At 43.1% G+C, this 72089-nt stretch overlaps 1 protein-coding gene and 1 pseudogene across 1 annotated transcript; both read left to right on the top strand.

Moving 5' to 3' along the window:
* Positions 1-21462: 21462 nt before the first annotated feature.
* LOC146831369 (ER membrane protein complex subunit 3-like) lies at positions 21463-24032 on the top strand (annotated as a pseudogene).
* A 1024-nt stretch (positions 24033-25056) lies between these two features.
* Positions 25057-31529, top strand: PPDPFL (pancreatic progenitor cell differentiation and proliferation factor like). Its single transcript, XM_085605649.1, has 5 exons — positions 25057-25250; positions 26269-26381; positions 26783-26878; positions 26977-27076; positions 30423-31529. The coding sequence occupies exons 2-5, from the start codon at positions 26327-26329 to the stop codon at positions 30433-30435; spliced, it is 264 nt and encodes an 87-aa protein (XP_085461775.1). The 5' UTR covers positions 25057-25250; positions 26269-26326; the 3' UTR covers positions 30436-31529.
* The last annotated feature ends 40560 nt before the right edge of the window (positions 31530-72089 follow it).

Below are 72089 nucleotides of genomic sequence, written 5' to 3'. Positions count from 1 at the left end.
ATCAGAACCTAATAATTAATTAATTTAAAATGCATGCATTGTTATATAGGAAGTGGCCTGAAGGTGACCAAAAACAACAACATTTTTATAGAATATTTCGGTGTTTTTAGCTACGACCTTAACCTTGCAACTATAGTGTTCAGGATCCCAGTTGTCAAACTTTTTGTAATTATTTTTTTTTTAAGTAAGAATCCCTGAATTGTTAATGGGGACCTTGTGGTGCCTCTGCATGAGAGTGAAACTGATGGTCTAAACAATGGCAGCGCTTCATGTAAATGAAAGCAGCCTGGATATGCGAAAAAGCACTTAAGGACCATCTTCATTTACAAGTGTTTACTGAGCCATTTGTGCCCCCAGGGAATGCAGCCATGGAACCCAAGGGGGGCACGCCCCAATGTTTGAATACCTCTGCTCTAGATGGAGGAAGCAAAGACCCAATTGCAAAGGCATCAATACAGGTGCGCAACACCCATTGGGCAGAATGGGCTTAAGCCCCCCACCGGTCAGCTGCCGTCGGAGTTGGTGCCTGCCAGCCTGACATTCAAGTAGGTTGACCAACCGTCCGTAAATTTCACAGACCGTCCCTGATTTGAATCTCACGTTAGTTGTCCGTGATCATCCCTTTTATAGACGTCTTTTGACCGTAATTTTGGGCATTGCAGGGAGCAGCACTGTTCCCCTGCGAGAAGCCTCAGCTCTCTGATAGGGTCGCCTCTGAGCACAAGAGCAGCCCCACCCCCCATTGTCATTCTTTTTGCGGGCTGATTGTCACATACAGAATGACAATGAGCTAGTCTGGGCTGGTAAAGGTTGTGGTGGCCTCCTTCTGACTCAGGCTGTGGCAGGGCATTCTGTTTTAACAATACATAAAGAAAAATGGTGCACCTCACGCAATGAAAGAAATGTACAAAATCCAGTTGATGTAAAGAATCCAGCGAAATAACTTAAAAAGAAGGGGTTATGGATCTTTCAAAGTCTCATCATTTTAGAACTGAAGCATTTTCAATATTATATACAATGAAGCCAAAGTTGCTGCTTTTTTATTTTATGCAACTAACAACCATTGACAAAGCAGATGATCCTGTCTTGTTGTAGGTGTGATGTATTATATATCTAGATGCAATAACAGAAGAAGTAGAATACCAGTCAGGCAGCACACCATGCTAAGCACAGCCCTGGAAACAACACCGTGTCACAGTCACCTCAGGTTCTGGCAATTGTCATCATGCATGACTCATGACTTCCAAGTTTTCAGATTACCTATGTGCAGGGTCATAGTGAACCCTCCCCCGCTCCAGCTTTGCTTTGGTAACAACAGCAAGGGTGAAGTTCTTGATGGGCCTCTTCTGTCTGCAAGTCTGCAGACAAAGGCTCAGCTTATAATTAATGTGAAAAGGTGGGTGAGTAAGTAAGTGAAGGAATGGGTAAATGGCTGAATGGATTAGTGAAGGGGATGAATGGATGAGTGAAAGGGTAAATGGAGCCCGTAATTCATACCTGCTGCTAACCCTGGGGCACACAAGACTGCTGCTGGGATGCGCCAAATGCTGATCACCGCCGTTGTGAGGGGACTACAACCCCCATCATCCTGTGTGGCGCGCACATTGCGCATCACCGTTTGAGCACCAGGAGGCGTTCAAATGGAGGCCAGGGCTCCTGCAGTGCGGCAGCTCGTAATTCATACCTGCTGCTAATGTTGGGGCACACGAGACTGCTGCTGGGACGCGCTAAACGCCGATCACCGCCATTGTGAGGGGACTACAACCCCCACCATCCTGTGTGGCGCGCGCATCACCGCTTGAGCGCCAGGAGGCGCTCAAAAGGAGGCCAGGGCTCCCGCAGCGAGGGATGCGCACGGGCGTGCCCGGGCCAAGGGCGGGCCCATCCAAGCCCATCAGAGACAGGAAGAGACTGGGCTCTGCTACATCTCAAAGACTTAAACCACAGCATTTATAAGGTTAGTCCTGTTGCTCCATCTACCACTAACCCCACTAACCCCTCGCCTTAGAGCACTATTATATTAAACGCTAGTAATTCCAAGCGCTAATATGAATAAGCGAGTGTGCAAACATGAGGAAGTATTGCGGCAACACTCGATCAATTCCTCACCAGAGCTACCTCTGTCCTCGAGTATAAGATAGAAAGGACAGAGCGTCGACTATCATTAGATCCACTACCACATAAAAGATCCTCTCTGGGTGGTATAGCCCCCAATAATATCTTCGATCACGGGCTAATTACGGAGAAGGTGGCCAATTCCATTCCTGTCAATGATAAAACTGATCCAACCCAGGGAATGCCAATCAGCTTTAGATCTGGGGAAAATGAGATCATGTCTGCTACAATAAGTGTTAAACTGCAACCCGCCAATAATGTCATAGGACTGACAAGACACCCAGGCTTAGGCTCATCTGTGGATCATGCAGTCAAAAGCAAGAGAGGAGGGGGCCGGCAGAGGCCGAAAAATGCAAAAACACCAAAGAGGAACACAAACGGAGGGGAGGGTCAAATAGAGACAATTAATGGAGAAGAAGATGCCCCATCAAGAGCCACAACAACGCATCCTGATCTACCGCATACCCAACCTCCTGTCATATGCGAGGAGATGTGGTCAAAACTGGAACATCTTGTGCTCACATCCCTAAACCCCATTGCAGAAAGAATGAGTCGAATTGAAGAAAGGTTAAACAGTTTTGACTCTCAGGCTAAGTCCAACTTTCGTGCGCTAGAGGGTTTATTGATTAAAGTTAAGCCAACACTAATGCCTCTAATTAATGAGAACTCCCAGCACAATCATGCGAAAAGTAATCCTGCTCCTACAGGCAAAACCAACAAACCATCTAGCAAGTCACCTGCAAAAAAAGCTAAATTGGTAAATAAAACTAAAACGCCAATGGAGATTCCTTCTGTAGAGGGAAGCTTAGCTACAGCTAGGGAAAAGGAGATTTCAGATGTATTAGATATAACTGGTGAATTTGCCCAACTAAATGAAAGCTTAATGGATGACAAGGTCACAAATAAAGCAGAAGGAATAAATATTCTATCCACAGTCAATATTAATATGTACAAGATCCCTAAAGACTCCAATTGTCCACCAATGGGGAAGAGTGCCCAAGGCAACCACTGGAGCCATGGAAGACAAGGCAATGGACCTTGTACTATAGGATTACGGACACTAGACCTACCGCTTGCAGCCGCCCTGGTGGTGGTGGTCTTAGGGAATGTGCCATCACTGCTGGAGGATCAGGTCGAATCGACAGCCCAGCTAATGCTAAAGGTTATGCATTGGCTGGACCAACGACTGCAGGGTACAGGGGTTACGAATAGGGACATACAAAATCAAACGATCATGGCTAGAAGATTGTCCTGGATTAGCCAAACAAGAAAAGCATTGGGAGGTGATTGTGTAGTTGTTCATTTTAATAATGGTGCAATAGTCCGATTCCTTCTGGACTTTTTGGGAAATAATTTAGATATTTGCCCTGACAAGATTATTGTTCTTTCGTTAGGTTTCTTCTATAAACCCTACTGTCAAACTTTAGAAAAGAATAGCTCATTATGTGTAGGTAGACAGCCATGGTTAATCCCCAGAAGCCTGCCTACCCCCACAGATTTAAGATTGGCTGATAAGTTTGCCCCACCAACGGATCTCGAAGAATGTGATTGACTACAATTAAGTATTTCTCAACCCAAAGAGAATAGCCCCAGCGCAGTGACACTGAATCACAATAAAAACACAGGATCGCAGATAATTAAAGTTACACAATTGGAAGGTAGCGCGACCCAGATAATTCATCAATCTACTGAGAGATTGGCGAGTTCCCCCTTAGGTATTCTCTCGTGGAACATTGCCGGTCCGCCTTCTAAGATAATGTCATCAGATTGGTCCTCCTTTATTGAGGATAAAGATATCTGTATTTTCCAGGAAACTTGGTCAAGGGACTGCATCTTTCGCCCAGGTTACCTGGCTTTTTGTAAACTGGCCACTACTAGACAAAAGGGGAGACCTTCGGGGGGACTTATTATCTGGGTAAGACAACACTCTGAATACCAGGTTGAGGAGGTAACTATAGACTGCCCAGATATTTTAGCTGTAAAGATCCGCTTTAAGCATGATTACGATGTAGTAGTGGCCTATGTGTATGCAAGAGGGTTGGTGGGTGGAAAATCATCACCTACTCTTTCACAACTAGATGACTTTATTGATCTAAATAGAGCGAAAAACCACTTAGTAATTGCAGGTGATTTTACCTGTACATTTGAGCCCCTTGGATATGAAGATTGTGAACTTAGTGGAGAAGAGGATTCCAACTGGGGCGTCCCTCAGTTTACGCTATCTCAAATTAAAAAATGGACTGAGACAGCACTCCAGCTAAAATGTCTATGCCTAGAGAAGGGAATAAGGGCAGTAAATGGGAGGTCACCTTCAGACAACGAGGGACAGCACACATATAACAACGGGATTAGAAGTAGCCGTACAGATTATTTTCTCATAAACCTAGAGCTATGGCCCCGGCTTATGGATATGAAAATTCAACAAAGAACTGAAAGCGACCATAACCCTTTACTGCTAACTTTGGAGACAAAGTGACTAACAACACACCTGGTACTTAATGAAATAGTGACTGCAGATAGATTGATTACAAATGATATGCGTAGAATAAAATGGGGATCGCTATTAGAAAATGATAATGTTCTTGAAAGGATAAAGTTAGCTGTGGAGGATTCGCTAACATCAATATCAACCCTAGAGATTCAGGGCGGAACTGCCACTTATATAACAAAGGCCCACGAGGAGTTGTTTATAAAGTTAAAGGCCTTTTTCATTAGGGAAAATAAACCGAGTATTAGGAAACAACAGAAATCAGCAAAGTGGTACGATTCTAACTACAGAGCTGCATATAAATCCCTATCGCAAGCCATCAGGTCCAAACCTGCATATGAGGTTAGAATCGCCCGATTAGCGTATAAAAAACTCAACATAAGGCAAAAAAAGATTTCAATGAGCAACGATGGCTCAATCTTCTGGAGGCAAGTAAAATGAAGGACATGCAAGCATTTTGGCACACAGTTAAATGGGGAAGCGGCGACAGTATGCCAGTCCCAGTTAACAACATAGCCCCCGATCAATGGGTCGCTTACTATCGGGCCCAATTCGCTGCTACTACAGACGCTTTGAAGAACTACCCCAAAATAATTTCTAATAATAAAGTATCCTTTGAGATGAGGGAAATAGAATTGGCTTTGGATGCAATCCCATCTGGAAGGGCCCCTGGCCCGGATTGTATTCCCGCCAACATATTTAAACATGATAAACCCAACTGGCTTAAATATATTTATGTACTATCCAATGCTATAGCCAGAGGGGCACCTATTCCCGAATCTTGGCGGGGAGCTGAAATTGTCCCAATTTACAAAAAAGGGGACCGTGCCATTCCTAGCAACTATTGGCCTATTAGCCTAATAGACACCATCCAAAAAATCATGGCCAGGTTTGGGCAAAATAAATATGTGGATAGATGACCATGATATCCTATCCAATCTACAGGCAGGCTTTCGGCCCCAAGTAAGTACCATCAATCAAGTTTTTAGGTTCATGATGATCTACTGGAGCACCGTAATTTTAGCTGGGGGGACTTTATATGCAGCATTCATAGATTTAAAATCTGCATTCGATCTAGTCCCCCGGAATAAATTATGGGACATATTAAAGGATTTAGGGTTGCCATTGGAAATATTACTCATTCTTGTTAAACTCCATGAGGCAAACTACACTCAGGTACGCTGGGGCAAACAGGGTGACCTAACAGACCGTTTTCCAGTCAGCAAGGGGGCCCCACCCTTTTTTCTTTGTTTATCAACAGGGTAGTTACTTATTACACAACATATCCTACTAATGCACCATCACTCGCTGGTTCGAAGGTACCCCTACTGATGTTTGCAGACAACACCTTAATTCTGTCTAAGACACAATCAGGGCTACAACGAGCTCTAGACAGATTTACAGCCTTCTGCAAGACCACGATCTAGCGATTAATGTTGAGAAAACAAAGTTTATGATTTTACACAAGCACAAAACAGTGAAAGGGAGAGTGATTGTGAACAGGGTTCCTTTGGAACAAACTGACACCTTTACTTATTTGGGGGTAACTATGAGTAAGAGATTAAACTGGAAACCCCAGTTAGACCTGCTGACAATTAGGCACAATCAACTTGCAGGTGCACTACTAAAAGAGCATTGTCTCTCCAACTCAAAACCGGTAGGGCCAGCGTTATCAATTTATAATGGGAAAGTCAGGGCATCAATAATATATGGCTCAGAGCTATGGGGCTTCAAAAATCTATCTTCCTTAGTCCTAGCTCAAACTAAATTCCTGATATCTTTACCGGGTTTACCCCAATCAACCCCCTTAAAACCATTACTCTTAGACTTGGGATGTAAAACACTTGAGATAGCATATTGGAAAAGGCTCTGGACTATCCCGGAACTCTTACCTTATGCAAATGCTCTAAAACATATAAGAGAAGTAGATACATCATGCAAAATTAAATGGTTGCAAAAGATTAAGTGCTCACTGACTGCTATGGGGCTTAGTCACCTGTGGGAGGACCCAGTAGGAAATTCTTTTCCCTCACAATCAGAATACAAGGCAATTTACTGGAACATGGTCACCCTTAATTCTATGTCAACGGCGAATAATCCTTCGCTGACATGTAGCTGTCATGAATGACCACTGATTACTTGGGTTGTAGGGCTGGTCTCAACGCACCCTGGGTACACAGAGAAGACCAGCATGGTTTACTAACTATAAAATCCCACCCCTGACCTGTGCACCAGCACGTCCGTAGTGTATTGATGTATGTGCCTCAAAGTATGGGGGAATTGACCTTTTTTTCGCTTGCCTCTAGTGGCACTATCTTGTGTGTATAATATGCTTGGGAACGTTTGTGGGAGGGTGGTATGGTTCATGTGTAACTAATTGAGGATTTAATGCACTGGATTTGATACGCTGTTGCCAATATGCATCATTGAAATATTGCATTCCTTTTCTGAAGTAAAAGTAAAGGCGCATGGCAATTGTAACTCAGCTTACACAACGCGCTCTTAAGTTTTGCCACCGCTCGCGCACGGTCCGAAAGATGTGACGGTGCGTACAAACACTTGGGTGCGGTTGCCTATTTAAACCGCACCCAGTGTTCTGGAAGGCACTTTGCCTTCTGTTTGTTTCGCGTGTAGGATCGCGCCTGGATTCCTCCGCCTGAAAGAAAACTTACCTGATCATCTTCAAGCTGATTTCAACATCGTCGGACTCCTGATTTGGATGGGTCTCTTTCCCACGACGGCAGGTCCTCGAAGGAAAAGACAAAAAGAAGGAGATAAGTAATCTTGGTTTTTAAGGCGCCCAACGAAAGAAAGGCTCATTTAAAGAGGACATAAGGACATTTTTGGAAACTTCTGCTCTAAAAGCAAAAGGAACTTTAATGAACATTGCTACAGTGAAATAGTGAAATTGTATTTCAACAAATGTCTAGACCTGAATAATTTAGAACTGAATAATCTATGTTTAGTAATTGGTGTAACATTTTAAGTGAAGTGAAACTTTGTATGTTTAGTTATATTTGCGTAACGTCTTTGTGTTAAGAAGAAGAATAACAGCAGGCTTAGAAGAGCTGAATGGCATTGTATCCTTAAGCTTTCACAGGAGAAGGGTCAAGTAAGTAGTCAAAGACAAAACAGATTTAAAGGAGTTCTAGGGTAGTTAGGAATAGATTTAATTTCTTGTTTGTCGTTTAACTTTCAGAAAATCAAGGTAAAGACGCTCTTTCAAGAAAGTGCCCGAGTTCTCCACTACCACCATCAACACAACTTGCCTGTCTTCCCACCAATGATCTTCGACACAATACAAGAAAATACTAGGACGTAGGCCAAACAAGTGTTGTTCGCAGGTAGGCACTTTTAGTATTAACATTGCAATAGAATTAGAGAGAACACCAAAGTTAAAATCTGTTAAAAGAGTTATATGGTAGAATACTAGAATCTGTCTATTTATTACTTGACAGGTCGACAACTGAATCTAACGTCACGTCCAGTATCCGGCCCTCCTCCTTGATTTCTAACTTATATCTTGTAGTAGGTAAATCAAAATTACAAGTATTAAATTAGATATTTGGGAAGTTGGTCCCTTGCGTCCCTGCGAAATCTCACTACGTCTGAGAAAACACCTTAAGGTAAGAGACGACGTAGTACCTTGACAGAAGGCAAAGCCCACGAAGAATATTTCGCCTGGATGCAATGGATCCCCCTCGCAAATTTCGCTGCAAGATATAGCTGCCATCTTAACTGATATAAAAGCAGAAAATGCTGCTTTACGCAGAGACATATCAGTTTTACAAGGCGCAATTCAGCAGCAACCTATTCTTAAGCCTGCAACGTTTCAAAAAACGTTTTCTGACACTGCCTCCTCATCTGCAAGTACTCCGACTCAGATTCAGGTAGTCACCTCGGTTCCAATACCTCTTGCACAACCGGAGAGATTCTATGGTGACAATAATACATTTTCTATTTTTATGAATCAATGCCACTTGCATTTTTTGGCCAAAGCAACCACTTTTCCTGATGACTCTTCTAAAGTAGCATTTATTTTATCTTATTTGGGCGGAGATGCAGCTCTTTGGTCAGTTCCTCTGGTTGAAAGAGATGACCCTATCTTGTATAATTTTAAGAATTTTGAACGTGCTATGAAAAAGATCTTTGCAAAACACGTTTTTGTTCAATCTGCTGATAATGAGCTATTGAATTTAAAACAAGGGTCTTCCGATTTACTTCATTATATTTCAGTATTCATTCGATTAGTGCTTGAAGCAAATTGGCCGGAGCACAAGAGAGTCTCTCTCTTTGATAGAGGATTAAAGGAAGAACTAAAGGACATGGTAATGCAGATTCTTGAACCTCCAGACGATATTAACGAATTCATAGACCTGGTGGTAAAATTAAACCACAGATTGTCTGAGAGAAGAGGAGAAAGAGGGAAATCAGATCATAAGTTAATCTTATTTAAAGAAAGACCCGCATCATTTAAAGAAGTTCCGTCTAAATCAGATCCAGTAGAGCCAATGCAGATAGGTACTATCCGAGGCCCCCTTTCTAGAGAAGAAAAGGAAAAGAGGCGTAAGCTTAACCAGTGTCTTTATTGTGGCAAAACAGGTCATTTTGTTAAAGAATGTCCTACACGTCCAAATAAGCCTAAACAAAAGACTTCTGATGTAGCATTGACTCAAAAACAGTCGGAAAACTAGAACACTCGATAAAAGACGAGGTCAGTTTGTCGAGTGCTTACTCAAGCTTGGCCTCTACAGTTCCACCTTTAGGGTGTCGTCATTTGTGTATAAAGGTAAAACTAACTGCCCTATCCTATCCCAGGAGTTCTTGGGATGTCGATGCGCTTCTAGATTCTGGGGCCACCGGCAATTTTATGGATACTCACTTTTTGATCAAACTAGGTTTTAAAACCGAGTGCAAGAGAAACCCAGAAATTGTGCGGGCAGTAGATGGTAAAGAACTCACGTCAGGTCCCATCTTAAGACAAACTGAACTTTTGGGCATGGACAGTTCTCACATACACAAAGAACACATTACTTTTGACATAATAGACGCACCTCAATTTCGGTTAATTTTAGGAATCCCATGGCTAAAACTACACAATCCTAACATAGATTGGGAAACCAAAACTATTACTTTTAAATCTACTCAGTGTCTTAATCATTGTTTTATTGAGAATCATCAAGAAGATATAGTGCAAGGGTTCGATTTTCCTACTGAATCTCCGAGTATCTTACTTCTTGAGGGAGTACCCTCTGAGTATTCTGATCTTGTTGACGTCTTTGACAAAAGAAAGGCTAATACTCTCCCTCCCCATAGGGATTTTGATTGTAGAATTGATTTGATTCCAGGAGCCACTTTACCATGTAGCAGGATATATGCACTTACAGAAAAAGAAAATTAACATCTATGAAACTATCTAGATGAATATCTTGAAAATGGCTTCATCCGGCATTCTTAGTCTCCAGTCTCCTCATCTCTTTTTTTTATGCCAAAGAAGGGGGAGAGTTACGCACGTGCATTGACTACAGAGCTCTAAATAACATCACAATAAAGAATAGGTATCCGTTGCCACTCATTCCTACTTTATTGGACCAAGTAAAACAGGCAACAATTTATACAAAATTGGATTTGCGCGGAGAATATCATCTTGTGAGAGTTCGAGAGGGCGATGAGTGAAAAACTGCGTTTCGCACTAAATTCGGCCTTTTTGAATATCAAGTTATGCCCTTCGGACTCTGTAATGCTCCAGCAGCTTTCCAATTTTTTATAAATGAAGTGTTACACTTGTGTTGTGTCGTGTACATCAATGACATACTCATTTATTCAAACTCAAAAGAAGAGCATGTAAAACAAGTTTGTGCCATTCTTCAAAAATTGCTCACAAATTCTCTATACGTGAAACTGGAAAAAAGTTTGTTTCATGCCTCCCAAGTAGACTTTCTCAGTTATATCATTAGTTCTGCAGGCATAGAAATGGATCCTAAGAAAATTGATGCAGTAAGTGCTTGGCCAAATCCAGCATCTGTAAAACAGGTGCAAAGCTTTCTGGGTTTTGCAAATTTTTATCGTCGATTCATTCAGAACTTTTCTCAGATCATAGCCCCTATTACTAAGCTATTACGAAAAGGAGTAAAGTTTGAATGGTCAGAATTAGCAGAAAAGGCTTTTCAAGAGTTAAAAACTAAATTTACCACAGCACCTATTTTATGTCATCCTGATCCTTCACAACCTTTTATTGTAGAGGCGGATGCTTCTCAGTTTGCTTTAGGGGGTGTCTTATCTCAATGCGATAAAGACACAGGACAAATGCACCCTATTGCATATTATTCTAGAAAATTATCGGCACCCGAACAAAACTATGCCATTGCAGACAAAGAATTATTGGCTATAAAAACAGTTTTTGAGGAATGGCGCCATTACTTGTTGGGTGCACGTCATCCTGTTACTATCTATACCGACCATCGAAACTTACAGGCTTTAAGATCTATTAAGGCACTATCTGCCAGACAATTACGGTGGTCTTTGTTTTTCAATGATTATAATTTTATAATCACTTATCGGCCTGGGAGAGAAAATCAGAAGGCAGACGCTTTATCTCGAATAGGAGAAAAGGACTCTGAAAACCATGTCATTGTAAAACCAGTACTACCAGCAACATGTTTTCAAGCTAGTCTATCTATTTGTGATGTGATTACAGATCTAAAAAAGACATTAAAATCAAAAGATGTTGAGGAATGGAAAAAAGAATATCCATTTGTACAAGAAAGAAATAAGCTTCTGTTTGTTCATGATCAGCTTATGGTGCCTTCATCTGAAACCCAACAATCTGTTATACACCTCCACCATGATACACTCTTGTCTGCTCACCCAGGAGTTACTAAGACGTATGAACTCATTAAAAGAAATTTTGGTGGCCTTCCATGTTCAAGGATGTACAAAATTTTGTTGAAACTTGTAGTGTCTGTTGTCATAATAAATCATCTCATCAGGCACCAAGTGGTCTGTTAAGACCATTACCTATACCACCTCAACCTTGGCATACTATTTCCTTAGATTTTGTGGTTGAACTTCCGCCAACTAAGAAAGGGTATTCTACCATCCTGACTGTAGTAGACCAATTTTCTCGCATGGCTCATTTTGTACCATTAAAGAAACTCCCCACTGCTATGGAATTAGCACAAGTTTTAATGACTAACGTAATACGATTACATGGAATCCCGTCAGTAGTTATTTCCGATAGGGTTCCCAGTTCATTTCCCATGTATGGCAAAATGTGAGTACATTGTTGAATATGGAAGTTCGATTGTAATCAAGTTACCATCCCCAAACTGATGGGGTAACTAAACGTACCAATCAAACTCTAGAGCAACTTCTTCGATGTCTGTTAACTAATGTAGATGAAGATTGGTCAGACCTCTTAAGTGCTTTAGAATTTGCATATAATAATCTGGAACATTCTTCTCTTGGCATTTCCCCATTTTTTTGCAATTATGGATTTCACCCTAAACACATCCCAGGTGAGGTAACTTCCTCTGATAAGGTGCCTTCCATACATGACTACATCTCAAAACTAACCTCCATTCATTTAGAGGCTCAATATCATTTGGCAAAAGCTAAAGAAAGTCAAAAAGAGTCGGCTGATAAACATCGAACCATTCAAACTTCATATTCAGTAGGTGATAAGGTATGGTTGAATACAAGAATATACGACTCAAAGGAAATAAAAAAATCAATCCACGATTCATTGGACCCTTTCCAGTGGAAAAAGTGATAAACCCAGTATGTGTAAAACTTACACTTCCTCCAAGATACCAATGTCATCCTGTCTTCCATGTGTCGTTAATAAAACCATACCATCCCCAGACTCGAATTATTCGACCCCCTCCTCCAATTACCATAGAAGGACATCCAGAATTTGAAGTCAAAGCAATCTTAGATTCCAAAAGAGTTTGTGGAAGATTGTTTTATTTAATTGATTGGAAAGGGTATGGCCCAGAAGAACGAACCTGGGAACCTTTAACTCATTTAAAAAATGCACCTAGATTAATCAAAACCTTCCATATAAGATATCCAAAGAAACCCAGACCGATTGCAAGAGTTTTAGGGGGGATCTTGAGAGGGGAGTACTGTCATGAATGACCACTGATTACTTGGGTTGTAGGGCTGGTCTCAACGCACCCTGGGTACACAGAGAAAATCAGCATGGTTTACTAACTATAAAATCCCACCCCTGACCCGTGCACCAGCACGTCCGTAGTGTATTGATGTATGTGCCTCAAGGTATGGGGGAATTGACCTTTGCTGCTTGCCTCTGGTGGCACTATCTTGTGTGTATAATATGCTTGGGAACGTTTGTGGGAGGGTGGTATGGTTCATGTGTAACTAATTGAGGATTTAATGCACTGGATTTGATACGCTGTTGCCAATATGCATCATTGAATTGTTGCATTCCTTTTCTGAAGTAAAAGTAAAGGCGCATGGCAATTGGAACTCAGCTTACACAACACGCTCTTAAGTTTTGCCACCGCTCGCGCACCGTCCGAAAGACGTGACGGTGCGTACAAACTCTTGGGTGCGGTTGCCTATTTAAACCGCACCCAGTGTTCTGGAAGGCGCTTTGCCTTCCGTTTGTTTAGCGCGTGGGATCGCGCCTGGATTCCTCCGCCTGAAAGAAAACTTACCTGATCATCTTCAAGCTGAATTCAACATCGTCGGTCTCCTGATTTGGATGGTTCTCTTTCCCACGATGGCAGGTCCTCGAAGGAAAAGACAAAAAGAAGGAGATAAGTAATCTTAGTTTTTAAGGCGCCCAATGAAAGAAAGGCTCATTTAAAGAGGACATAAGGAAATTTTTGGAAACTTCTGCGCTAAAAGCAAAAGGAACTTTAATGAACATTGCTACAGTGAAATAGTGAAATTGTATTTGAAAAAATTTCTAGACCTGAATAATTTAGAACTGAATAATCTATGTTTAGTAATTGGTGTAAAATTTTAAGTGAAGTGAAACTTTGTATGTTTAGTTATATTTGCGTAACGCCTTTGTGTTAAGAAGAAGAATAACAGCAGGCTTAGAATAGCTGAATGGCATTGTATCCTTAAGCTTTCACAGGAGAAGGGTCAAGTAAGTAGTAAAAGACAAAACAGATTTAAAGGAGTTCTAGGGTAGTTAGGAATAGATTTAATTTCTTGTTTGTCGTTTAACTTCCAGAAAATCAAGGTAAAGACGCTCTTTCAAGAAAGTGCCTGAGTTCTCCACTACCACCATCAACACAACTTGCCTGTCTTCCCACCAATCATCTTCGACACAATACAAGAAAATACTAGGAAGTAGGCCAAACAAGTGTTGTTCGCAGGTAGGCACTTTTAGTATTAACATTGCAATTGAATTAGAGAGAACACCAAAGTTAAAATCTGTTAAAAGAGATATATGGTAGAATACTAGAATCTGTCTATTTATTACTTGACAGGTCGACAACTGAATCTAACGTCACGTCCAGTATCCGGCCCTCCTCCTTGATTTTTAACTTATATCTTGTAGTAGGTAAATCAAAATTACAAGTATTAAATTAGATATTTGGGAAGTTGGTCCCTTGCGTCCCTGCAAAATCTTACTACGTCTGAGAAAACACATTAAGGTAAGAGACGTCGTAGTACCTTGACAGTAGCTTCTTGGAGCATAAGCTCGAAACAAGATTTGAAGCTTACTGGGACTCCATCACTAGACCGTGCAACAGGAAACTGTACCACCAATTTAGAGTTGGGTCTCTTCCTATAAAAATGTTTACATCTAATTAGCATAATGCTACTGAAACCAAGCGTCCTTCGTGCCCATTCATAGACGAGATCATATTGCATATAATGTTTGTGTGTCCCGTATACAATCGGCCAAGACAGAAATGGCTTAAACCGATCTGTTCTAACCTTGGAACAAGATCATGTAAAATAGCACTTCGCATACTGAACACAGATACTCGTGAAGACATAGTGGTAGCAATGGCGAAGTTTTTAAGCTGGATGTGGGACATTCGAAGGAAAAACTTGTAGGCTACAGCTAGACCTTTGAAATTAACTATCTAAAGAATTGTACAGAATGATTAGATGATTTTAACGTTTTAATATTTAAAAAAATATTTACTTCTTCATCTTACAAAATTTTTAATTCCTTGCATTGTCTGATGACATTTTTTATGAAATTGTCTTATTTATGTTATTGTGTCTTTTATGATTGAAAAAAATCGAAATAAAAACTCATTGAACTGAAAGGGGAAATGGATGGATAATGAGAGAAAGGATGACTGGATGAGTTAGTGGAAGGATGCATGGGAGAAGGGATGGATAAATAGATGTATGGGTGGAATGGTCAATGTATGGGTGGAATGGTGGATGGATGGGTAGAATGGTGGTGGACAAAAGGGTGTCTGGATGAATGAAAGGATGAATAGATGAGTGAAAGGGTGGATGATGGGCAAGTAAATGGGTGGATGGATTAATGAATTGATAAGTGAATGGGTAGATGGATGAGTGAGAGGGTGGGCATCAGGATGGATGATAGAGTGAAAGGGTGGATGGATGAGAGAAAGGATGGATGGGTGAGTGATAGGGTCAATGGATGGATTCATGAGTGGATGAATTGTTGGGTGGATGGATGGTTGAAAGGATGGCTAAGTGAAAGGGGGATGGAGAGAAAAAGGGAGGATGGATGAGTGAAAGCATGGATGGATGATTGACAGGATGAATGGGCAAATGGGTTTATCGATGAGTGAAAATAAGGATATAAGGATGAATGGGTGAAATAATGCATAGTTGAGTGAAAGGGAGGGTGATGAGCTGGAAGAAAGGATGGATGGATGGATGAGTGAAATGGTGAATGGATGGATGAATGGACAGATGAGTTACTGGGTGAATGGATGGATGGATGGATGGATGGATGGATGAGTAAGTGAAAGGATGGCTGGATGGTAGAGAGGATAAATGGTTGGATTGGTGAGTGAGTGAATGAATGGATGGATATGTGAGAGGATGAATGGATGAATGAGTAAAAAGGTGGATGGAGGGATGTATGAGTGAAATGATGGATGGAAAGATAGATGATGGATAGGTTTGGAAATGGTTAAATATGGTTGTGCACACAGATGAAAGGACAGAATGAATGGTGAAAGACTGAATAATGGATGAAAGAATGAATGGATGCCACACACCCAGGTGACTCAACCCATCATCCCAAACCGACACATGACGCCAGGCAGCAGCGCGGACCTCTGGCTTGAAATGCTCCTTCTGCCTGCCAAAAAGCAGAAATGAATTCCTTGTACGGCGCCATGGTATCGCAAGAGACATTCCACTGTTGTGCCACTGAGCGGAGCTGCTCTCATGCCACCGGGAAACAGCATGAGCAGCTCCCACCTGCCCTGAGGCCATGAGAGAGGCATGAGGGCACAGCTCTGTACAGACCTTCTGCGGGAAAAAGCGGGGAAGAAAACATACCCGGCACTTGCAGACAACAGCACCAATGTGACTCAAGTCCTTTCCACGACAAATGTTATTTTCTTTTAAAATTTTGCACCCCCTAAGAATATTGCACCCGGGGCAACCATCCCTGTGGCCCCACCCATGCTACGTCACTGCCTAGCAGTATGGATGACATCTGACTCTTACACCTTGTAGCCTTCAATGTCTTAAGTAACATTTCCTATACATTGACTTTCACATTTATGAGTCATTGTCTCTATATAATATGTGTGTGATGTAACTCACTCCGAGCCCTGCCTTTACATACTTAAGATGAGTAGCTCTCATTTCCATTTAGATGCCATGCAAAGCCACCTTGAATGGCTTTAAGTGGCAACAGAAATCATGACTAAGGCGATGCAGCGCAAATAGCTGCATCGCCTAACTATGTGCCCCAGAGGCATTCTATGGTTGTTGCAGTGGGTTTTCCCACCCAACACCAATGGAATTTGACGCTGTCCCAGATTTACAAAGTCATGTAAACCTGGTGAAGTGCCAAATCCATATGCTTCACAAGATGACGCGTGACGAGGAGAAATATGTTCATTTCTCCTCATTGTCTCCTCTTTCTATGTGACCTGCATTTTGCAGCACACATAGAAAAAGGAAAACACTGATTAGCATTGTTTTTCTTCAGGAAGCTGCCCTTTGCTGCACAAAAACAATCTTGCATGCAACGGAGGCACACTAGCACCATGGTGCAAGGGTGCCTGCGTTTGCGTTAGGCTGCAGAAACTGCTGCAGCGCAGGGTGAAAGGACAGGAATCCACCACATTTCAAAAATATGAGGCATTCCTGCCCTTTCACTTTGGCATAGAGCAGCAGAGCAAGGTGTCTTGTTGCACTGATCTGTGATAAAATCCCATAAATAAGCCATTAAGAGGCAAGACAGTTGTCATGTGCACCCTAAATATGGCCTTGATTCTTATTATACATGTCAAATCATTATAGACTATTACATTAAATGCAAAATGTTTTATAAAGTGCTCACATTTTTCAAGGTGCTGCCATTTGCAATAATAAAAGGAGGTATGGTGAAATTAAATATTGCCTAGTATCACACCATTTAGTCAACCAAAGAGGCTGGCATTGAACTCAGTGTTTCGGGTTTCTTATTGTGAATTTCATACACTAGATGGCTGTTACTTTCACCTGTTTTACGTCACAGCTCAATGCTTTGTTTTTAAATCTTGCTGCATGAGGTTAGAGCAAAGTTCTCCAACAAGTAACTCGGGAGCTACAGGTATCTCAACAGCTACCTATAAGTATCGCACTTGTGAGCAGCCCAGATAACTAAATTAGAACATTTGCTTGGTTGAATTATTATATGTTTACCAAAAATAGAAAAGCATGTATTTGGAACAAAAATATGTGTAATTTCAGAATTCATTAGCTGATGTTTGGAGAAATAAGTTTGAATCTCCAAAATATATTTAAAGCTGATATTTGAGTGATAAAAATCAAATGGCATTTGGGAGACTATTACTATTATTATTAATTATGTAAATATTAGGGACACTGCAGCTTTGGTTGTTATGTATTACCCATGTAGCGGCATTCCATAATGACAAAGCATTTTTTTAATTACTGCTCACAACTATGCCTAAAGAACAGAAATTATCACTGCTAGTAATCTTGCATATGATGGCCACTAATGTTATCTTGTCTGGTGTGATTTCTACTACATCTCTAATAATATATGTAGCTCAGGAGGATTTTCATTGAATGTAAGTAGGTCTTATTACAAAAATGGTTGGAGACCTCTGGGTTAGAGTGTGAGTGGCAGTGAAATGCCTCAAGCAAATTTGGTTTGTTTTGGTCGTAAAGGTCAAAGGGGACCTCAAGTTGAGCCAGAGCAAGGCATCTGTCTCGAGCCTGGCTTGAACCTTTAGTCACTCAACCAACTCCAAAGCCCGCTAGACATGAATTGAAACTTGAATTCCAACAAAGGCATCTTACCTTTTCATCCTTCTAGGATCGATAAAATAGCTAACCCAATCCTGGAAAACTATCAATATTCTCTAGCCTGTATAATGTAGAACACAAATTTATATATTTAACTTAAACAGTTTTCAAACAATGCTAAGTTTACAATGTGTTGTATACTAGAACCCATATAAATAAAAGTCTCAAAAAGTACAGAAGGGCTTCAGTTAAGTTGCTTTTTTTAAATCACTGCACTTGCAGATATCTTAATTATGTTGTGTGCTGTGGAGTAATGGTTAGTCATTCAGAACTAGGAACAGCTTTAAAAGCACTGTCAATGATGCTTTTCAAAAACGTTTGAGATATATATTTTGAGTATTGACGTTTGTAGTGCCCACCCTTTACAATGCTTAAAACCTAGCGTTATGTGAACTTAAGTGGCTAAATCCACCAATTATGTATGGCCTTGTTAATTTCGAAATGTATGTTAGCCCCTGGTACAGGACATATCCACATCACAAGCCCCACAACCACAACCACAACATTTTTCCCAGATACATTTCAACAGATTTCCCTTGCCAAAATGCACCTGGGACAAACTTTGCTGGGGGGTAAGTGCCTTGTAAATAAGAGATCATGCAGGTTTTGGTGCAGAGAACACTAAAATCTGTATTTTATGTCCCATTTTAAGACAAAACTCACAATTGATGCTATTTATCGCACGTAGAAATTGAGACTGCCTCTTAGTATCTAACTTAAAATATGAATTAGATATAACTCTCTCCTACAATCATTTGTAATCAGGGCCTAAGTAGAATTACGTAGTTCACAGTACAAAATTGTGCAGTCCTAATGAGTATCATTTTCAATGTTTTGGGGGGGAAAAGTTATATGCATGCAATATTGTTACATAGACTTAAGCTTGGAATGGAGCCAAGACGGGTGATAGATGAAAATAACTACCACCAGTACATAGGGGGCTGACTCAACTTTGTTGGGTTGTTAGGATTTGGCACTCCTTTGCAGTAGGAGTGTCACCTTTTGCCAAATAGCCAGGTCTTTACTGCATCCCTGAATCTGAGGTGGTATAGATGTTTCTTATCTTTGCAGGGAGTGAGTTTTAAATGTTGCTTTGTGGACAGAAAAGGAAGTTCTATCAGTGTGTAGCCTCCTGAAGGAAATCAATGAAAGTTGGGATGCCAGTTTTGAGGCCAAAGTTCTAGTCTCTGTGTATCAGTGATGCTTTGTTAAGCAGGAGATACAAGGACAGGCCAATAAGAACCCCTTGTCACCTTCTAGATAGGGCCTCGAGGCAAACCTCTCATGATCCTCGCTATAATCATTGCATTTAGCTGAGGAGACAGCAGGAGAAAATGTGGAAGGGAGAGATGACTTCTTTGACGACCGAGGCCGACATGGTTGTCTTGTCTTCTGCAATAGTTTATAGGACAGAAGGCTATGTTATCAGAAGGGTCAATGTTTAAAATGGATAATACTTTGTGAAAGTATTTTCTGTCTCTGCAGTAATTGCTTCATGCTCAGATGAGCCAATATATTAACTTACATGAGGTTGATATTAGGTTTGCAGGGCCTAGCGATTGTGCCTAACTTCCTACCTGCCACAACAAAACAGAGACTAGTTTGTCTGCTGTTCAGTCTTTTTCTCACTATGATTACTCCAACATGTTATGCAATTGTTCTAATTTAGCTCCATAATTCTTAATAATCAAACAAACTCATGCATCCAAAGTTCTTTCTGGGATTACTTCGTCATACTGCTACTAAGCTTCCACCCAAGAAGTCATATTTCATACGTCATGTGCTTCACACAAGAATTCAATAGAAATCTGCAAACTTTGTTATCAGTAAATACATTCTCATTCTTCAAGCACTGTTGCACATTATTTTCACAAATGTTTTTGGCTTTTAATAATCTGCTCATATTTGTGCATCAATGGTTGATCCCTTTACCCATGCTTAGCTCCACACAGCTACTTATTTGCTGCCCGGTGGCTAGGTAGAGAGATTGGAATGTAAAAAATACATAAAACTTTCAAAGCTCTGTTTATTTTATGATCCTTTCACTTAGACAAAGGGTACTGAGTGCAGTGCGATGAGGGCCAAATGGAAAACTAGGTCAACATCTCTTACCCTTGGTAATACCAGATTGACACCCATCTGTGATTTTGGGGTATCACCTATAATCAAGCTTGTGTGCTCAGTTTCTATCCTTAATGTATGTTATTAGAGCAAATCTTATAAAACATGGGTTGTGTTTCTTGCTAAATGACTACCTAAGCATTTCAAATTCCAAAATATTTGGTGGGTGTTGTCACAAAGTACCAAATAATATATATTCAACATTCTTTGTGCTATAGAGCTATGATATGTGGCAACTTGCCCCAAACAGCTACAAAGCTGTTTACTACACTAACATCATATTCAGAAAATAACATAAAAGTATTGTGTGCAGGTAAATGAAGCATGAGCAGAGCAGTAACTAAATAAATGTGCTTAAACTGCATTATCTGCTTCCAATTTTCAAAACCTTCTTTTGGTGGAAGGATGGTGAAATTTCTTGTAAAGGTTTTTTAAGGCATGTTAGGTTTACACAACTGGACCAAAGGGTTTGGAGTGTACGATTTGCCCGAGATTGTGATGTAAAATAGAATCTGGTGTTTCACATTGCACCAGGTTTACTGACCTAATAGGTATTAAAATAAAACATTTGTCATTCACTGTGTTAAAATTCAGTGAGAGCCCCAAAATCATGTTATGACGAGAATGTTACTGACCTTGTCTGCTTTAAAATGCACTATTTGCCACATGTAGTCTCAAAGAATGACTCGGTGTTTTACGCACTACATCGCAAAAGTGAAGGGAGCCCCCTCAAGTAGTTTTGATTTGGCTCTTATGATGTCTCTGTCTCCACTATTCCAAGTATTAAGCACCCCCCCGCCATGTTTGAGGCTAGTTGCGCCCCGGCCTCCCTCAATAGTCCTGTTGTGCCCAAGTACAAAGAATACCTTCACTGGAAATAATAATAATAATAATAATAATAATAATAATGCTGTCCATGTGAGCAATGAGCTTCCTTTTGAGCACTTTCGGAGGCTGAGAAACACCCCCGAGTTTACCGCCTCCTGCCAGGTGCGCGGTAACGTCATATATCTGAGCACTTCCGATGGGCAGCAAGTCTGACATCAAAGCGTAAGAGGAGCGACTTACTCGCGGGTGTTACGTCACAGGCTGGTACAAAGGGAGGTCAAAGACGATGACGTCACAGTTTTAACTGCTCAAGTTTTGGACTTTGTGCGAGTCATCTTGGGGACAGGGTTGACGGCGAAGTCAAAGGGCAGTCGTAAACTTTATAGCTTCCAGCACTACTTTGACGTCATACTGTAGCAGTTTGGTGGAAAAACATCATGGCGGCCGTGGAGCTGCTCCTGGACTCCTCTATTCGACTCTGGGTGGTGCTGCCTATAGTCGTTATCACCTTTTTTGTGGGACTTATCCGACACTATGTGACCCAGCTGCTGCACAGTGACAAGAAAGTGGAGCTGGAGGCCATCTCTGACAGTCAAATCTTAATCCAAAGCTGAGTGCTGAGAGAGAATGAAAGGTACATCCCTAAGCAGTCCTTTGTGATGAGGAAGCATTACTTCAATGATGCTGAGACTGGATTTTTCAAGAAGACAAAGAGGAAGGTTGCTGCCAAGAATCCTATGACAGATCCCACTATGGTAACCGAGATGATGAAAGGAAATCTTACCAACGTGCTCCCTATGATCCTGATTGGTGGCTGGATCAACTGGGCCTTCTCTGGGTTTGTGACCACAAAGGTTCCTTTCCCGTTGACCCTCCGCTTTAAGCCGATGCTACAGCGTGGGATTGAGCTGCTTTCCCTAGATGCATCGTGGGTGAGTTCAGCCTCGTGGTATTTTCTCAATGTTTTTCGGCCTCCGCAGCATGTACAACCTTATCCTCAGACAGGACAATGCTGCTGATCAGAGTCGCATCATTGTACTGCTCGATTTTCCCGGCCCTATTGTGTTGATGGGTGATTAGGGTGACTTCAGTCTCTTTACCATTCAAGCCTAAGGGTTAGAGTAGTGAATGAAGTCTATTTACTAGGCACTTCGACATGATCCTGTGTTCTTCCCCATAGATTAGGGCTTGCACACATATCCTAGGGGATAGATTCGTTAGTATTAGGGATAACCTGCCCTGTAGTGAGGGTATTTCATGGAGCCGTGCTGAATTCAGGCCTGGTAGGCCTCAAACGGGAGAGACTCCATCTTTCTTTCTGCTCCGGCAGCTTGAGATGCTTCTAGGTTAAAGGGGATGTTTTAGTTATGAGGTGTTATTCGCTTGGAGAGAACCGGTTCAGACCGGCCCTTATCGAAGGATTGTATTTTTCTTCATGCCGAAGACGCTACATCAGACCGGCCGGCTGGGAAAGTGTCCTTGGCACGGGGAGGTACAAGAATTTGGTGGGCGGCAGGTTACGGGCCGGAATTTTCCATGAGGAAATGCACCTCTATATTAGTAAAAGTCTGAGGCAGTTACGATGCACTTACTTCAGTCCGTAGGCGGCATCTAGCCGTTAGCAGTAAAGCTACTACTTATTCCAGGGAAGACAGATGACAAACTTGAAGGCGGAGAAAAACCGAGAGACAGATACTCTTCTAGCAGAATTGCCAGAGAGGAGAGAGTAGCCGATGAGGAAGAGGTCCCAGTGACTCGGAGAAGGGAGCTACGGAGGTGTGACCTCCAGGCGAGCCGAGGCACAGACGAGAAGGGAACCTAGATGACCATTGAGTGCAGGCTACACACGACTAAGGTGATGTCGACCCCTTTCTTATTAGAGTGTACAACCTAATCTTTCACTTTTCTTTGCAGGTTATGTGTTACACAGTAATGTTATGTGATTGCACATATAATAAATAATAAAGTATCCAGTTTGTAGTGAATCAACATGTGCTGCGTGTTCTTGTATAAGAGGGTAGCCTATTCTTCTAGTCAGCTGTGACTTGACATGAACAGATGTTAACCCTGATCAGGTAAGTGGTAACTGAATAAGGGAGAGAGGAACCCCTCGAACCAGAGAACAGGTTGTGCTCAAACTGGCAGTTCCTGTGTGATCTGACAAATAGTAAAACTGATTCCCCTGCTGTATGTTATGGTAATCATAGGATGAACTTGTATTGAGGCTGCCGTCTGGGTAGGAAGTCCTGGGTCCGTCTGGGACCGCGAGGCTAAGGCTGCCGTCTGGGTAGGAAGTCCTGGGTCCGTCTGGGACCGCGAGGCTAAGGCTGCCGTCTGGGTAGGAAGTCCTGGGTCCGTCTGGGACCGCGAGGCTAAGGCTGCCGTCTGGGTAGGAAGTCCTGGGTCCGTCTGGGACCGCGAGGCTAAGGCTGCCGTCTGGGTAGGAAGTCCTGGGTCCGTCTGGGATCGCGAGGCCGCCACTTGTATTATAAGAGGTCTAGATATATATATATATATATATATATATATATATATATATATAGTAGGAATTCCCTGTCCTTAGGTGGTATATATATATCTGTGGTTACTTGTTGTGAATAGGCCCTAGGGAGAGGGTAACGTTCTGGCTGGGTTAGAAAGGCTCTGATGAGCGGGTTCTATCTGATCCGAAAACCCAAGCAGAACAATCATGCAGGACCATATGACGGGGGCTGCAGTTGCCATGCCTCCAGACCCCAACAAGGCTTTCAAGGCAGAGTGGGAAGCCTTGGAAATTGTTGATCATCAGTGGACTCTGGAGACCGTGGAAGATTAACTAATGGCGAAGGACTTGGACTTTGAGGGGCTCCGCAGTCGGGAGCCTATTGCCGCCACACCCTATTAAGGCTGTTGGCTCACCACTGCCCAGAATACAGTGACCTCCAGGAAAACGTGCAGGAAGCACATCAGATAGTATTCAGAAGCACCTTCCTGCATCTGCCTCTTTATCTCATCCTACACATTCAAAGTGCACAAGACTGTGGGGGTGCCTGCATCTTTGGCTGGTCCTTTCTACACAATGCCTGATGAACCAGCACAGTATTTAGGGCCAACTCTGACTCTCTGTTTTAGTGTTCACATTGGGAGAGTACCCAGGAACAACACACTGCCTTTGGTCTAATTTCCAGGGGTGCACTCTCCAATAGCTTGGACCTATTGTTCTCCTTTCTTCCAGCCATTCTAAGAAAAATGGCAGGAGCTTTACTTCTGTGGTTTCACAGGGATTTGATAGCCATTTTTAATGTAATTTTCTTTTCCTTTTAACACTGTTATGCGAATTCCATGTACAGCTAGATTTGGTAGACTTGCATTAAGTCGTGAAGTGACCTTATCTCCGAGACCCTAGTCTTGCTTTTCTCTTGGAGGTCCTCGGAAAATATGCTACTATCATTTGTAGTCCTGTGTCAGTATTTCATGAACTTACTGCTCTCTTTTCTTCCAGTGCATCATACCCCAAATGGTGCACGTTTGACAGAACATGTGTATTTACCTATACAACCCAACCCTGCACCGTGGGTTCCCTGAACACAGTAAAATATAAAATTGATGGGTATTTGTGATAAGTGACTGAAAGTACTCTTAATTCTAAAAATTGAAATAGTATTACTTAATGTGCCAAAGTTGTGCCATTCTGTCAAAAGCAATAAACTCTTAAAAAATGTAATAATAATAATAATACGCACTGATTATTTAAATTGTTTAAAGGGAAACACGCATTTACCTTGCACCAGGTAATGGCTAATTTGCAAATGTTGTGAAGGGTTTATGTGGATAAACCAATGCTGTATGTCTGCCTCGCGGTTACTGGCTTATTTCTGTTATTATGGCAATGCTTATATTTGCTCGACAGTCTTGGCTCACAGACAGTTAACTAGCTTCCTGGCAAAACATAAGCGGGCACGTGCATGAACAGCCGCCTAGTCCGTGTCCTCGAGGGGGCGGGGCTATGGGCGGTGCGCGAGGCTTCTCAGGTTTCTTCGGTGTTACTAATTGAGACTGGCCTCGTCTGTGAATATAAAGGTCCGCGCGCTGAGCTGTGAGTACAGAAAGCAAAGGAGAATTGTTTTCCTTAAGTTCTTTGGTCAGCTCCCTCTGTCCAGAAGTAGGTTTCCTTGAGCCTGGAAAGTCATCGCCCTTCAGAAGTAGGAACGGCCGAGGCGAGAAGCACCCGGCTTCTACGAAGCAGGTAAAGCATGATTATTTTATTTTTATTTATGTATAACTTTTCCCGTTAAATTGAATCGGGGCGCATCACGGGCAGATTTGAAAACTAATTTTCCCACTGTATGTAAATCACTTCTAGTTCTGCTTCTTTAGCCGTGCCCCTTTAGCTTGTAGTTTGCCAGAGCCAATTAAAGGTGTCACAAACGCCATGGGGCTTCTTAGCAACTTCGTATAATTAAAACGTCTTTTGTCCACAAAAATGTGTAAAGCCATTGGGAACCGGACTGATAAGATAGATATACGTAGCTCAAACACCTTAACATCATATTTCCGTTCTTAAACGTCCCCGTGCAAACCATTCCCCCACAGCTCTCAATTTATCTAGTTTCATGCATTGGTAGCTCAGCCTAGTCCAGGATTTTTCATGCATCCTGGGGTCAATAGTCCAGTTTACTCCATTGTAAAACAGTGACTACAACCCCTCGGAGTCCAAAGAAAACACCTGGCCTGAGTGAGCTGCTCGTGCATGGAACTGGGAAACTCGAAAGCTCTGTGCTGTTCAGGTGTGTTAGTGAAGTGCACTCGGTAGAGGCAAAGGAAGTCTCCAAGGGCTGGAGTGCACTGAGGTGGTAAATGAAAGCTGTGGACTGGACCACACACCAAATATGTCTGAAAGTGGTGCCATTTCAACAAATATCCAAGGAAATAGCTTTTTTAAATACTGAAACCCCTTGACATGGAGACTAGTATCACGGATCTCCATAAAATACATTACAATAATTGAAAACGTGGTATGCAGTTTAGGATAAATACACAATGTGATGTAGGAGGCTTACCTTCTTTACGTTGGACTCATTCGTTCTAATTCAGATATATTCTTAACATTATAAACCATTGCTAAGGGTTGCAAATGCTAAATCTTGATTCGTAGGTAGATTTCCGACTTATTAAAAGCTGTATACAGATCATCCTCACTGAAATGAATTCTGCATAAAGAATTACATTGCCATGTCAATTAATGAGAATTTTTGTTTTCCTAGGTATCTGCTTCTAATTTCCAGAAATCTCGTATTTGGCCAACATCTCAGTTGCTGGAACATGGCATCCGTACCATCGACTAGTTGCCTGATGGCCAAAAATCAGTACCATAGAAGTAAGTTCAGTGCTTTAAATGGGCAGGTACTGCACTTCTTTAATTTGAAAAGGAGTACTTCTCAGCACTTTTACAATACATTTAATGGGAGAGTACCAGCACTTCTCAAAAGTAAACGGGTGCTCTGGGTATAGGGTTTTTACACTTCTATATTTCCATTTGAAGCACTGAGTAAATTGCCTTGGCCTCAGTTGTTTTAGCAAATAGTGGTAGCATTGAAGAGGCACAATAAGTGTGTGTACATATCTCTTCAAATGAGCGAGCAAACAAACGTTTTGATGTGAAAACACAGATCAGACTTTTCTGGTCTACTCATATCCTATTGGTTTAAATCAGTTGAACTGTGATTCAAGTTGTAAATAGGCAACTTCTCAAAGCATCCATTTTGTTTCCATGCTTAGCTCGTCAGAATTCTGAATCCAGTAATTGTTCCAGCAGTTCAGCTTCCATGTACTGCGACTCCGGACACCCAGGAGACCAAGAAAAAGCCAGCCATGGTATGAGCCATCATGCCACTTAACCAACCTCTGCATTCCGTTTAGCATTGTTGAATTAAATGAGACCTGCTATCTGACCATTGGTGTCTCCGTTTTAGGGCTCCCAGAAATGTTTGAGAAATGCTGGTGGCTGAAAAACTTTTTCCACTGTGAACAAGTCCCTGCAACTTCAACCAGGATAGATATTTCTACAGAAAGGTGAGATTTGTGTACTTTACCCATGACCATAGAGTTCAAACTGTCGTGGTGGCAGTTCGATGACTGCTGCATTGCGGGATCGCCCACAGTTTTAAAATTGTGGTGGTTGTTCCGCCAGGATCAAGGATCCTGCTGGGCTGGCAGTTTTTCACTGGGAAGAATACGCTGGTGGTGCTGCAGTCAGCACCTCCGAGCATATTTTGAGTTTCTCACTGCCCTCCTTTTCATGGCGTTGAGCCCGCCATGAAAAGGGGGCGGTGAGGAAACTAAGGGGTCTACAGAGCCCCTTGTTGCCTCTGTGTATGGGGGTGCATGCAGGGGGGGACACGATGTGCCCACCTGTATGTCTACACCCCCAGTTCCAACACAGAAATAAATGCATGACATGGTGCGTTTCTTTCCTTGTTGGAATGTTCTTTGGCAGTCGTACAGCACTGCCTTTCTAAGGCTTACATATGAGTTTTAGAAATGGAAGTCCTAATCTGGCGGGCCGGGGATTATGGGTTTGGCAGTCTCGCAGTGGGCACTGGTGTGGCGGCCTGCTGCAAAACTGCCAAACTCGTAATAAGGCTGTTAATGAGTAGTACTTGCGGAGCGCTTAAATTTGCTGGGTTCATCAGTGAGTAGATTATCCAGATCAAGGTTTTTCTTTGTATTCTGGATCCAATGTTCTAATCTGAGAAACAGGACTACAAAAAGTCATAGAAAAATCTGTACTGGATGAGCTAGTCTCTCATGGGAACTGGAAAACATGTATGCTATGTACTTGATGAGATGGCAAAAGCAGAATATTTTCAGAGAATCTATCACATTTTAAAGCTGAAAAAAAGCAAAATGTGTGGTACCAAGAGCAGGCAGGAGTGGATAGGGATCTGGGCTACCATCACATCTATACTTTTAGATATATTGATTATTTGCTCAAGCTGCTGCTTTTCTCGATACATAATCCCGATGAGGTGTGATAGAGGAAATGTTTGTCATTTATCTAGAAGCCATAGCCATTTTTTTTCCAGGTATGGGTGCTTTGACCTCTTCATTGCACTTCAGCCTGGAATCTGACAACAGTAATAAGGAGTGGACTCTAAGGATTTATATTAGTGGTGTGGCATCACTTTGGAGGGCGCGGGAAGTAGTTCTGATCAAGAATATTACAGCAAAACAGAAAATACCTCTTTCATGCTTCCTGGTGGTATAAAGTAATGAAATAAATCATTTTGCTTTGCATTCTCTCTTCCTGGATCTCAAAAGAGGAGGTCAAGTTTGGCAGCAGCTCCGAAGGAGACACTGAATGGTATGGGCTCTCTCCTCCCTGTATACAGTCTGTTTTACAGGAGGAGACTGAAATGAAAGGTCACAGTTCAAAACCTGCATCTCATTTGGTGGCATGATTAACGTGGAAATCATAGCAGAACACCAGCAACTCCAGGCAGTATTTACTGTCTGCTGAGCCAAGCCTCACACATTGGAACCAGGTGGTTTATTGCTAAGACCTGTTGAAATGCAGAAATATTTCTCTTTAGGCCAGTGATATGTTCTCCGGTCAATCTACTGGGCATGGGCTAAAAATGTGATCAGCAAAATGCTAGTCCAATTTAGTGTGGTTTGCATCGGTACAGCACCGACTGTGATCATGGACAGACAACTTTTGCTAGGAGTGCGGCTCAGTGCAAAAGTGGTGCTCTCTGCATTGCAGTGGTCTGGTTGGCACTTCAACTGGAGGAAGACTGTTGCCGCGAGAATACCCCATCTGTCACCGCTGGGCTTTTTGGGCCACCTAGCAGTAGCATTCGGCCATTTTTGTAATGACCCTTCAAGTTGTTGTATTTATAGAATGTAAAAAAGTAGTCCCTTTCCAATTTAAGGCTGTAAGGATTGAATATGGTATCCCTCAAAAATCACCACTATCAACAATACTGTTTGTGTTGATTTTTAGTTTTGGTACTAATGCACTATGGAAGCTACTATTTAGGTAAATAATAGTTGGCACACATTGAAGGGACCAAAGACTGACGTTCTACTGATGTATTCAACTTTAAAACCCTTGCCAGGGAGCCACTAATCCACCCCTTCACCCTGCCCTAAACCGCAGAGTAGTTTGAGCTGCTGATTCTCTCTGGCAAATAGGCACAACACGTATGGCTAATATGGTGTGTTGAATTGACATTTGAATACACTTTTCGGCTCAGTTGATATTCTGCAGTGTAAGAAAGTTAAACTAAACACATTGATCGAGCCTACCATAAAATAATTCAGTCCTTCATAAAACCAAAATTAGACTCTACCAGTGCTCTCAATGGGGGAATTACCCAATACCAAATAGTCTGTTTACAGCAGATTTAAAACCTAGATGCTCCGATAATTTTATCAGTGAATACATCTCTCCGTGCTTAAAAGTGCTATTCCCATGGCCAAAAGGATCACTTTCTGAAGTACAACTGATTTGCACACGGTATAGCATCTACATGGAATATTTAATAGGTATCACACCATCTGACCTGTTAGATTGCCTATTCTACAGTTTCTGATAATTTGCAGGTGATGAAAGAGTTGGAGTTAATTCTCTGTAATTGTGCCACTAATTTGGAATGATCTACTATAAAGATTAAAAAAAATAAACTCACATTAACGTGTTTCAGAAAAACTCTAAAACCCCTATTATTCACAAACAACCATTGATGGACTGGATCTGCATAATATTTAGCTCCAACATAATTCGTTTTTGGTTGTCCATATTTATTAATTTGGGAGATTAAGTGCTGTGCTTCTTCTTTCAGTTACTTAAGAGAAATTAAACCCTGACAATAAAAAGGGCGCTTTTGTCAATAGCAAGGGACATTAAAGGTTGATCTGTGAATTAGGACCTTGTCCAATCATCTCCTGTTGTGACCCGTTTATTGCATAAAGCTCAATCGTGGGCCAGTTTGAAAAGGGCCTTATTCAGACACCTAGAGGCATGTTGATTTGTGGGGTGTGCCATGCAAATGAATACAATCATTTGGGAATCCTGAAGGAAGGTGATGAGTGATAACTAGTCCATTTTGTGTCATGTTTGGCTCCCTATTCGCTTCCATTTACGTCAGTGCGGGTAGTTTTGGTAGAATGGAAGACATACCATTGGTTGCCACATGTGATAAATTCGTTCAAAGCTTTAAGTATGTGTTTTCAACCACTGGGTTCTATTGTGTGCCACAGAAAACATGATCTAGGAACTCAAATCCTTTGGTGTGAAACATTGCTGGTGTGGTTGGTGAGCCTAACACAATTTCCCTTGTTTAGAAATCCATACTTTGTCTTCATTGTTGCAATTGTCCCTTTTTAAAAAAACTTGTTTATTTGTTCTTTGCAGTGCTCGCAGCTGATTTTGACTCACAACAAGACAGAGTGGCGTGGTGTGCCTCTGTTGTACGAACAATTTCAGTTCCTCGATGTCTCGGGAATTTCCATGTGACTGCAGAAGAAAATATGTGTTGATTGCCCTTGATTGCAAAGGAAATTTAAGCACAATTGGGCTGAAATGCGTTGGAGCAGGCAACAGTGCAGTGCCCTAATAATCCAGCCTTGAGATGCTTCAGTTTAATGTCTGAATTATACATTTTTGACTTTAAGGCTGAACATGTGGTGTTTTTTTACACATGGGTCCACTGAAAGAATTCACAGATTAACTGTAGGCAAAGCTATCATAGTTACCTTCATATTGAACTATGATCTTATATCTTGCATTTTGCATGTGGCCTCATTCAGCAAGATTGCTCCTGCAAAAACTACCGGGATTTTTTTCTTTAAAGTGGCTGAAACTTGTTGATGAACATTTACATGACCGCTAGTAATTTACTGCACCTGTGAGGTTCCACTGACCTTGCTTTTTCCACCTAGCATCTAGAATATGCTGAATGTTGGCGTTTTCTTTATCCTAAAGTAATTGTTCAGCCCCTATAAGCAAACATCACTTCCGAAATACAGTATGCCTTGTCCCTCCAAAACTTAACTCACTTATCTTTCTTTTTCCTTGCCGTCTTATTTCTTAATAATTTGACCTCACTTCCTGTCTCTTGAACTGTAGAGATCTTAAAAACTCTGCAGTTCTTTGTTTCTCATTCGTTTGTTGTCTCGTCCTCAATTTCACTGCTGCCCTGTTCATCACAATGTTGAATCTCATCTGACACAACTTCATTTGTTCTGTTTGACTTTGATTGTCCAATTGGCTGTGATCCAGTTTTGACTTAGTCAGTAATGTATGCAGTCAATTAGAACATCAGAAAGAAATCCGATCCATGATCTGTGCACATTGTCCAGTGCCTTGTTGTAGTTGGTCGTCCGAGTATGCTATGCACTTTATCAATGTTTGTAAAATGTGTGAGATCTAAGCATAATTCATACGTTTAATTCAGTCATCAGTGTCTTAAAACGTGTACTTTTTTTTACTTTTCTATATAAATAAATGATATTAAACTAGTGTTCGGAGTTTATTTTTTTTAAATGCATATGTAAATTTGGAATCATATAGTGTGAAAGTGTCTCTCCTTTTTATTGACCTTTTAGACAGGTGTTGCTGGCCGTTGTGGTGTTTGAACACTTGAGCCTAATTTTAAAGGCAGATCTGAGTAGAAAATACAAACACCACAGAGCTATCTTTCTTGCTATTGGTGCTTTGGATCAAACATTAACTTCAATACAAAACCTGGGTTCTGAAGACAATTTGCCAAGCCTCATGATTTATAGGCAGGTTTGTCAAAATATCTGGAGAATCTTATGATCCTTTCTGAAAATTATGTTTATCCAGATTATTGAAATAGAAATAACCAGATAAACCATATTTAGAAAGACATCTGGAATATTATTCGTGTGACATAGCCACCAGGAACATCACCGACATTACCAGGCATACTATACTGGTGGTCATCTGCTATCTGGATTACGAAATAACTACATATATGCAGGTCTCTGATACTTGCTACTTCCTAGTGAAGTATGTTTATTACTTTCATTCTTCAAACACAGCCCCAACGAATGCCTCCAGTTAATCCTTTTTCACAGGTGTGTATAGTGGTAAAAGTGCCACCTTCCAGTGCGTGTGACATGCAATTCGCTATGTGGATCCTAGCAGGACAACGGAACTGACACTTTGATTCTAAAAATAGATGTCAATGACCAATTATTTGCCAGCAGAATAAATAAATCCCAAATCCCCACCTGCAACCCAGAAGTAAATAATCAACTGAGTTCCTTAGCACTCATTCGATCCACTTCAGAATGATAGGCTAAGTCTTGTGGCCTTGCTTGAAGTAATAATCTGTTTAATTATTACCTATCTCCTTGCTCCCTTGTTATCCACATTACAAGGGTAAAATACGGAATTCACTTGAGCCTAAATTTAAGAGGGTCATCCGGAAATGCAAGCTAGTTGAGCATGAGTATTCCAATAACAATTGACGCACCCACTGCAGACGGATGGAAAGTGGAATCAAGCTTGTGAGATGCCAATATCTTGCAACAGCGTGATGATTTGTTGATGAAGATGGCAAGGTTTCATAGCTCAATAAAAGAAAATACAAACTTGTCATAACTCCAAATTAATTCGTATCACTCTTAAAACCATTTCGGATTGATTGATAAAACAAAATAACCCTAACGCATTTAATCGAGAAATACATTCTCCACTATTAAAATGGTAGACAAGCTAATTATTAATTTAGCTTTGTTTTTAATTCAAGCAGGATTTATTTAAAGGGAAATGTTGCCCTACCCTGTGAGTGACTTTTCTCACCTGGAGGGCAGTAACTTCATTACAAAAAAATCACTATCTTGAATGTTCTGTCCTCCCACAGAATTTTAACATTAAAAAAGCGATACATTTCCTTTAGCGCTTTTAAGCTTTTTGGAAAAAGCCAAAGTTTGTGTAAATTCAGGGGACATTACTGGGCACAAACATTAGTGGATGACCGCAAGTCGCCAGGAAGATTGTTAAATGATACTGGGTACATTTTAAGTAGTTTGTGTGGCAACAGTGACTCTGTGTGTGCACTATCTACTGGTGCCATAAATCTGCAGTAATGCCTGCATAAAAAACACATAGTAGTTTTAGTGTATTTTTTTCTTCTTCCGGTTTTTAGCCTAGCAAACATTCAGCAGATCCTTAAAAAGTGGAATGGTAAAGTTCAACTATTCAAGCAGAGGAACCAGTTATCAGTATGGGCCCTGAGTGGTAATGGGGGGGGTTCAGCAGCCAGGTATCTCTGGGTCTTCTGGCTGTAGTGAATACACTGCTGGTGAAGACAGACCATTGTCTCTGACAAATTAGACAACTTCAGCCTTCTTTCGACCTAGTAAGCAGTCAAAATAAAACGTGGCACTACCGAGTTGACTTCCAAATCTTTAACTTTTTTAAGAAAAACTATCCAAACAAGGGGCATATTATCAAGCACGGAGCTAAAATTATTGCCGCTTAAGCAGCGATAATGCGCTTGATCATATGCCACAGAGAATTCCAATAGAAGCCCATGTTGACACCAGAACCTGGGCTTCTATGGGAAATCTCAATGGCATATTATCAAGCCCATTATCGCCCCTTTATCGGCAGTTTTCTGCCGCTGAAGCGGCGATCATTTTAACTGTTTCTTGATAATATGCCCCCAAGTTGGAACTACTAGATGTTGCCAAATGAGGGATGGTATATGGTAACACCAGCTCCAGGCAAACATCTGCAGTAGTCGATCAGTGTTGAGTGTATGGGAACTGCAGTCGCCATGTATAACTAACTAATGATTTGAGAGGGGTGAGGCTGCAGCATTTCTGTACTTCTGTGTATCAATAAATAAGTCTGCATGCTCTCGTTATTACTTCATGGGTACTATTAGACGGTGACCTGATACCACACAGTAATTCTTTTATTTAAATCGTTTACCGCCTTTACTTATATCGACTAGTTAGGCGTAATATAGGTAGGTGGGCATTTGGATAACCCTGATCACCTGTGGAACATTCGTTTTTTTTTATCAATGGCATCCTCGTTTGTCTCCTGAGACACTGCGCCTGCCATTTCCGTACGCGAGGGACCCTCTTTCTGCATGTGGGGTTGATAAAGCAAGGCCAGGTGCAAGATACGCCGTGCATGAGCAGGCATTTTGATGCTTCACCTATCTAGTCTCCGTGGCACGTGTTAGTTGCAGAGCGCAGCACCAGTTGGTTGTTAGATGTCCAGGCATCAGTGCTGCAGCCAGTTTTGGTGTCACTCGCCCACATCGGAGCCTGAGCGGGGAAGGGGGGGGGAGTGTGGGGAGGAGGTCATAGAGCACATATACTATACCACCCATGGATTGTCCTTAATTCTCTGCATTTGGCTACCTGCCAGCAGGTGAGCACGTGCATACTACCTCAAGAACATGCCTTGGCTCCTATCTGATACTTTTTAGTTAACATCACATTTTCTCAGACTTTTTAATGAGATGCTGTCCCGTTGATTTCTTATGTTCAGGTTTATTTAAAGCTAATTCTCCTGATTTAGGCAGGGGATTGACGATTGTATGCAAAAATGCTAATATTTTATGCACTCTTTTGTAATTTTTTTTTACTAAATATAAATTGAATGACCGATAAATCCAAAACAATATTGACTTACATATTTCATCTATACATGTGTAGAGCAAGGGTTCAGCACTTCAGTATAGCGAAATAGCAGGCGAACAGGTAATTGTGATAAGCAGCAGAGGGTCAGAGGAAGTCATAAAGATTTACAATCGAATCATGACGAATGCACTATTCAGGCAATAATTTGCTCCTAGTGTCGAGCTTTAAATGTTGCCTTCTCCAATGAAGCTCGTGTGGTAATAATCTGTTGTGGGTGCCACCTTAGATAATCAGCATGATATTGAAAACACTCCTAGTGCCCAGATGTGGTTGGGGACAGTGTTGTCCTCAAGAATAGCAGAGGAAAAATGTCCCTAAAGACAAGACTCAAAACTGCATTTTAAAATGCATTCAATAAGGAAGAATGCCTCAAAAAAGTGAGTTTGAGATCAGTAATTTAGAAAACTATGAAGTTTATTAAACAATTAAAGTGCATTACAGCAAAATGAAAAATTCAAATGCAGCAGCAGTATTACTGAATCAAAGTACATATCAATTGTCGTGAAGGCTGTTAGAGTCTAATTAAAATTCAGCATTAAGCAAAATCTGAAAATTAGTACAAGTCCCGAAAGTGCAGCATATCAATGGAGAATTGGACAGCATCCCTAGCAGAAACCACAGAGTCTCTCGCTCACCCCAAATATCAGGGTTTATATAGCCAATTTCAGCAGAGAAAATGATACAAACTGCAATGTCAGCATGGTGCGAGCAAAGGTATCATTATTTTGACAAATAACATTTCATATAATCTTACCACCCCACTACGTGAATATTGATTTACCCCTTATGACCTAATGTCTTTAGGAGGTGTACAAAAACTGTTACATTAACAACAGAGAAGAGTCATGAGTGAATACAATACAGTGCTAACAGGAAGAGCATTCGGAAAGTGTCAAAGGCTTCCTCCAGAGAGTTCTTCCAGGAGACCATGGTACACAAAATAAACAGTGTTCATTTTGCTGAGTGCAATGTTGAATGAGAAATAAAAATGCAGGCTCATTTTTATAAAGTCATCAGCCTTATTTACAAGAATGGAGTCGAGGCCTAGTTCGCATTAGCCTATAAAATCAGTTTTACACATCACATTTTTTTCGTTTCAATTGCATATGACTCATATTATTAAGCACATATATTTTAGTTAAGAAAAACTCTAACACTGTCAATAGACAATTTGTATTTTCTTTGAAAACGTTTTTGGTATAATAGATTTATCAGTAAGTGCTATGAATCTGTCAGCAGTGTTTACGGGGCACTAATAATCAATATAGAAAAATTATGTGAGAGCTGCTGAGTCTGGTGGCTTTAATGCACTAATGCGTTTACTATGGGGGCCACTGGTTGACCTCATGGTCACAAGTTCAAATCCTTGTGGTTTCACTCAGCCTTTCATCCTTCTGAGGTCGATCAAATGAGTACTGTTGGGTAAAAAAAAAACATCTGTTAATCACCTCCAAGAGGTCCTTCTGGGTGAATGTGCACTTTACAAATACATATTATATATGTTTTTGTTATTTATGTTTTGTTTTGTATTTGTAATTATAAGTATTGCTGGACCTGACCCTTTTTGCAGGATTATCTGCAAACCATTTGCCTTTTGCCTCCTATTTTCTGACCCTCTCTCTGTTCGCCTTAGGACTCTGGGCATTGTACCACTGATAATCAGTGCAAAAATGCATATGCTCTCTGTGTAAATTGTGATTCTGATTGGTTATCCATGATTGGCATATTTGATTTACTGGTAAGTCGCTAGTAAAGTGCACTATGAGGACCCAGGCCTGTAAATCAAATGCTACTAGTGGCCTGCAGCACTGGTTGTGCCACCCACATGCGTAGCCTTGTAATCATATCTCAGGCCTGACACTGCAGTATCTGCCAGTGCCGTTTTAAACTGCCATGTCGACCTGGCAAGTGCACCCACTTGCCAGGCTCTAACCTTCCCTTTCACTAAATGTGAGACACCCCTAAGGGTGGGCCAAGGTACTCCAGTGGGCAGGGTGCAGTGCATGTGAAAGGTAGGATGTGTGCTGGTGTGTTTTACATGTCCTGATAGTGAAATACTGGCAATTGTGTTGTTAACTATTGCAATGCACGGCTCTCCCACAGGATATCATTGGAGCTGCCTTGTAACACCTTACAAGTGTGACTTTCAATTGGGAAGAGGCCGAGAAGTTGCTTTTTAAATGCCACTTTTAGAAAGGGGGAATTTTGTTGCTTTATCATTCTGTGCCTCTGTCTGTCTGGTTTAGACTGACAGGGCTGCTTGTGCATTCACTCTAGACAGTCACACAAAGAGAGCTGAGGTGTGGCCTGCATATCCTGACGGCCAATCACCAGGCTGATGGGTATTCTTGGGCTAGAGTGGCGGGAGTAATTGTCACTGAAACCTTAATAATGTTGTGCCTGTCCTCTCACAATGCTGTCTCCACCCCCCCTGGAGTGTCTGGAGCCAAGGTAGGAACTTGTGAACAACAAAGACTTTCTTTTGAAGTATGCCTACTTCAAAAAGGTTATAGGTATTGGACCTAAAATCCCAGGTTTTTATAACACTTCTGGATTGAGAGGAACCTCTGCCAAGGAGAAGAGCTGAAGAGCTGTAAGGCGGAGTACCAACCCTTTGCTGTGTGTTGCTTTGCTGAGTTGGCCTGCCGTTGCTGGTTCTGCTTTGAAGGGGAAAAGGACTGGACTTCGCTGTGTATCCTGCTTGAGAAGTTTCTCCAAGGGCTTGTGTGTGCTTGCCTCCTGTTAAGAAGTCTCAGCTCAGGGCCATCAAAGACTTCCTTTGCTGCATCCCTGAACTCCACTACTGAGATTTCTGACCTGCCTTGTGGTGTCATTTCCAGTTCTGGGCCCTTGTTGATTTGCTGCTACTACTGCTGAAAATCCACGCATCGTGATTCCAATGTCTGTTATTTCCAACACAGCACCGTGCGGCTGAAGAAATCGGCCCATCGCCTGCCTGCAGCTGAAGAAACCACCATAGCCAGAGTTCAGCGCTCCCTCCTTGTTTCTGAAGTCTGAGACTACCGCCCTGACTCCAATGCAGGACTTGCTGTGCTGCTGAAGGAATGAACGCATCGCCTGTCTGCAGCTGTGGAAATTGACGCAGTGCCTGTTTCGCTGGGGCATCGACCCGCAGCATCTAGATTTTCCATGCATCGCACCTGTCCGACAATTCTGCCTTGATGCTGGGCTTCAGTAAGGAACAGAGGCTGTGTGTCCGTAGAATCAACGCATCACCTCCCTGTGCAAAAGGAAACAGACGCATCAACTCCCCCCGCTGTAAGAAACCAACGCATCACCTCCTCGCCCAGTAAGGTACTGACGCATCACCTTCCCTGCGTAGCAGGAAGGAACCAACTCCTCACCTCCCCTGGAGCAAGGAACTCATTTTCACCTTCCCTGCAAGTAAGGAACTGATGCATCACCTTCCAAGTGTCTAAGGAACCAATGCAACACTATGTTTTCTGGCACCTCACCTCCCCTGCGCCTGTTTTTGCCTGTGATTTTGACACATCCCAGGTACTTTGTACAAAAAGTGACACATCCATAGTTTTTATACGGACTGAGCTGTTTTTGCCTTTTAAAAGTGATATTTTGATATATGTATGTTGGATTTTTGTCATTTTGGTCTTGTTTGGTTTAGATAAAGATACTTATTTCTTCTAAACTGGTGTGGTGTCCATTTGTAGTGTTTTCACTGTGTTACTCTGTGTGTTATTTACAAAAACTTTACACATTGCCTTTGAAATAAGCCTGACTGCTCGTGCCAAGCTACCAAGGAGGTGAGCATGGTTTATCTGGGTGTGTTATCCACTTACTCTGACTAGAAGGTAGGATCTCTACTTTGACAGGGTGCAAGCCACTGCCAACTAGAGACCCCCATTTCTAACAAATATAGTGTTATTCATGTTGATTATTTAAAAAGAGTAAATTCTTCAGCATTGTTGGTGTCAACTATGGGATGGATGTTTGACAAGTATTGATTGTAACCCGGTTTACAGTTGAGAACAATTCACACAAAGAGAAAGAGAACAATAGCAAACTGCAAAGGGGGCCTTCTCCCCCTTAATCCGGTCCCCCTGATATACCTCCATAAAACAATTGTCCAGAGATTTTCATTTTTGATTAGTGGCTTTTGTTCATTAGAGAAGTAATTTAGCTTTAATAGACATTGCTGATTCTGTCCGAATTTGTCTGGACGACATCTCTAAAAATGGCAGATGCATTGCAGTGATGATGTAGTATGTCAGGAACCATGAGACCTATATACTTGAATTTGGTGTCAAAACATAGGTTTTGTGGTCAAATAGTCCAAAATAGCGGTTATAATAGAGGAGGAAAAAATATACATAGAAACAAATTATTATCAGTACACTTTGTCACGGTAGACAGGAATTTGCGTGCAGGGACACTACAGACAAAGTAACTGGAATACGCGAGCCGACTTAGGTCCCCCCTCCACCTACGGGCCGCCGTCTTCTCAAACCTGCCTGGCCAAATCTACCTGTGCCAGCTTGCAAAACTTTTGCTGAAGCCTCCCAATCTGAAGCTGGCACATACGTACTTGCAAATACTGATAGCACCCTGGCTTGTAGCGCTTTAACGGAATACCGGTTCTAATGAATGCAGTCATTCTTTTTGAATAACACAACAGTATCAACAATGAGCTCCTTTTAGTCTACAATGTTTTTAGCAATTTGTTCTTGTTTTATCTTCCCATGTGGTTTAAATTTGTAATGATTTTAATTAAACTGCAAATAAATGTATTACTTACTTACATAGAAATGAAACAATTAATAATGTTTTTTACTCCTTTTATGCATACCCCAAACAATGTTTATGATCTGAATATGAAAAAAGAATAACGTTTTTCAATCCTGTTTTAGGCACATTTTCATAGTTCACTTTATTTGTTTTGGCAATCACTCTTGGTACATTTGCAGAATGTTGAACATTTGAGAAGAACATATCAACAGGGACATCTTTATGTAGCACAATTTTTGCAAGTACATATTTGTGTAAGTTCTGTGGGTAGAGGCTTTAGAAATTAGGAAGGGTTTTGCACCCCATCAATATCTTCCCAACCACATTCCCAGACAGAACTCGTTTTCCCCACACGCACAAGGTATTTTTCTACATCTTTAAAGTCACATTCTTCTTCTGTACCAGCAAATCATTTTAGAAACTCACAGGTTCAGCAGTTTAAGTTCCAAGCTGTGTTCCAATTTTGCTCATCATGTCATCACCCGTAAGAATATGTGCCTTAATAAGGACACTGGGAATCTCTGGGTCAAGTTTCCTGTAGAGAATATGAAGCGGGATTAAGTGTCTTTTTTCATCTATTCCATAATGTAGCCGTAACTCTGACAATCCTTGACTTATGAACATTGCAACAAATCTTAGTAGCACAATAATAACATCTGTTTCATTTGACAGTACAATGATTCAATTGGAATCATTCCTAACAGCCCACTCAACATGTGGCACACCACGAAGGTCAGCTTCCTCCAATTTGATGTTAAGTTCTTGAACAATATGACCTGCACCTTTTGAATACATCTCTGCAGGAACTCCTCATTGACAATCATACCACTTGCAATAATTGGAAATTCAGTGTTCACTGAAGCACCAGCAATGTTTTGGCGAGTTAACATCTCCAAGTTCATCTCGTTTGATGTTGATGACCAGAATTTATCAAGTAGCACAGGTATAGGAGTCTAATTTCTGATGCAGGCAAGGGCAATTGTTCCACTTATAGACATTCGTCTGATTCTCTCACATTCTTTGACAGATAATTTAAGATAACAGTCAAAGACAATCCAAAGTTCTTGCAAGGTGCACACTGACCTTGATCTCTGTAGAACAGTCTGAACAAGCTCTCGGAAGTTTTGCACAGATGAAATCTTGACCATTCTCAATTGTGACATATGGTCCAGAACAACAGCAGTTTTAAAGGAGGACACCTTTTCGAATTGAAATTCTTCAGGTGAAAGTTTTTTTCAAGCTCTTGTATGATTTAGTTGCGGCATCTCCATCAAATAATGCATTTGTTGGAAGAAAATCATGTGACAGAATGTCCTTGATAGATTCACCCCTTTCTTTCGCTACATCCATCCATGTGCTTGCGAAAGTTGTTTTTTGTAGCCTGGTTTGTAATGGCTGGTTGGATGAAACTCTTACGATGGCAATTAAAGCTTGGAAGTTCAGCTTTAGTGATTATGTCAAACAGCCTTTTCTTCAATTCAAATCTCTCCCGCTTCAGTTCTGCATTTAGTTTTGATTCATATTCCAAAACATCTAGTAGATATGTCTTTATATCGTTATCCACATATTGTTTGGTAACAAAGTTGTGTTGTTACACAGGCTCAGTCATTTCAAAGGGGTTTCTTTTCTGCTGCATGAAATGAAGAAGGCTGTCAACATGTTTATTAAAATGTGCCTGTCTCTTTCCCACAAGTTCGTGGTGAGGAACAATTTCAACATGGCCCTTTAATTTTAAAATTGTCACTTCTCTGTAAACATTGAAAATAAAAAGGACTTCATGGTAAACTAGCTGCTATTGAGCAACATATTCACTTTTAAGTGTCTTACCAACACTTCCCTTGGTGCTTTTCTGTGATCTCTGGATAGTCTGTTCCAGTTTCATATCTGAAGTCACAGCATTGAACGTGTTCTCTCTGTCTTTCAGTACAAAATGTCTTAGGATTAACTATTTGTAGAGGTATGGTTTTTCCACCTCTAGCTTCTTCACTCTTTCCAAATACCAGGGCCCATATCTCAGGTAGTTTATGCAATCGAATTTGAGAAACACAGTAATCCGTGACTCCACAGTCTTCATGTGCAGCACACAATCAGCTTCCCTATCAGTATGCACCAAGTTCTTCACTAGAGCTATCATGTGTGAAACATTTCCACAGTACTTACAAAGTTCTGGTTTTTCTTCACATTCTTAGACAAACTCTACAAACTTGGTTTCAGGATTTCTGATTTAGGCACTGCATGTAATGAACATTGCCTGGCTTTGCATTATGTCTTTTGAATGAAGTGCACCCTGTGCCTTGTTCACTTCTGAGATAAGATATGCAAAACCTCATTTGTCATTCTTGTTCCAGAAAGCATTCCAATGCAATGTTTATATAGTTGCAATGTTACAGTTATAACTGTAACATTGCAACTTAACAACAGACTCTCTCCCTTAGCCTGTATGGCAATAACAGAATACCTGGTATACATCAGCTCACAAGTCTCCTTACAGAAGAGAACACTTTATTACTTTAACAAAGGAATATGGCATTCTACACCCATTGTAGAGCACAACACAATACAAGACGAAATGAAGTTTGTGACAGATCAGGTGCTGGCACTTCTCGACAATCAAGTGCACTGAATCCCCTTTCAGCCAAAAACAGTTTTCAAGCCGTAGAAAGAGCAGTGATAAAAGAAACAACAAAATGGTGGGAATGAGCTTCAATTCAAAAAATATTTGGAACATGACCTCATCCCAAGGGGCCTAAGAATCCTTATATTTCCACTGAAAGAAACAACACAAGACATAGGTATTGCAACGTTGACAACTTTGATATATAAGTTAATATAAGAAAGAGCCTTGAGAAAGCCCCAGGCCAATGGGCCACTAGGGGGGCGAAACACGTGTCGGCTGTTCCTACAACAATTCAATCTGTGAAACTCAGATGAGTATGATGAAACATCTGATGTAAAATAAAATAATAAAATTACAAAAGAAGTAGTATTCGGACTCATTAGACTGTGCTACACTCTATCACTGGAATAAGAAATTACTTCAAACTACTAGAAGGATACTCTCAATCTCTTACAATGTTTCTATATCCTCAGATATGATGAGCATACCTTGTAACGGACGTACATAATGAGATCCACTCAATACTGACTGGACAGTTTTCCTTCCAAAGATTTCAGCCTCAACAAGTGCATTGTCTATGCCATATTCATTGAGATAACTTGCTACACATCACAACATATATTTTGTCATTTAGAAAATGCCCATCAGTGAATAAAAATCATCAAATTCTACTGGATTGCTCACACAAATGTCAACTATCATATGGAAAACACCTTCATCGCAGAAAATTGGCAGGATAGGCTGGTCTTTAAGCTCAGCATGCATAGTTTGGAAATGTTTTAGAGCTGTGTATACTTTTGCGTAGTTTGTGACTGAAGATGGTATTAATGGTAAAAACCCAACCTTCTTCAGTGGGATGGTATTCGGAGAGATCAGAGCATGAATTCCAGCCAAAGGAGGAACTAGCTTTTCTTCATCCTTCAGTCCGCACTGAATAAGAGTTATGGTAAATTCAGTTAAATCAGATTTGCGGACTGTAGCATCAGGTAGAAGAAGATCCATGTCCTCAACCACTTTGAAACATTCTAGTAGACTGAGACACGTTAATGGCTTGTAGTGATTTTGCACACGTTGGCAAGGCAGTTGGGTTATAAGTGTGCAGCTTCGTTTGTGTCTACAGCTGACACAGCTTGTTTTTCAGCAGCTACTTCATTGGTACAGTCTTGAGAAAGCACCATTGCAGGATCATGTGTGCTGGATGTTCCAGACAAAGAAGAGCTGTCTTCAAAATCAAAATTACCAAGAGCAGCAATTGTACATCCTTTACTGGTAAAGTGACTTTGAAGTGGTGTGCTCTCGAATTCACAAGATTTTACAGTATGAGCTGCTGCCAAGTTACTGTCCTGTACTATGTCATTATAACTTGTTGATACACTAATCCTTTTCATTGAAGTGCTATCTCTCTAGCACTTGTCCTACATTGCGTCGGAAGTCATGTAATTAATAAAATATGATTTGGAAAAGAAAGTTCATTTGCACAGCATAAGCCTGTCAGTTTATGGGATTCTCTTCCACTTCTTCCCTTATATCTTTAACGCCATCATCAATGTTTTGGGCTTCTGTTCCGAACTCAAGAACTTTAGCGGTTAACAGTTTTGCTTTGCTGATATTTAACAATGATATAACAAATGTTAAGACAACATCAGCCATTCTTGTTGACTCCCATCATTTGTGGAGCTCTGGGGTACAATCTAATTCTTTCAGGATTTTTCTTAAATTGGTTCCTGCTGATTTTACTGCATCCTGTGATGTTATTTTAGCAGCAAGAACTTCAGGAGTCAAATCGGTTGAGAGCATTCTGAGCAGAAAAATCTTAAATTCATTATTATGGATCAATACAGTTTCATCAATGTTTACCAATATTTATCTGTTCTCACTGAGTATTAAACCGTAGCCAGCACTCAAGAGTGGCTTTAAAACATAATTTGCTTTTTCAAAGATTGCAAACTTAACTGAAGGCTGGCGGTTACATTGCTGCTGGGAGTTCTCTGTATATTCATATTTTTTAATGTATACAAATGCACCAAATGTAGAGCAAAAACATTCACCTTACTGTTTAAGATCAGCTACTTGGCTGAAAACTTCATCTTGGAAGAAACTAGCTGCAGATAAAAACATGTTTGCCCTTTGAGATTCACATACTCTGTACTTTTTTCTTTAATCTGTTGCCCTTGTTTTGGCTAAACCACAGATAACACACTGAATATCCTGTACTTTCTGATCAGTTGTTGGAGGTGGACGAGGGGTAGCCATCAATCTTCTAAGTGGATGGGAATTGGGTTTGGTTGCCCTCATTTATCAGAAGACTTTGATTCTTGTGTTATTCACCGGTTTCTGCAATTGTTTGACAAATATTTTCCAGGCTTTTTTCCATTGTATACAACTTGTAGCACTTGTTATTACCATGATAAAATATTTGATCCCCCTCACTCATCAGTTTCAATCTTTTGTAAAATTCATCTTGCCATATTTCTGCAGCATCTTGAATGCGCTTCTGTCTAGCCGCAGTTAATGTTAACTTTTCTTTCAGATTAGTTTGGCATTTGACACATTTTTCTTTGTTGAAGGAATCCTCAGATTTTGTAGTTAGCAAGCAGCACTCTGGAGGTAAAGATCCACTGCTGCTATCTGCTTCGGTCATGTTTACAAATTTGAATCAATGGAAAACCTGAAACAAAAACAATATTAAAATAACTGACCAAACTGACGGCTAAATCACATTATAATAGAGCAACTATTTTTGGAAAATGGCGAAAGGGTTGCTCTGAGGAGTTATTTTCTGTCTCAATAAGACTACTTGACCCCCAAAACCTATGTTTTAGCACCAAAATGAAGTATATAGGTCTCATGGTTCCTGAAATATTACATCATCACTGCAAAACATCCACTAGTTTTAAAAATGTTGCCCAGAAAATTTTGGCCCGGATTAGCAATGTCCACCGAAGCTAAATTACTTCTCTATTGATACAAAAATACAAAGCAAAAATGAAAATCCCTGGACAACAATTTTTTTACGGAGGTATATCAAGGGGCCTGGACTACACCAAGTGATCCAGTTTGGTAGTACCTGCTTTGCAAATGTTGTTAGTCATTCAGTAAAACAGTAAGCTAGTCAGTCAGTCAATTAGCCTGATTCATATTGCTTACTTAATACACTCTCTATCTCAAATCTGATACAAGTGATCAGAAGCTGTTCAGTACTATATCTCACACATGATGGCCATATTCACAAATGTATTTGCTGCCATTAACCTACATTTACAACTGAAAAATACCTCCATTTATGCATTCGGGAATTAACAAAGGGGTTCCTAGTGGATTTAGATGGATTTATTACTGCAGATTTCTCTCCCACGAGTGCAGAGAACCCACAGTTTCAAATCCTACTCTTGGCATGGGAAGTGGGTGTTCAAAGGCCTAATTTGTCTTGAAAGTTTAGGAACACCCACACACATGTATGTCTGTGGACTTTATAAAACTCTAATCCATTCTCACCATGGAAATGGTCAGTGATGTATTCTAATCAAGGGCTGGAGTAACTCCCCTTACAGGCTGACAAGGGAAATAGGTCATCCTCAGATTTTCTCTACTGTAATTAACAGCATTCTCCACAGGTATATGTGTTTTTACTAAACATGCATTTATTGAGGAGGCTGAATTGTTTCTGTGCAAAACTTTATGCTATGTAGAGTTCCAAACAGGGGGCATAGGACCCTATGGGACATGCTACAAGACATTCACATTAGTATGCTCGTAAGCCAGTATCTGGCACTGTTTTTCAAGTGCACTACTTTGAATGCCTGTGAATTGCAAAAAGTACCCTTTCCATCTGGTGCTTCTTGTCAGTTGCCAAAACACCCCAGTACGCAATTGGGTCTGTTGAAGCTCCAGAGCATCCCATACTATGAGAACACCTCACCGTAAGCTGTGCAGTGCGTCTTGATACATGGTGTCTGACTACACAGTAAGCAGAATCTCCTCATCTGAACACTTGCCATTGCTGGTAAGCTCATAGAATGAATGTGATAGGCTGCCCCTCTCCTAAAGCCCAGATGTATTCAAGATGGCATTGGAAAAAAAACAATGTCTGAGCAAGGAAGCATGAACAGAAAACACATCATCCTAAAATGGCCCACTCGAAGGGGTAATGCAGCCAATAAATTCCGGGATATCAATTTGAAACATTTGAGTGTGACAGAATTCTTGACATACATATTTCTGCTGTACCTGTACCATGATTGCTGAAAGTTTGCCACCAGTACAAAGGATCAAGAACATATTGCTTCAATTGGGAATAATAAAAGACAGAATGACTCTTCCAAGTGTGCAGAAACTTCAACCACAATGCTATGATATTAATCTGGTTATAAATGAAAAATTGACTAAATAAGCGTGGCTGAAATTTGCCTGGCAGTGTATGAACAAGAAGCAAATGAGTATTCAGCCAAACTTTAACCCCAGGAGCAAAAGAAGAGGAACTTTTACTTGATTTATCGGCATGCTCTTTCATCATGATCTTGAAATAGGGTTGACTTTCTGAAACAAGTTACCTGTGTTGATGTTATTGAGTTACTCATTAGTGACAATAACCAAAGGATCAACAAAGTGGGAAAAATGAAAAATGAATGGATGAAATCTTTCATATAGAAAAAAAGGAGAAACCTTGTAACACGGTGTATTGCATTGTTATAACAAAAATTGTCACTGGTAGATAGGAGGCCCAATTATCTGGAGGTATGATGCAGAAGCATTATAGAGCTTGTACCAACATTAGATCAGTTGTCATTGTTTCCAAATAAGCCTGAGTAAGATAAGTGGAAGAAAGAGCATATTCACATACACATGCCTTACGCAGAGTTTTCCAAAATCATGTTAGATATTGAGTAGCTGTGTCAGAAATAAAGGTAAGAGGTTATCTAAGAAGATGAAAAAACATTTTCTAAGAAACAATGTGACATGTCTTCTGTTGTAGAAAACATACTTAGAGGAGAAAAACACGCCATTGAAAAGGTTTTACTTTATCCTTATTACTCAATATCCTCTGAAGGCAAAAGAACTGTTATAAAATCTGTAGAAATGTTTTGCTAAGGTTCAGATGTCACTGGTAATATCCAAAAGGGGTAAATTGGAAAGATTTATGTTGAGCATAATTAGAACACACAGTAACATATTCTTAAATATTGGAATGAAAAGTTGGCCAAAATATTTTTGAAACTAAATCTACCACAATTCCAACTCCAAATCCTAATTCTTTTGTTGGAACAAAAATAACTTGTTGATTAAAATGTATTTTATTTCACCAAACTGAGTCTTAAGAAGAGGATCTTGTAATTCTTTTCAATCCATCTGTTCGTGAGATATCATGATTCTGCTGAATTAAAGACTAAACAATTGTGATCACACTATAGGAAGGAACTACAAGGTAGTCCTAAGTGAAAGATCACTTACGGTGACAACAAAATAGAGTATTAGCCCCAATCATTTTGAACCAGAAATATAAGTGATAGTAAAATCATGACATGCAATTTAAAATGACCATCAAGCTTGACAAATATTATTTTTTGCAAGCACTGCATATTTTGGTTCTCTAGTGCCAATAAAAAGATGGTTCTGTGCAATTGCAAGCCCTCTTCATGGCTAACAGCTCTCTTTCAAGGACTGAATAATTCCGCTCAGACTGTAACAAGAGATGACATAAGTAAAAGACACAGTGTTTTTATTGATAACTTCCTATCTTTGTAACAAGAAGTATCAAGAAGACTTAGAATTTGTACTTAAGCATTAATCTTTTTGAGTGTAGAAACACTCTCTCAGATTGATCATTCCTGCAAAAACCTATTTTCAAATTTTCTTTTATAGGAATACCTGAAACATTGTTTTGATCTATGAAAAAGCATGAAATATTCAACATGAATGTACAATACTCAACCTCTTTCTTCTTAAATTCACCCACAACAAATGTGTTCTAAATTCTTGTCAACACCGCACACACAGTTCTTGATGTACCACAAAAGTCTTAGAAAACATCAAGATATCATCTAGGAGCGCGACAAGCGCCAAAACCCCTGCCAGATCTACCTGCCACCTTTATACGCAAAGTGAACTCATTAGTTTAAACACGGGTGAGTGCTCCATTCCTAAACGGAAGCTGGATATAGCCAATGGCAGCTCCATACGGTGCAATATATGTGGAGTAAGGGCCCTAGATCTTAGCATAAAGCAGGTAAACAGGGAAAGGGAAGGTATCACTCAGAACAACATGCATTTCCCATCTGCTACCATTACTCAAAATGCCTTTAACAATAACTCAAAAGTTTTAAGTTGCATCCTACTCAACACCAGATCGATGGTCAAACACAAACATGATTTAGAGTGTTTGATCCTAACAAAACATACAGACTTGGTTTTTCTTACGGAAACTTGGGCCACTGAAGCTAATGAGCCAGACTAGAATGCGGCGATCTCGGTGGGCTATTTTGTTGCCAACTGCAATAGGGTAGGAGCAAAAGGGGGTGAATAGCGCTGATTTATAGATCCTGTTACTTGGTGAGAATCACGCCTGAGCCAACTCTGCATGCTGAGGCGATCTCTTTCAGTGTTAAAGAGAACAACCAAGAACTTTTCCCAGGGTTACTCATTTATAGACCTTCAGGCTCTCGAACATCTTTTACTAAATCCCTAGAGACCCACCTGGAATCCTGTCTAGACTCCGCCTCTCTTACAATATTAGGTGACCTTAATTTTCATCTAGAGGCTAAGAACAATCATGACACGTTACTTCTGACAGACACCCTAGCTAGCTGCGGACTGAAGCAGATTGTCTTAGAGCCCACTCACCAAGCTGGTCACAACCTACATGCCATCTTTACTAATAACAAAGACATTGTAGTAAAGACCGTGCTGCCATCAACCTGGTCTGACCACTTTATAGTCAAATTTGATGTCAGGATTGCTCCAACTAACACTGGTCGCAGGAACAGACCTGTGTTGGTCAAATCTCGCGCTTGGAAATCGGTACAACAAACTGAACTGATTAAAGCACTGCAGGAGGAGCCCCCAATTTTGACTGACCCTAGCGTGGAAGCTACCAATTTTGATAAATGACTCAGTCAGGTAGCTAATAGATTGGCACCAGAAATTATCAAGCACTCAAGAGGGAGGCAGGAATCATCTCCTTGGTACTCTACTGACTTAAAATTGATTAAAATCAAATGCAGGCACAAGGAATGTACCTGGAGATCTGATTATAGCTTAACCCATAGGAAGGACTACTGTCTAGCTCTTGAGGAATACAAGACCGCCATAAAACAGGCCAAAATAGCCTATTTTACTCTTAAAATTCAGGAGGCCTCTAATACCTCGAAGGAGCTATTTAAAACGGGGAACAACCTTTACAACGCAACTTTTACAACGCACTACCTTTACAACGCATTTTTTACAACGCATAATCCATTACAACGCATGACATTACAACGCATACCATTACAACGCATTTTTAAAAACTACCTTTACAACGCATTCCATTACAACGCATACTACCATTACAACGCATACCATTACAACGCATAATATTACACTACACTATCCAACACTTACCCTACTGTTGCACCCCCTGGAGTTAGAATAGTAATTTTTACCCCTATACTATCCAACACTTACCCTACTGATGCACCCCCTGGAGTTAGAATAGTAATTTTTACCCCTACACTATCCAACACTTACCCTACTGATGCACCCCCTGGAGTTAGAATAGTAATTTTTACCCCTATACTATCCAACACTTACCCTACTGATGCACCCCCTGGAGTTAGAATAGTAATTTTTACCCCTATACTATCCAACACTTACCCTACTGATGCACCCCCTGGAGTTAGAATAGTAATTTTTACCCCTATACTATCCAACACTTACCCTACTGATGCACCCCCTGGAGTTAGAATAGTAATTTTTACCCCTATACTATCCAACACTTACCCTACTGATGCACCCCCTGGAGTTAGAATAGTAATTTTTACCCCTATACTATCCAACACTTACCCTACTGATGCACCCCCTGGAGTTAGAATAGTAATTTTTACCCCTATACTATCCAACACTTACTCTACTGATGCACCCCCTGGAGTTAGAATAGTAATTTTTACCCCTATACTATCCAACACTTACCCTACTGATGCACCCCCTGGAGTTAGAATAGTAATTTTTACCCCTATACTATCCAACACTTACCCTACTGATGCACCCCCTGGAGTTAGAATAGTAATTTTTACCCCTATACTATCCAACACTTACCCTACTGATGCACCCCCTGGAGTTAGAATAGTAATTTTTACCCCTATACTATCCAACACTTACCCTACTGATGCACCCCCTGGAGTTAGAATAGTAATTTTTACCCCTATACTATCCAACACTTACCCTACTGATGCACCCCCTGGAGTTAGAATAGTAATTTTTACCCCTATACTATCCAACACTTACCCTACTGTTGCACCCCCTGGAGTTAGACTAGTAATTTTTACCCCTATACTATCTAATACTTACCCTACTGTTGCACCCCCTGGAGTTAGAATAGTAATTTTTACCCCTATACTATCTAATACTTACCTTAAATGTAATTTAATATAATGCGTTGTAATGGTATGCGTTGTAAAGGTAGTATGCGTTGTAATGGCAATGCGTTGTAAAGGTATTTTTTAAAAATGCGTTGTAGTGTCATGCGTTGTAATGTCATGCGTTGTAATGGATTATGCGTTGTAAAAAATGCGTTGTAAGTGCATGCGTTGTAAAAGTGTGCGTTGTAACGTCATACATCCATTTAAAACTGTTAATGCCCTGTCTAGATGCCCGAGAGATGCTGTATTTGCACTGGATCAAAACTTTGTGAACAATCTGGCTGTGTTTATTCAAAGCAAAGTTCAGAACATCTACAATGAATTTGTAAATACAGCTGAAGCAGATGGGACGACCTATCAGGGGGAACACTTAGAGAAGGCACCACAAGGAAGTTTCACTCAATTCCCCGCTTTAGAGGAAGGAAAGGTACATGACCTACTGCTTCAAATTAAATCTGGGTCTCCACTAGACCCCTGCCCCCCACATATTTTACATCTGGCCGCAGAGGAGATAATTGTCTCTCTGACGCCGTTGCTAAACCACATCACAAGTTCCGGGATCTTTTCATCTGATTGGAAAAGGGCCTGTTTAAGACCTTCATTGCAAAAGCCCATGCTCGACCCTTTAGAGGCAAAAAACTAATGCCCGATCTCCTGTCTCCCTTTGGAGAAAGCCATGAATGCAGAATTAACATCATACCTAGATCACAATAACATACTAGACTCCACCCAACATGGCTTTAGATCCCGGCACTCCACTGAGTCTGCCCTAGATCTTGGCGACAGAAGAGGTTCGTAAATCAATGGATGGGGATGGGTGGGCGTCCCTTATCCTGCTCGACCTCACAGCAGCCTTCGATACCGTAAATCACGAAGTGCTGATGTGAAGGCTACAGGAGGTTGGCATCAGCGGAAAGGCCCTAACCCTACTATCCTCATTCCTGTCAGCCAGGGAACAAATAATCCACTGGAATGGACTCCAGTCACACCTGTTCACACTTCGTGGTGGAGTCCCCTAGGGCTCAGCTTTGTCCCCCACTATGTTCAACATCTATGTCGCTCCCTTAGCCAGATTAATAAAGAGCCACAGCTTCTCGCTTGTGTCCTACGCTGACGACACCCAGCTAGTGGTGTCCGTGACACATAGCGTAGACGCAACTGCGGAACGTTTCCGAAACTTCATCACAGATCTGATGACCTGGATAAACCTCAATATTCTAAAACTAAATACAGATAAAACTGAGGTTGTAAAGTTTGGCACAAAACCATCTGTTTGGAGCCAACTATGGTGGCCCCCGGAGGCCAGAATCAGCCCAGTGCCGGCATCTAAAGCTAGAAACTTAGGTGTCCTGATAGACGAAGACCTCACTCTTGCCCCACAGATAAACTAGGTGTCCTCAGCCTACTTTTTCACTCTGAAGGTCGTTTGAAAGATCCTACCCTTTATCCTTTTTTTCCCTGAGAAAAACGGTGGTTGGAGCTTTAGTGCTGCCGAGGTTCGACTATTGCAATGCTCTATACTTGGGAGCTGGTTTAGCTCAGCTTTCCAAACTCCAATCTCTTCAAAACGCGGCCGTAAGAGTATTGCTCAATCTTTCAAAGCACCATTCCATATCTGCCGGCGTAAAGCAATTACACTGGCTCCCAGTAAAACGACGGGTGGACTTTAAGGCCTTGTTTGTAGTCCACAAAGCCATCTATGGAGGAGGGGCGTATGATCTACAAGCCCTCTTCCCTTGCTATGAACCATCACACTGTCTCAGATCCTCAAACACTGGATTGGTACTCTGCTCTAAGATAAACAGAGTAAGGTGGGGGGAAAGCGCTAACTGTGGAATTCACTTCCGATACCACTCTGACTTCATCCAGTAGGACACTTTTCAGGAAGCAAATAAAAACATGGCTTTTCTCTCAATGCTAACCTGTCTCGCTGCGCTAGCCTGCACGTACCCCAGCGTGAAGACGCCTCGGCATTTGTGTACTTTAGAAATATTAAATCAGTCAGTCAGTGTTGGACTTGAACCTTCTTGGCAGGTTCACCCCTGAACTTTTTGCCTTAAGCTCTGACATGGTGGTAGTGATTTTAGGCCTCTGGGCACTTTAGCACTGTGGCCCAGTGTAAAGTGTGTGTGCGCTCTGAGTGAGCGTGGTGAGATTGGCCTGCCCTCCAATAGGAATGCATGGGGGATATGTGTGTCCATGGTAATTCCTGGTGTGAGAAGAGTGCAGGGTCGAGTTTAGTATGTGCGGACTCGTGAGAATAAATGCTGCGCAATGGTGTGCGCAGATTTATGGTGACTGATGGAGAAGTGCCACTTTTAGAAGTTATACCAATGGGGATGATGGAAGGAGCATTTGAGCAAATCAAACACTCACCCCCAGTCAAATGATCTGGGTTTAATCCATCATCATTCTTTAGCTCACTCCACCACCCCAGTTCAGACATAGCCATATGCAAATCAGTCTGACCCTGTGCCTCATGGGAACAGTCCAGCCCGAACTGCCAAGCCATGTCTTCCCTGGACCGGAAACAAGCATCCTGGGACCGGTTTCAGGTTCATAACCCTCATCAGCCAGGCTATCTTGAATCCAGTGGCAAAGTGAGCAAGGGACCCACGTCTGGGCATACCCTGCCAACTTAGGGCGAACAAAGCGATACCAATGAGGATGATGGACGGAGCATTTGAGCAAATCAAACACTCACCCCCAGTCAAATGATCTGAATTTAATCCATCATCATTCTTTAGCTCACTCCACCACCCCAGTTCAGACATAGCCATATGCAAATCAGTCTGACCCTGTGCCTCATGGGCACAGTCCAGCCCGAACTGCCAAGCCATGTCTTCCCTGGACAGGAAACAAGCATCCTGGGACCGGTTTCGAGTTCACAACCCTCATCAGCCAGGCTATCTTGAATCCAGTGGCAAAGTGAGCAAGGGACCCACGTCTGGGCATACCCTGCCAACTTAGGGCGAACAAAGCGATACCAATGGGGATGATGAACGGAGCATTTGAGCAAATCAAACACTCACCCCCAGTCAAATGATCTGGGTTTAATCCATCATCATTCTTTAGCTCAATCCACCACCCCAGTTCAGACATAGCCATATGCAAATCAATCTGACCCTGTGCCTCATGGGAACAGTCCAGCCCGAACTGCCAAGCCATGTCTTCCCTGGACCGGAAACACGCATCCTGGGACCGGTTTCGAGTTCAAAACCCTCATCAGCCAGGCTATCTTGAATCCAGTGGCAAAGTGAGCAAGGGACCCACGTCTGGGCATACCCTGCCAACTTAGGGCGAACAAAGCGATACCAATGAGGATGATGGACGGAGCATTTGAGCAAATCAAACACTCACCCCCAGTCAAATGATCTGGGTTTAATCCATCATCATTCTTTAGCTCACTCCACCACCCCAGTTCAGACATAGCCATATGCAAATCAGTCTGACCCTGTGCCTCATGGGAACAGTCCAGCCCGAACTGCCAAGCCATGTCTTCCCTGGACCGGAAACAAGCATCCTGGGACCGGTTTCGGGTTCACAACCCTCATCAGCCAGGCTATCTTGAATCCAGTGGCAAAGTGAGCAAGGGACCCACGTCTGGGCATACCCTGACAACTTAGGGCGAACAAAGCGATACCAATGGGGATGATGAACGGAGCATTTGAGCAAATCAAACACTCACCCCCAGTCAAATGATCTGGGTTCAATCCATCATCATTCTTTAGCTCAATCCACCACCCCAGTTCAGACATAGCCATATGCAAATCAGTCTGACCCTGTGCCTCATGGGAACAGTCCAGCCCGAACTGCCAAGCCTTGTCTTCCCTGGACCGGAAACAAGCATCCTGGGACCGGTTTCGGGTTCATAACCCTCATCAGCAAGGCTATCTTGAATCCAGTGGCAAAGTGAGCAAGAGACCCAACTTAGGGCGAACAGAGCGATACCAATGGGGATGATGGACGGAGCATTTGAGCAAATCAAACACTCAAATGATCTGGGTTAAATCCATCATCATTCTTTAGCTCACTCCGACGTGAGTCCCGTGCTCTCCATGCCACTGGAGTCAAGCTATCCAGGCTGATGAGGGCTGAAAGCCCGAAACTGGCCCTAGGATGCTTGTTTCCAGTCCAGGGAGGACCTGGCCTTGCAGTTCGGGCTGGACTGTGCCCATTGGGCGCAGGGTCAAGACTGATTTGCATATGGCTGGGTCCAAACTGGAATGGCATGGTGAGCAAAAAACGATGGATTTAGGCCCAGATCTCTGTACTGTGGTGAATGTATGACATTGTTCTGCATTCTGTCCATCAATTGTTCTTTTTGCATTTGTCACCCCGAGTGGGACGGGTATGCTCAGACGTGAGTCCCGTGGTCTCCATGCCACTGGAAACAAGCTATCCTGGCTGATGAGGGCTGAAAGCCCGAAACCGGTTCTAGGATGCTTGTTTCCAGTCCAGGGAGGACCTGGCCTTGCAGTTCGAGCTAGACTGTTCCCATTGGCCGCAGGGTCAAGACTGATTTGCATATGGCTGGGTCCAAACTGGAATGGCATGGTGAGCAAAAAAACGATGGATTTAGGCCCAGATCTCTGTACTGGGGTGAATGTATGACATTGTTCTGCATTCTGTCCATCAATTGTTCTTTATGCATTTGTCACCCCGAGTGGGACGGGTATGCTCAGACGTGAGTCCCGTGATCTCCATGCCACTGGAGTCAAGCTATCCTGGCAGATGAGGGCTGAAAGCCCGAAACCGGTCCTAGAATGCTTGTTTCCAGTCCAGGGAGGACATGGCCTTGCAGTTCGGGCTGGACTGTTCCCATTGGGTGCAGGGTCAAGACTGATTTGCATATGGCTGGGTCCAAACTGGAATGGCATGGTGAGCAAAAAATACAATGGATTTAGGCCCAGATCTCTGTACTGGGGTGAATATTCAGACAAATCCCTCCTGAGGCGAAAAGCCGGGAGCCGCCTTGCTCATTTTTAGACTTGTAAATTGTATAATTTGTGCTCACTTGTGTGTTTGTTTTTTATGAAACTCACTCACCACTCGCTAGTCGCTACTCGATTAGCCAGCACCTCGCACAGCTGATTACAAGCTGTCGCTGAGAGGAGACATGCCCGCTCGACAGGCCACGCCCCCTTCTGACATATAAGCGCGCGCTGACCGAGCGGCGCTCTATTCAGACAAATCCCTCCTGAGGCGAAAAGCCGGGAGCCGCCTTGCTCATTTTTAGACTTGTAAATTGTATAATTTGTGCTCACTTGTGTGTTTGTTTTTTATGAAACTCACTCCCCACTCGCTAGTCGCTACTCGATTAGCCAGCACCTCGCACAGCTGATTACAAGCTGTCGCTGAGAGGAGACATGCCCGCTCGACAGGCCACGCCCCCTTCTGACATATAAGCGCGCGCTGACCGAGCGGCGCTCTATTCAGACAAATCCCTCCTGAGGCGAAAAGCCGGGAGCCGCCTTGCTCATTTTTAGACTTGTAAATTGTATAATTTGTGCTCACTTGTGTGTTTGTTTTTTATGAAACTCACTCACCACTCGCTAGTCGCTACTCGATTAGCCAGCACCTCGCACAGCTGATTACAAGCTGTCGCTGAGAGGAGACACGCCCGCTCGACAGGCCACGCCCCCTTCTGACATATAAGCACGCGCTGACCGAGCGGCGCTCTATTCAGACAAATCCCTCCTGAGGCGAAAAGCCGGGAGCCGCCTTGCTCATTTTTAGACTTGTAAATTGTATAATTTGTGCTCACTTGTGTGTTTGTTTTTTATGAAACTCACTCACCACTCGCTAGTCGCTACTCGATTAGCCAGCACCTCGCACAGCTGATTACAAGCTGTCGCTGAGAGGAGACACGCCCGCTCGACAGGCCATGCCCCTTTGCTTGCTCCCCCCCTTCCACCCCCATAAACATGCCCACTCGTAGGACGCGCAGCGGACGAGCGCAGCGGGCGTGCCGATTGCGCGCCGAAGGTGCGCTTAAGGCAAGCTCGTCTGCGCTCGTCCGCGCCCGGCCGGGTCCAAGGGCCATGTCCCCTGGCCCCTCCAAAGACGACAGGCAGGTATATAGCCCGAGCGTCCTATATCAGCTGCGACCACCTGTCTCTCCCAAGTGTGGTACTATGTTACACCCCTTGGAGATCCCTCTGCACTGCAAGTACTGCAAATCAGACCTAATCCCTACTACTACGAAGCCCAGAGCTGAGGTAAAGAATTATTCTATGCTCCTTCTTAATTGTAGGTCTTTAGTAAAACACTGTCTAGAAATTTCGTTACTACTGGAGGAATATTCCCCAGATGCATTCTTTCTGACCGAGACATGGCTGAACCAAGACTCCCAACCAGACCTGGCACAAGCCATCATCCCGGGATATCAGATAGCGCGGGCTGACCGACCACTGGGTAGAGGTGGCGGCCTTGCGATTATCTACAAAGAAAGCTATACCTGCCGCCATTTAGTGGAAGACGTGGAGGATTGTGAAAACCTTTCCTTCTCTATCGAGTTCACTCCCAACGCCTGTTTTACCGGTATTCTTATATACCGCACTCCCGGCCCTATAGGACATTTCAACACCTCCCTACTCTCGGTGACCTCCCAGTCGGTTGTCTCTCCTTCCAACTTCACCCTACTTGGAGATTTTAACATCCATTTTGACAACCTGCTGGACTCCTCGGCACAAGAGATACAGTCAAGCCTGGCCGCAATTCAACTTGAGCAACTGGTCTCCTCTGCTACTCATGAAAAGGGGCATCTGTTAGACCCAATTTTCAGTAACTCCGACCAGCTCAAAGTGGGCAACATTACCAGACTGCCTTGGACAGACCATTCCTTGATAGCTTTTAACTGGAACACGAGCAAATCACCCACTTCCTTATTTAATACAAGGAAAATCCGTAATTGGGCCAAACTTCCCATTGACAATTGGACGCAAGCTCTTCGCACCACTAGACCCTCTCTCTCTCGAGACCCCACCGCTAACAATATAAAATACAATGAGTGGATAACCACCTCTCTTGACTCGGTCCTCCCGGAACATTCATCAAACTCCAAGAGACATAGCAAAACTGCACCTTGGTACACAGAAGACCTCAGAAACCACAAACGTCTCTGTAAAAGACAGGAGAGAAAGTGGCGCGCATTATACGATCCTGAAGAAAAAGCTACCTATAGGGAAATGATCAGGAATTATAAACTGGCCATAAAAACCTCGCAACCTGCCTACTACAACCTTAAAATAACTACATCAAAATCCAAATCTAAAGAAATCTACCGGATAGTTAATTCCATGATTAAACTTCCTCCACCTGTTACAGATAATAACAATTCACCGTCCAAATGCAACGAATTGGTGGAATTTTTCTTTCAAAAAGTCAACAAAATGTATCTTTCTTTTCCCAACCCGCCCACTGATTCGCCTGTCCAAGGCCCGCATTCAGCCCCAAACCCGATCAAGCAGCTGGACTCCTTTCCCCTGATAACATTGGAAACCTTAGAGAAATTAGCACAACAAATAAAAACCGGATCCCCATGCGACCCTGGTCCTCCAGGTTCTTTGTGCTTGGCCAGCAAAACTATCTTCCCCACTCTCGTGGATCTACTTAACTCCTCTATAGTAAGCAGGACAGTCCCCAAGACCTGGAAGCACGCTATGGTGCGGGCGCTACTAAAAAAACCCTCCCTTGACCCGGTCAACCCCAGTAATTATCGCCCGATATCGCTACTCCCATGGGCGTCAAAAATCCTGGAGAAACACGTCAATACCATCTTGACATCATTTTTTGAGGAAAACCACCTCCTCGACTCCTCCCAAACTGGCTTTCGAGCCAAACATGGGACAGAGACCGCCCTACTGGCGGTAACTGAGGAGGCAAGACGAATCCTGGATCGAGGAGGGTCAGTGGCAGTGATCCTCCTCGATCTAAGTGCCGCATTTGATACGGTACATCACAAAATCCTGTTAACCCGCCTCGCAGACTTAGGAGTGACTGGAGATGCCCTGACATGGTTTGAATCTTTTCTATCAGGCAGAACATTTCAGGTCTTCAACGGCTCATCCCGTTCATTTAGTCGCCCTTTGGGATGTGGAGTCCCGCAGGGCTCCTCTTTAAGCCCTACGCTCTTCAATGCATATATGAGGCCACTGGCTGGGATTATTCGTCCGCATGGTGTCAATATCATCTCCTATGCGGACGACACCCAGCTGGTGGTTTCCCTTACACAGAAGAGCAACCTCCAGCCACCACCAGACCTAGCGGCCTGCCTGGAAGACGTAAAGAGCTGGATGATGAGCTCATGCCTAAAGCTCAACGACGATAAAACGGAGCTCATGCTTCTGGGCCCGGCCTCCCCTGCCACCATAGAGCTGATCTGGCCACCAAGCATGGGAATAGCTCCACCCCCCAGAGACAACATCAAAAGCCTAGGCGTGTGGCTCGATACATCTCTGAGCCTCAATACACAGGCCACCAAGATATAAGCCACCTGCTTTGGCCTCCTTAGGGTGATCAAAAAAGTCCTTCCCCTTCTCCCTTTCGAGGCTAAACAAATAATCATACAGGGTCTCATCCAATCTCGTCTGGATTTTAATAACGCCCTCTATTTGGGAGCACCAGACTACACCTTACAAAAGCTTCAACGCACCCAGAACTGTGCTGCCAGGGCGCTGCTGGGAAACCCTCGAAGGACCTCAATAAAAACCGGCCTAAAGACCTTGCACTGGCTACCTGTCAAAGACAGAATAAAGTTCAAGGCACTATGTATTGCCCACCAGACACTCTGGGAAATGGGACCAGACATCAACTGCTCCCTGATTTCTTCCTACAGGCCCAACAAGACCCTTCGTTCATCAACGGCATTTCTAGCCAAAATTCCCAGAATCTATAGAGCCAGAGCAGGAGGACGCTCCTTTTCGTACAACGTTTCCAAACTTTGGAACACCCTCCCTATGCAGCTGAGAAACAATCCCTACCTGACCAGCTTCCGCAAACAGCTAAAAACGTATCTGTTTAATGCCTAACAAAGTAACCTTATGAGGATTTTCTCTGTCTCTAGCGCCTGGACGCCTCAGGGCAGCTGCAGCGCTCTATAAATGACATTTTCATTTCATTTCATTTCATTTCATGTATGACATTGTTCTACATTCTGTCCATCAATTGTTCTTTTTGTATTTGTCACCCCGAGTGGGACGGGAATGCTCAGACGTGAGTCCCGTGCTCTCCATGCCACTGGAGTCAAGCTATCCTGGCTGATGAGGGCTGAAAGCCCGATCCCAGTTTTAGGATGCTTGTTTCCAGTCCAGGGAGGACCTGGCCTTGCAGTTCGGGCTGGACTGTTCCCATTGGACGCAGGGTCAAGACTGATTTGTATATGGCTGGGTACAAACTGGAATGGCATGGTGAGCAAAAAAACGATGGATTTAAGCCCAGATCTCTGTACTGGGGTGAATGTATGAAATTGTTCTGCATTCTGTCCATCAATTGTTATTTTTGCATTTTTCACCCCGAGTGGGACGGGTATGCTCAGGCGTGAGTCCCTTGCTCCCCATGCCACTGGAGTCAAGCTATCCTGGCTGATGAGGGCTGAAAGCCCTAAACCGGTCCTAGGATGCTTGTTTCCAGTCCAGGGAGGACCGTGCCTTGCAGTTCGGGCTGGACTGTTCCCATTGGGCGCAGGGTCAAGACTGATTTGCATTTGGCTGGGTCCAAACTGGAATGGCATGGTGAGCAAAAAAATGATGGATTTAGGCACAGATCTCTGTACTGGGGTGAATGTATGACATTGTCCTGCATTCTGTCCATCAATTGTTCTTTTTGCATTTGTCACCCCGAGTGGGACGGGTATGCTCAGACGTGAGTCCCGTGCTCTCCATGCCACTGGAGTAAAGCTATCCTAGCTGATGAGGGCTGAAAGCCCGAAACCAGTCCTAGGATTTAGGCCCAGATCTCTACTGGGGTAAATGTATGACATTGTTCTGCATTGTGTCCATCAATTGTTCTTTTTACTTTTAGAAGTTGGCATTTATGTGTTCTATGTGTTTGCCTGCCTGATGTGGAGTGCATGCCTGGCTTGTGATTGACAGGAGCTGAGAGGGCTGGGGAATTCCAGGAGCCAGGGTGAGTCAGCCCAGTGGTGAATAGAGAGATCTGCATGGAGATGGGAGGGAGGAGTTGCACATGGGACCTGAATAGGGCTGTGCTTTCACCCCACAATGCTGGCTCTGCCCCCTGTGGTGCGTCTGAGCACCTAGCCCCCACCTGACAAAGGAGAGAGGAGATGAGCACAACAAAGTGCTCCAAAGCTCCCCACAACCAGTTCTGACTGGTATCTCCAAGCCCTGTGCTGTGACACAAATGAAAAGGGCATATAAATATAGGGGCTGTGACCCCATGAAAGTTGTTCAGTGTTCCTGTTTTGTTCCTGAGGGAGGGGGCTTGCTGCTGCTGGGGCCCAGGAGGGACCGCCATGGGGGCTGCCTCCCTGCTGGAGGGCCCTGTGTGCTGGCCCCTAGGCCCAGCTCTGCCCCTGGAGCCTCTCCTGGATCTTCGCCTGCTACTGGAGCTATGGCTTCTTGTGAGTGCTTTACTTTCATTCTCCCAGGAGCATTTTGCTTAGAAGAGGGGGAGCGCTTATGTTGTTCCCTTGCAGCGTGGGGCTGCGAGCGCCTTCAGGGGAATCCCAACGTAGGAAGTCTCCCCCTCGCAATTCTGATATCGTAGAGGGAGCCTACCCCTCATTGCCGTTTTTCTATTGTCACTTATGCGGGTGCCCACCCCGCTTATTTGACCTTCAACGCGGGTGCCCACCCCGCTGCTTCCTTTATTTAAATTCAGAGGGAGCCCACCACTCATTGCCGCGTCTTGAAGGAAACTCACCGCCGCGGCCGGGAGGAAGTCAGGCACCGTGGTGCCTGGCAGCGGGTGGGATCTCCCGTTTTACGAGGGAAGTACCGCACACACCACGCTGGTAAGATGAGGCTGGCGAGGTGGTGACGCGGGGCTCCCATGCGAGAAGCCCAAAGAAGAGAGAAGTTCCGGGCCCCAGGAGGGGTCCCGGGTGAAGGAAAGATGCTGCACCTTGTGAAACCGGTCCCGCAGAGTCCCAGGTCCCAGGGCCCGGGTGAAGAGGAGCCGGTGAGAAAAGGAGAAGAGACCCCGCCAGGAGAGCTGGTGAGTGGAGCTGGCTGGGGGGGAGCAAAGTCGAGGCACCACGCCGGTGCCTCTTTCTGGGGCAGCCCCGCTTGACAGAGGGCTGATCCAACGTGGGGCACAGTTGTTTCCTGAGCCTCCGTGGCTCCAACGTGGGGCACAGTTGTTTCCCGAGCCCATGTGGCTCCAACATGGAGCATAGTTGTTTCCCGAGCCTGCGTGGCCCCAACGGGGGCATGATGGTTTTCGAGCCCCATGTGGCTCCAACGATGGACATAATCATTTTAAAAGGGCCCAGAGGGGCCCATGTTTTCTTCCCCCTTTGTGTGGCGAGTCCTCCACAGCTGCCCCGTCTGCTAGAGGGCAGCTGCAACGTCGAGGGGAGTAAGGTCCCCGGATCGGGACACATTGTTGGTGTTCGTGCTCCTGCCGGTGGGCACATTTGTTTTCAGGGCACAGTCGGTGCCAGCGCCCTTCATTTGATATTCACAGCTGCGCAGCACTTAGTGCCAGCTGCCACATTTAGGCACAGTTATTTGGGGGCATTCTTTTGAGAGAGTTAGGAGTGAGATGCACTCCTTTGCCCTAAGCGCAATGGCACGCTTTCTGTTCTACTGCAATGGCAGCCGCCCTGACATTCTGGACACAGGCCATTTGAGCCCCTTGGAGATGGCCAGTTGGCCAGGGGTACTGTTAGGTTTATAGGGCGCCAGGCCCTAAGGTGATTATGTGGTGCTAGGAAATGTCATGTATATACTATGTTTTATGCACGCTGTTTTGATACCTCTAAATGTAGTTTTATGTATGAGGTTGTTTTGCCTAGTATGGTTTATGCTAGTGAGATTATGTTCCACTGAGATTATTTCCTAATGTGAGTTATGCTTAGGAGGTTAGGGTCTAATGTGTTTAGACGTATAAGAGGATTGCATAATGTGTTTATGCTGGTGAGGCTGGCGCAGAATGTAATTCGCGCCTAATGTGATACTATGCACAATGTGGTTTATGTTACAGGCTGATGCTGAGTACAGTGGTTACCAGTAGTTACTGGTTGTGTTCTATGTTGATGATAAGTTTTACTTTTACTAAGCTCACTTTGTAATGGTTCTGACAGTGGTCCAGTTGGCCCTGTCAGGTGTAAATAATCCCTTGTAAATAGGACCTAGTGCCAGGTGGCACAATGTATATTATGTGTTCACTATTCTAATGTGTTATGAGAATACAAAGGCTATTTTTGATATAACCTTGTGTGGAGTTCCTTTTGTAGTGTGCCTGGGATGTTGTTGCTGTGTGCGTGTGCAAATGCTTTACACATGGCCTCCGGGATAAGCCTGACTGCTCGTACCAAGCTACCAAGGGGGTGAGCAGGGGTTATCTTTGGCGTGTAACTCCCTTGCCCTGACTAGAGTGGCGGTCTATGCCTGGCTTTGGCGCAAGCCTTAGCCAACCAAAAATCCCATTTCTAACATTGGTTGTCAGCGGTGAGGATAGGGCTTGCATTTGCGCAGTACCACTGGCTGCACTACAAAACTTTGCATTTAAGATGGAAAGGGATTATTGTGTCTAAGTTTGTTTTAAGTGTCATTTCTTTGGAAATTTGTTTCTTGTGCACTATGAGATCGGTGTCCTGCCAAGGACAGAAATTAGAGAATCTGGAGGAGAGACTGCCCTTGAGCCATTGTACTGGTTCTTGAGTTGGCCTACAGTGGTGACTTAATTGGTATGGAGTAACTAGCTCGGGAGTGCAGTGTGAGTTTTCTGGATTCACCAGTAAGGGTGGGATCCAGTGGTGGCAGCAATATGTGTCAAGTGCATGAAGTCCCAGTCCCATTCCCAGTGTATGGTACCTGGTGCTCAGTAAGAGGGGTGCAGGTTGAGATTCAGAGGGAGTAGATAGTGTCTCGCCAGTCTGGGGGGGGGCGGGGGGTGTGCGTGGATGAGTAGTGTGTTGCACTGGACGATTGAGAATGAGTTCTCTGAAATAAGGAGCTTGCTGAACGATTGAGTGTGAGTTCTCTGAAATAAGGAGCTTGCTGAACGATTGAGTGTGAGTTCTCTGAAATAAGGAGCTTGCATGGGGGAGTGATTCCAAAAGGAGTGGCTGAGGTGTCTTCCAGCCCAGTGTGGTGGAAGAGGTTCAGAGTAGCCCAGCTAGGTCTCGGTGTAGGGGCTCACTTCCTGTCTCAGGGGAGAAGGAGTAGGTGGGACTGCGTGTCTCCATGTCTTCGAAACCCCGTCTCAGGGCCTGAATGGTTTCTTTAGGGAACACCAGGTTGGGAGCCTAGACTGTACTAATAAGCCATTTGAGGAGGCTCTCCTAGTGTCTGTAGAATGTGGAGCGTCTGTAAGCAGAGCTCCAGCAGTTCCGGTGTCTGGCAGTACCGCTCCAGTTGGGAGGGTGCAGAAGTCCAGAGTGAGGCGTGAGAGGGGGAAAGAGTCCCCAGTGGGAACCAGTAGGTCTGGGGCCAGCCGGAAGGGCTGAGTCGCCAATGATTGGCCATGGTGATGCCACTTCTGTCCTGGGGGATCTGTCAGATGGACAGGAGGTCGTGAGATCTGTGCCAGGCAGGCTGTCACACAACACATTAGTTATGTGTCACCCTCGGGGGCATGCGTGCTCCCCGTGAAGTCCTGGTTCTCCGGGCATCTGACCACAGGGTACCATCCCTGGTTTGGGGAGCCAGGTTCAGGTGTTTGCCTGTCCTGGACGGCAGGGCGGCTGTAATCAGTGTCCTGGTCGGTTTGCCTTCTAGGGGTACCATTCCATTTGGAGGGTATAGGGCTCTGGAAGGGGGTGCAGAGTGAGGAAGTCCTCGCCTCTGACCCCGGTGCATTCGGTGAATGTGGATCATAGGTGGTAGACCACTTGAGGGAGAGAGGTCCTAAACTGGTGGGAGAGTTGTGTTCTGGAGGGTGCTTCGCCTGGGAGAGTGCGCAACCCCAGAAGTAGAGGTAGGGTGACCGTGACCTCTGGTCAGCCTGAGGGTGCGGACCCTAGGTTGAAGGATCAGTGGTAGTTTGGAACTACACTGAGAGGGAGAGTGGAGAATGGCTATTGGATGCCAGGGGTTACTGCCCCCACTCTGTGGATTGGCAAGGACCAGTGGTATCTGGATGGCCTAGGGCCTGGTCTTGGCCGTGGACAACTAGGGAGTACCAGTGGGGTAGCCTAGTTGGGCCTGAGAGTTTTTTATCAGAGGGAATCACGTTGGTTCAGAGTGGCATAGAACCGGAGGGTGTCCCTGCAGTGCGGGTCCGTGTTCTAACGCCCCAAGCAGGGAAGACAATCACCGTGGTGATTGGTCTGCCCTGCGTTTTGGCTGGAAGGGGGTTGTGTTGAACTTGGCCCTTCTTGGCAGGTTCACCCCTGAACTTTTTGCCTTAAGCTCTGACATGGTGGTAGTGATTTTAGGCCTCTGGGCACTTTAGCACTGTGGCCCAGTGTAAAGTGCGTGTGCGCTCTGAGTGCGCGTGGTGAGATTGGCCTGCCCTCCCATAAGAATGCATGGGGGATATGTGAGTCCATGGTAATTCCTGGTGTGAAAAGAGTGCAGGGTAGAATTTAGTATGTGCGGACTCGTGAGAATAAATGCTGCGCAATGGTGTGCGCGGATTTATGGTGACTGGTGGAGAAGTGCCACTTTTAAAGAAGTTGGCATTTCTGTGTTCTATGTGTCTGCCTGCCTGATGTGGAGTGCATGTCTGGCTTGTGATTGACAGGAGCTGAGAGGGCTGGGGAATTCCAGGAGCCAGGGTTAGTCAGCCCAGTGGTGAATGGAGAGATCTGCATGCAGATGGGAGAGAGGAGTTGCACATGGGACCTGAATAGGGCTGTGCCTTCCCCCCACAATGCTGGCTCCACCCCCTGTGGTGCATCTGAGCACCTAGCCCCCACCTGACAAAGGAGAGAGGAGCTGAGCACAACAAAGTGCTCCAAAGCTCCCTAAACCAGTTCTGACTGGTATCCCCAAGCCCTGTACTGTGACACAAAGGAAAAGGGCATATAAATATAGGGGCTGTGACCCCATGAAAGTTGTTCAGTGTTCCTGTTCTGTTCCTCACGGAGGGGGCTTGCTGCTGCTGGGGCCCAGGAGGGACCGCCATGGGGGCTGCCTCCCTGCTGGAAGGCCCTGTGTGCTTGCCCCAGGGCCCAGCTCTGCCCTGAACCCCTTCCTTGGACTTTGGCTGTTCACTTGACTGGAGGGGGGCCTGCTGCTGGGGCCCAAGCGGGACCGCCATGGGGGCTGCCTCCCTGCTGGAGGGCCCTGTGTGCTGGCCCCTGGGCCCAGCTCTGCCCTTGGAGCCTCTCCTGGATCTTCATCTGCTACTGGAGCTATGGCTCCTTGTGAGTGCTTTACTTTCATTCCCCAAGGAGAGTTTTGCTTAGAAGAGCGCTTTATTTTGAGGGGGAGCGCTTATGTTGTTCCCTTGCAGCGTGGGGCTGCGAGCACCTTCAGGGGAATCCCGACGTAGGGGGTCCCCCCCCCGCAGTTCTTATATCAAAGAGGGAGCCTATTCCTCATTGCTGTTTTTCTATTATCACTAATGCGGGTGCCCTCCCCGCTTATTTGACCTTCAACGCGGGTGCCCACCCCGCTGCTACCTTTATTTAAACTTGGAGGGAGGCCACCCCTCATTGCTGCGTCTTGAAGGAAACTCACCGCCGCAGCCGGGAGGAAGTCAGGCACCGTGGTGCCTGGCGGTGGGCGGGACTTACGGTTTTACGAGGGAAGTCCCACACACGCCGCGCTGGTAAGAGGCGGCTGGCGAGGTGATGATGCGGGGCTCCCCTGCATGAGGGAGAGCCCCTCGGTGGCGGCCAAAGAAGAGAGTGGTCCTGGGCCCCAGGAGGGGGCCTGGGTGAATGAAAGATGCTGCACCTTGTGAAACCGGTCCCGCAGAGTCCCGGGTCCCAGGAGAGGGCCCGAGTGAAGAGGAGCCAGCGAGAAAAGGAGAGGAGTCCCTGCCAGGAGAGCCGGTGAGTGTAGCTGCCTGGGGGAGCAAGGTCGAGTCACCACGCCGGTTCCTCTTTCCCAGGCAGCCCCGTTTGACAGAGGGCTGCTCCAATGTGGGGCACAGTTGTTTCCCGAGCCTGCGTGGCTCCAACGTGGGGCACAGTTGTTTCCCGAGCCTGCGTGGCTCCAACGTGGAGCAAAGTTGTTTCCCGAGCCTGTGTGGCTCCAACGGGGGTATGAGGGTTTTTGAGCCCCATGTGGCTCCAACGATGGGCATAATCATTTTTAAAAGGCCCAGAGGGGCCCATGTTTTCTTCCTCCTTTGTGTGGCCAGTCCTCCACAGCTGCCCCGTCTGCTAGAGGGCAGCTGCAACGTCGACACAGGGCATGTGAGCCCCATGGAGATGGCCAGTTGGTCAGGGGGACTGTTAGGTTTATAGGGCGCCAGGCCCTAAGGTGATTATGTGGTGCTAGGAAATGTCATGTATGTACTATGTTTTATGCACCCTGTTTTGAAACCTCTAAATGTAGTTTTATGTATGAGGTTGTTTTGCCTAGTATGGTTTATGCTAGTGAGATTATGTTCCACTGAGATTATTTCCTAATGTGAGTTATGCTTAGGAGGTTAGGGTCTAATGTGTTTAGACTTATGAGAGGATTGCATAATGTGTTTATGCTGGTGAGGTTGGCGCAGAATGTAATTCGCGCCTAATGTGATACTGTGCATAATGTGGTTTATGTTACAGGCTGATGCTGAGTACAGTGGTTACCTGTAGTTACTGGTTGTATTCTATGTTGATGATAAGTTTTACTTTTACTAAGTTCACTTTGTGATGGTTCTGACAGTGTCCAGTTGACCTTGTCAGGTGTAAATAATCCCATGTAAATAGGACCTAGTGCTAGGTGGCACAATGTATAATATGTGTTCACTATTCTAATGTGTTATGAGAATTCAAAGGCTATTTTGATTTAACCATGTGTGGAGTTCCTTTTGTAGTGTGCCTGGGATGTTGTTGCTGTGTGCGTGCGCAAATGCTTTACACATTGTCTCCGGGATAAGGCTGACTGCTTGTGCCAAGCTACCAAGGGGGTGAGCAGGGGTTATCTTTGGCGTGTAACTCCCTTGCCCTGACTAGAGTGGTGGTCTCTGCCTGGCTTTGGCGCAAGCCTTAGCCAAGCAGAAATCCCATTTCTAACAGTCAGTCAGTAGATAGAGCAATACAAACTTAATTAAAACACTGATAAATGGCAGGAAGATTGCACAACACAAATAATATTACATGATATTTAGACTTCCCATATGGTGTGCGGAAAGCTGGTTTTCACTTGTCATCTTTCTTACACACAAAAGATTATAAACCTATTTCACATCAATTTTGGGATAACTCATGCTCCTTGAACTGAGTCCAAAATATCCTTTATTACATGCAAAGAATATCCGTCATGGCAATAATTTAATTTAAACCTCTGAAATGAATACAAGGGCAAATATCTTGATATTTATTTATTTGCCAGATGTGATACAATTCTCCATTGACAAGTACAAATATAAAATAAGTGTAGAAATACATTCAAAATGTAAAAAGCACATAAAAGCTAATTAAATCAAAACAGCTTTAAAATTAGTTTGGTCCTTAAAAATGAGGCAGATTGTAAATAGGTGAGACTGCAAATAAGACACGTACTGGACTTACAGACTTATAATGTTACCTGGTAACGTTAATTCAAAGCAGCTGTCAGAGTGTGTTTAACCATTTAGATCTAGACCTATTATAAACTTTACAGAAAAATAAAATATGTCCCTCAGTTTTCTCTTGACACATATAAACAGGGCATAGGTTTACATGATGATTAAGGGATGACCCCCTGCTCATACTGTTGGTAAAATCCCCAATCAAAACTTTATCTAAAGAAAATTAGCTGGTAAAGGTTAGGCAAGGGCAGTAAACTTGTGGAATTCAGACACTCTGCATTCCACGGAAGAGCGCAGAGTTCCTGAATTCCCTTCTGGGCATGAAGCAGAGTTTGTTTTCCGTTGGCGCACTTGATATTTGTTTGGGTGCGAGCGCCACAATACTTTTGGGCCGCTAGCTCGCTCACAGGAGACTTTGTGCTTGCTTGTATGGCTTCCGGCCACAACGGCACCAATGTAGTGCTGATCGCAGTCACAAACGCATTACTCTGGTAGCTTTTGTGCTCAAGAAGCGGTTAAAGAGGCTTTTGAGTGGATTTTCTTCTCCAACTGACAATTGGAGTTTTTTTTGTGCGAGAAACTTTTTTAAAAAACCTTTTTTGCCAACAGGAATGAAGTGCCCCAGAGACTCCAACTTCCTGTTCCTGTCCAGCAGGCTCCTCCCAGTATTTTGTCCATCTCCTGGTCACTTTTCAGTTGGATTTGGAGCTGGAAGGATCACTCTCCTTGCCTGCTGCATATCTACCATTGTATTTAAGGACTTTGTATTTGAGATTTCACAAGTAAGTTAAAAAACTCTTGCATAAGGGTATTGTTTGTTTGATAAAAGGTATGCACTAGTATTTGTTTGTACTTTTATTCGATTTTTCAAAGTTATTGTGGTGGGTGGGCTGCATTTTGTACAGTAGAAGCCTAATTATATTTTAGCAATTACATTTTCTTCTTTTTAAAGGACCAATGTTACACAGTTCAGTACATTTTCTCCAGGTTTGTAAATTTGCAAATTTTATTTATTTTACTATGTGACCAAGTCTGCCAAGAGGCCATCCTATAGGGTTCATACATCCCTTGGGTGCATGAACAACTGTTTCTGTGGTATATGTTGTTTTGACCACACACTAACAAGGAAGTTACTTTAGCGTATAGTTAACAATGAAAAGCTCCCTTTCCACCGTAAAAATAAACTAATCAAGGTAACTTTTTTTACAAGACGGAAGAAAAAAAAGGCCATCCAAATATTATTAAAAATAGTTCAACTATGGGATCTCAAAAAGAGAACAACAATTATCAAGAACTGTCTGTTCTTCCACAGTTTTGTATACAGACAATTTTGCTGTTGTCTTTTTAATCAGTTTTCATATATAAATGTGATGTTGAATATCAATGTTTTTTTTTAACTGTATTGAATTTTATGATTATGTGTATGATACTCTGCAGGCGTTAAATTACTTACACCAGCACTTTAGAATATCTTATTATGTATCTAGGGTTTTGAACAATATAGGTGCTTTATTGCTGATTCAAAAAAAAAACGTTTATATGGATATTTGTAACATCACTACATGTTTCTTCATTGAAAGGATTGTGAATGATTGCAGCTGAATGTTCATTGTTTTCACAGGTTTTGTATCTTTATGATAATTGTTGTTCTCTTTTTGAGATCCCACAGTTGAACTATGTTTTAATAATATTTGGATGGCCTTTTTTTTCGTCTGTCTTGTAAAACAAGTTACCTTGATTAGTTAATTTTTTTACGGTGGAAAGGGAGCCTTTTGTTGTTGACTATATGTTGTTTTAAAACATTATTTAGGGCTGGGATGGCATTGGATTGAAATAAAAATGTGTTTCTTTTTGTATTTCATGTTTTGTTTTGTGTATAGGGGTAATATTTAAATCCTTGGGAGGATATGTGTTGTTGAAAATGTTTACAGCTCTGTTAAATTTTGTTTTTGGCATTACTGAATTAATGGTAATGTTTTCTTCAGTGTTGCCATGCATCCTTTGTCTGTCCAGAGTGTGTCTGTGTGTGTGTTAGCATTAGGCCACCATTGATTTGTCTTTGCTCTCCATGCCATGTGGCCGGGAGCCATTTTGTGGAGTCTGTGTCCATAGGCCTGAATGTGTTCTCTTTGTTCCCTATGCCTCCTTGGTTGCTGTTGTTTGACCATGTAGCTGGCAGCCATTTTGTTCATCCAGCCAGTGGGCGACTGCCATAGGCTTGCATGTGTACTTTGTTCCCCATGACTCCTTGCTTGCTGTTGTTGTTTGGCCATGTGGCTGGCAGCCATTTTGTGCATCCAGGCAGTGTGGCTTTTTCACAGGCTTGCATGTGTTCTTTGTTCCCAATGCCTTCTTGCTCGCTGTTTTTGTTTGACCATGTGGCACTGGCTGGCAGCCATTTTGTGCATTGAGCCAGTGTGCAACAAAAATTTTCTTAATCTAGATTTGGGAAAAGTCACACAGCGAGATGGTGAATCATACAAAATTGCTAAACCTAAATCTTTAAAGGACCACTTCACATATGCTAACAATGGAATGCTGGAAGCTCAAATGAGAGTAACAATATCCCCAAGCACCATTTGATTTAATTTGACAGAATTCCTTTCCAAAGTGTTAGCCATAGTAATAGTGGAGCTAATTTAATGAAATTAATTATAAAGGGGAGACCTAGTTCTTTATGGACAATAATATTTGAGCATGAACCTGGGATTGACAGCAACTTTTTATGAAATTATCTTCAATTGCTTGCAGAGCGCCACTTGGGCTATACCCCAGATTGCCACCCCATAGGTAGCTATTGATACCGATCTCCCCAAGTAAATTTCCACCATTTCCTTGCTCGGTTTCTTTCCTAGATTTTAGGCAAATTTACATAGTGCTGCTATACTCATTTTCATGTCATTCAACCTATTTGTCACCATTGCGGACCAGTTTAAATTGCCATCAAAAAAGATCCCCAAATACGTAAAATTCTCTACTCGTTCCAGAATTCTACCATCAATTCAATTCAAAAAGCTTTATTCGACAGTATGTCTTAAAAGCACATTGGTACATAAAAGCAACACAATAAATATCATAAAACTATTTACAAACTTTAAGAATCCATTAAATCCAATTAATTTATGTCAATAAATGTGATAATAACAAGAAAATTAGCTAATATTTCACTAAACATAAAAGGAATCCACTCTCACGAAAGATACTAGTTGACAGCATTTTGGGTAAGCGTTCGAGTGCGTATTATCCAGGACCAGCTTAGGAACGTTGCCACTGCCATCGCTATATAAGGTGAACAATCAGAGCTCAATATCCTTAGTGCCACTTTACAATTTCGAGTTGCCAGCCTAAGACAAATGGGTCTAAGCCACCTACGACGAGGGGCAGCATAGAGAGGGCATACAAAAAGGATATGGGCTACAGATTCACACAAATCTAAACAGTTATGGCATCTGTCATCTTTAGTTAGAGCACAATTACTTGTAAATGCCTTAACTGGAAGGGAGCCAGCTCTAAATTGAAAATATAACTTCCGATCTAACGGCCTCACAATGATGTCCCAATATAGTTCACATTTTGGGCATGATTTATGATC

The sequence above is a fragment of the Triturus cristatus genome, chromosome 5_1 (genome assembly GCF_964204655.1).
Source record: "Triturus cristatus chromosome 5_1, aTriCri1.1, whole genome shotgun sequence".
NCBI lineage: Eukaryota > Metazoa > Chordata > Amphibia > Caudata > Salamandridae > Triturus > Triturus cristatus.
This window is presented reverse-complemented; position numbering and strand designations above follow the sequence as displayed.

Bases quoted from the DNA above. Each gene is read 5' to 3' on its own strand.
- PPDPFL (XM_085605649.1), top strand. From the start codon at position 26,327: ATGGCATCCGTACCATCGACTAGTTGCCTGATGGCCAAAAATCAGTAC. The intron at 26,382-26,782 runs GTAAGTTCAGTG...TTCCATGCTTAG, and splicing joins CAAAAATCAGTACCATAGAA to CTCGTCAGAATTCTGAATCC. The intron at 26,879-26,976 runs GTATGAGCCATC...TCTCCGTTTTAG, and splicing joins CCAAGAAAAAGCCAGCCATG to GGCTCCCAGAAATGTTTGAG.